Here is a 59,886-nt window from a genome sequence, read left to right as displayed (position 1 = left end):
AATCGAGAAGAGAAGCGAGTGATGGAAGCTTCACAATTGTTTTCTCTTTTTGTTTCCTGCTTTTTCCCTGATAAACAGTCGAGGGCTGAGCTCCAGAGCTGTGCAGATTTTTTCATTTTCTGCTGCTGCCTCATAAACAGAGAGCTGTGAGAGACAATGTGGTTAGAAATGATGAATATATAACCAGTGGCTTTAATATCTTTAATACTTGCTGTGGATGTGGCAGAGAGGAGAACGGTGTATTAGACAATGATGAAAAAGAAGAAAAAAGACGGCAAATGCTTCTCAGCTCTGAGGTTTTGTGCTCCATTAGGGTTTTCTTTACTGAAGGTTTTAGTCACGATGCTTCTTTCAGGACTAACAAGGCAGTGTTCTACAGTTATGGCCTCATTGTTCCAAGCTGAATGTCACATATTGGAATCACCACAATGACAGAAGAGCTGCAATCCTGTGTTGCACTGATGAGCAACACAGATGTCCAGTAAACACCATAAAGCCCGACAGGAAGAGTCTGACATGTTGGGAAATACATGTATGCACTGTCTTGTACATGTGAAGATCGATACCACTCTGTATGATACATATGAAGCTACATATTTATACTGCAGCTTTTATTTACTTGGTACAAAAATTGAAGTGTTCAGACTGAACAAACAAGATATATCATGTATAAATATCTGTGAGTTTTAAAGGTTCCTGTGAGCAAATGTTGTGACCTCTGAACAAACCAGCGGCTGGTACACAAAGATGGACTTTGATTATATCTTATACAAATAGTCAGACTTCAGATAGACTGTAAAATGTGATCTTTCTTAAAAACATCTAGGAAAACGATTGCCTTGAAAAAATTAAGTAAATACAAATATTAGTTTCAAGTTATGTTGTTTATATCCACCTGTTAAGTTTTCCTCACATTTTGTGTCTTTACTTTGTTTTATGAAGTTGTTCCAAAATGGCAACTAAAGTTAACTTGCTCTTTTTAAGTTTAGCCTAAATTCATCTGTTGCACAGAGCAGTTTAGTTCTTGACTATCTTAAGCTTGTCTGTCGTACAATGAATTCTGGGTAAATTAAGACCTTTTTCAATATAAAAAGAAATGGCTTACCCGTCAGCTCAGTAGCAGAATGTGTTGGTCTTTTGGAAGAATTCAACAGTGACGAGGATGTTTACTTGAAGAGTGAAACAATAAAAAGAAAAATATGATTAGGAAAAAAATGGCTTCCTGTTATTTGCTGTTGGGTTCTAGTCAGCGCAGGTATTATTGACTGTTACCATGGTAACATTTGTTTTTCATTTCATTTCTATATACCTGCATCTGGCTGTTTTCTGTTTTGAATGGCAATGAGTACTCAGTTCATTCATCCATAACATGGAGATTACTGTGATCCCCTTCCTGATCAACTGACACAGCCACATGAGGAGCTGTGAGGCCTGAGGGCCGACTGTTAAACAAACAATACTTCAATTCTAATAAAAAAAAAGAAACTAAAATACTTTCTAGTCTCAATATAACACATACCTCGACACCTCAGACCCTGTTGTGAGGTTTTCATCTCAAATTCAACCTTTTTCCAAAGCGAAGACAGACCCCAGTGAACTGGTGTCGATGCTAAAATAAAGCCAAGAATCTGAGCACCCTAATCTAGACTTGGCCAAGACGTTTGGCGAGCTGGGTGCTTGGCTGTCACAGCTACAATCTTGCCTGTTGCTTGAAACCCTGGCCTGCAGACGCTCTGGCTGAGCGCAGGGAGCTGTGGTGGCCAGCTGATGGGCTATATGAGCTGATTTGGTGGCTGACTGACTGGTATTAGCCAGATATAGTGGAGGGGATGTGTGTCTGGCGCTGGCTCTGTCTTTGCCTGGCTGTATTTTGGAAGGTTCTCCTCCTGACTCACTGGCAGCCTGGCTGGTTATCCAGGCTGGTTGCCTGGATATATTGGCCGACAAAACAACAAGACTGACTCACCAGCTTAGTGACTGTTTGACACTGTACTGGTTCTGTGTCAGAGAGCAGCCATCATCCCACTGATATGATTCTTAATTCTCTGTCTCAATATTACATCACCCACCCCACACACAGCACCCACCCTGGGCCACCTACATACAGCAGGCACACCTTTGCTACTCTGTGTCCTCTGTACTCACTGTGTTGTGAGACTCATTAATCTCTTGTGTTGTACAATACATGGCCAAGACTATGTGGACATCACCATCCACTTCCTGTGGTCTGAGGCTGTTTGTCATTGTTTGGGCTCGACCTGCTTTCAATTAAGAAATGTCTGTGAAAACATAATGATGGGTTATTGGGAGTATGTATATATATGTACTTCTCTGGGAGACTATAGAAGGCAAGGAATTGTGTGTTTCACACAAGCAGTTATGATCGCTGCTCTCACACAGACCTGCCAGAGTCCTGTTTCACATAGATTTGCAAGCGTTATCATTCTGTTGCTCATGAGGCTTAGCCAAATTATTTTATTATTTCCAATGGCTTGCGCCGCACCACCACGGTTTGTCAAAGTTCAATTTAGTTTAACTTTGACCACTGTGCGCAATGACGAACACGCACGTGGCCAATAGAAACGAGGCATCCAACCAGGCACGGAAAAGTAAACAGAAAGTTGACCTGAAACCGGTCGCTGTGGAAACGGAGCTCCTTCCCCAGGCTGCTCTCTGTACCTGAGGACACCCACAGCCTCTTCCTTGCTGCTCCCCTTCCTCTTCTTGTTAGAGGGGCTAGTGCTAACACTTGTTTCTTAGCACTGGAAAGATACATCTTGTTAAAAACACAGTGTTAAACACAGTGAGAGCTTCCAGCTTCATAGTGATGTGTCCAACCACAACTTTGAAAAACTCTGCCTATGTTTGCTCTGTCCTCCGCAACAGATCCTGTCCGGTCTGAAAGCTCCATATCTCTTTGCACCTGCCTTGTACGTCACAAGCACCGCTTCCCGCTCTCTCCGAGCTCCACCCGCTCATTCTCATCTTCATCCAATCACAACCTGACATGGTGTCCTTCAGCCAATCACCTGTAAGCTATCAAACTCTCTGATGCCTTTCAGCACCACCCTTCACCACCTCTACCGTTGAGCCTGACCATCGCCAGTCAAACCATCCAATCTCATGAAGACGTTCCATCCTCGAGCTCCACTCCTCATCACCATCATCACCACAACCAGCGTCTCTTGGAAGGACCTTAAACCTACGGATCGTTTCCATGGTGATCCACTTCCTGTTGGGGTCTAAGCACCAAAGTCTATTCCTTCTGTTCACAATAAATTTAATTTTACTTAAATTTCTTTTGTTCCTCTCATGAGTCTCTCCTGAATGAAAGTATTGTGTTTCTTTTGATTAGATAAATGAATGTGAGAGTAAATGTTGTAAGACTGTTAGTCCACCCACACGTCCCATTGGTGTCTGGGCATCTTCACACTCATGACAGCAGTGACTGACACTGTCAAAAGTTTTGACAAATTCCTCCATAAGAAACGGACTGTGCCACCTTTAGGACGAACTGGAACACCGACATGAGCCAGACCTTATCACCCAACATCAGTGTACGACCTCAAGGATGTGAGAAAATCCCTGCAGCAACGTTCCAAAAATCTTATTGCATGTTGTGTAATATTTGGGTCTCCAGATACTGTATGTTTTAACATCCAGTACATTTTTCTAGATAGAAAATGAAAGATCTGGATTGTTGGTGTCTTATTTCAAATCTTATAAAAGTTGTGCTTCTGAAAACATAGATCAAACTGTCCATCAGTGCTGAGATAAATAATATCTTAAATAAGTAAATATAAACTCTGTCACTCTCAGGTTATTGTAATAATAACAACAATAATAATATAATTATAATCATTATTCAGTCATTGTGTATTAAAGCAGAGCAACAAAGCAATACAGACAGACAGCGCGTCCATAGGAAAAACATTTTATTGAAAAACATTTTCAGTTTGTAACAGACTGGTGGAATGTGTGTCATTTATCCTCACTTTGAACTTGTTTGAAATTTTTAAAGTTAAAACCATTTTTCACAGCCTGGCCATCTCATACTGCAAGGAAGGGAAGAAGAGGGCTACAGCCACCCAGTAACCATGACGTAACTAAAGAAAACCAGGTGTAGACGAACAAACAATGCAAATATAATACTGTGTTACTTACAAACTGGACTGAAATTAAATCATAAACAGAACAAAGAAGAAAAAAAAGAAACTAATTCAATAAATATTTATGGTACACACTTATGGCACAAATATGCAGCAGTCGGTTTGGCAACTTTTCTCTCATTTTTTTTTTTTTAAACCAAATTACCATGGAAACAGTGCAAAAGGGGAGGGAGTGGGGAGGACATGGGCTTTCCATCGCGCGCTAGCTAAAATACATAGCAAAAAATTCAAATTTTATACAAAACATCTTACTTTAAGAGTTTATAAAAAAATGTTTTTATTGGGTTGTGGTCAATATTTACATCAGCTATTTACCAAAAAAGTAGTATGCTCTGTTTTACTGAAGTGTATTCTGTTTTTTCTGGACTTTTTTCCCATTTACTTCCCTAAAAAGGTGAATAAGGCTATTGTAACAACCCAGGATCCATATACAATACAAACATTAATGTATTTACAGTTTCTTACCTACAGAAGTACGGTGCAAAATTACTGTGTCAAGTGACCAAGGGCTGACCATACGAGCAAGGCATTTACAGTAGCCTGAGGTGCTTCTCCTAGCCCGTGCGCTAAGACTCCCACAGCGTCGCTATGACGTTTCATAACAGGTTGAACCAGTCCTGGTCTCTGTTGGGAGAGCGTTAGTCGAGTGGCTGCTAAGAAAAGGACGTCAGATTTAAAGAAACTAATAAGATTGTCATTTTCTGCCGCAGACAGACAGCAACTAAACAGACATTTCTTTGTTGTATAAGTGTGTCTCTTTTCACCTTTTCTTAAATACCTGTTCAGGTGTGGTATACGTATATATGATTTGTAATGGTTTCATTTTTCACAGTTTACCTTTGTACTACGGCACATAGTTCAAAAAGAAAAGGTTCAAATAATACTACAAATAATGCAGGAAAGAAAAACTAACAGCAGGCTTGTGTGAAGTACTTTGCTAGTTTTGTGTCATTTGTTTGTTGTTACGTCTTTCAGTGGTTAAGAACACTTTCCATAGGTGTTTTTTTTCTCATAATTGATTAAAAAAATAAATAAGAATTGCATATTTGCAGATTTTGTAGCCTCTTGGAGGCACAAACCTCAGATCATACAAGGCTTGGCTTTTCGGTGAAATTTGATGTTCTTCATGAACACATGACGTTGATGATGGCCTGATAAATGCACGTGACCGGCCTCAGTCACAGTCGTGATCCTAAGCCAAAGATATTAATGAATGTGAAATCACTGAAATATAGACTTGCTCAACACACACACACGCGCGCACACACACGCGTACACACACACACATGCACAGAGAATATGAAAGGTGTGTAAGAGGAGAATTGGGGGCACTGGGTGTTCATGGGAAATATCCTTTGGGAGATGCTACACAGAGTGAGTGTGGGAGACACAGCTACTCTGCCCTTGTGTACACCAATGTGAGCTATTTTGGGTCAGATAACTCTACTCCCCTGGGGGGCCGGGGGGGCCCAGGTCGCCCTCCCTTGGTCCTCCTTCCCAGGACCGAGCCCTGTGTCTGTGGACGACAGCTCATGAAATATGGTATCAGTGGGTTGAGAGATATCAAATAATCATAAACCTAGATTGCATAATGTGCACTTATACCATAATATATTAACATTACTTCTTCTTCTTCCTCTCCATACCGCCTGACAACACCTGTGCTCTATGTGTCTATCATAAATAAATTCTGCTTTTTATTTTTTTATTTTTTTTATTTTTCATCTTTGCAATGTCCTTTTTTTAAATGTACATCTATTTTGTAACAAAAAAAAAGAAGTAAATCAAAACCTCACAATATGGAAATGCTAATGGAGACTGAGAAACAGTGAAAATGTAAGTAATGTCCCTGTGCTTTTTTTTTTTTTTTTTTTAAACGAGAATAGGAGAGCACCAGTCACACTGATTTTGGGCAACCTTAATCATCAATGGACTCCTACATTACAGTACCTGGAGCTGTTTCAGCTGCGCTAACCTCGACTAGACCTCGGGCCTCTTCTTCACCTGATGCAAAACAATGGCAGTAAGGCGAATTGGATTTTTTTATTGCCCCTAACACTTTCCTGTGTGAAAAGCTCAGGTTCCAGAGACATTGAGGCGAGCTCTTTGCTACTAAATCTGACAGGATACAGCTGCTCTCCCATCTCCAGCTATGACTGTGTCCCACATGGATCGCTGCGAGGAGTGGAGGTACCAAGAAGGGGTTAAAAGTGCTGCTCTATGTTTATGAAAGTCCTCCACTCTTCCCAGGAGCCACCTGGACAGACGGTTTTTGCGCCCTCTCAGGGGGGTAGGGTGCAAAATTACAAAAGTCTTCACTCCCTCTTTTCACGGTCTCGCCACTGTTGGGTAACTTGTGTTTGAACATCACACATGACATGTCACTAAAGGAAAAGAAAAACCACGTATGAAAACCAGATATGACCAAAAATAAGATAAAAGGTAAATGTTGACAGTTAATAAAAAAAAACTGTCTTTCTGTCTTTAAAACCTTCAAGTAACATCACAAGTTTTCAGCCGGGCGCAGACAGCGATCGGCTGAGAACATCTGGGAATGAGGAGAAATGGTGCGATCCACACTTCAACCCAAAGCGTTCACATTGACCGGCGAGACGGAGTGTGTCTGCACGTGTGGGTGAATGTGTGTGCATGTGATGGTGAGCATGTGGGTGGCAGGGTGAATGGGTGATCTCAGAGAGTCAGTCAGGAGAGTCCCGGAGAGGACTGGTGTGAGAATCTCTCTCCTTCTTCCTCGTCCGGCGGGTAAATCCACAGAGTCTCTCTGGTTAGTGAGCATCAAGGGAGGGCAGCCATTTTGTGAGTTCATGGTTAGCCCATTTCCTCCTTTACCTCTCCTCCTCACTCATTTTTTGTCTCTTTCCCTCTCTTTTTCCAAGCAGTAGTCTCTCTTTAAGGTGAGGTCAAAAATTTCCTTTTCCTCCTTTCGCCCCAGGAAACCTCCACATCCATACGTCCGTTTGTCCTTCCCAAAGAAACAACGCGCTGTGCGTCTGTCAAACTTTCTGATTCAACAACACTCAGTTTTCCCCAAAAAACAGGCAGCGACACCGGGGGAAAGAAGAGATTGTTCTCTCCACTTCCCAGAACTCCCAGAGAGCAGCAGCAGTGACAGCAGCAGGCTTCTCTCTGGCCCTGCACTCAACCCATCGGCGCCAACTGTGACCACATCAGACGGCAAGGTATCAAAGACAAGAATAGTGACAAAACAGCAGAGAAGAGGAGGAGGAGTTGACAGAGTGAGAGAGACAGAGAGAGAGAAAGAGAGTGTTTGTTTGCGGGCGTGCCGGCGGTGCCAGAACCAGAAACCTGCTCTGCCCGGGGACTGTTCCAGTTTGTCTCCCGCCTCCCCCTCAGACTTTGTAATAGATGTTGGCCGGGCTCTGAGGCGGCATCTCCTGAACTATGTAGACCGGGTGGCCGTAATCGCCGCTGACCTTCTCGTAGTGCGGGCAGAAGACGCTGTCAGCAGTCCTGAGCGGGATGATGATGTCGCTGGGCTCCGAGCCGTTATTGTTCCCGCCGCCTCCGCTCCGCTTGGGCGTGGCCAGGGTGCTTAGAGACAGCGTGGCGGCGTGCTGCGGCGAGTGCTTGCGGTGCCGCCGTCGGTACTTGAGCAGCAGCAGGACCAGCATGATGATGATGATGATGAAAATGACACTGCCTGAGGCGATGCCGACGAAGATGGCCACGTCAGAGCCGATGATGCTGGAGGACTTTCCACCGTTGTTGTTGTCGTTGCTTTCTCTCGGTGCTACATCTGAAAGACAGAGGGAAGAAGGCGTGAGTGAAATGATGAAACAGCAGGTTTATTCTATTCTTTTCTATTCTATCTGTCGTCTGACTGAAGGCAGATGTTTACAGCTGTGACGAACACATTCGCAGGCGAGGTGAGGAGCAAGCCAATCCCCTTCTGACTATGGAGAGTTGTTGGGGGTTAAAAGAGAGAAAAGATTTTTTATATTCTTCATCATCTTTTCATCATGTCACGGTGAAGGTGTGGAGAACAGGCCGGTGAAGCCAGCCTATAGCAGCCTTTTCTATTAAATACCGTTATTCAAATTGAGCTGGTTGAGACTGCAACCTTGAAACTAGGGCGAGCGCAGCCTGATAGGACAGAGAGCAGCTTGGGAGATTCAGGCAAATGGCACTTTGATAAAATGCATTTTGAAAAACAAAGAAAAAGTTTATTTTCTAAATAACGTCCCCGCATGGAGGAAACTAAGAGGGAAATATCTGATGTTATCATGAGACATCAATTACGAAAGCCAAGCTGTGGGGGCGGTTGTTTTTCTGTTCTCCCCAGGATGGGAGCATGTTCCCTGCGTCTCTGTGTCCCGGCTGCTGCTCTTCTTCTGGGCCTAAAAGTGCTTCTGCTGTGTGATGGGGAGTGGACACAGGAATGGCAGGAAGCCCAAAAGCAAGGACCCTTCCATTGTTTAACAAGGGGATTATGCTGCCTCAGACACTCTGGCCGTAGCACCTATATGCTCCTGCTCGCCGCCCAGATGGATGACACATAAAAAAAGAACAGGAAAACAAAGAAAACAAAATGCTGATGTCTGCAAAAAAAACCTGTGCCAGCATGATTTAAAGAGCAGCGCCATCCACGTCAGATTTGGGAGTGAAAGCACAGAGTGTCAGGCGAGGCCACACCCACAGCGAAGCAGGACACAGGGGGAAGGAGCACAGGACTGTTTATATAGGTCACTTTGTTTTTGTTCTCAGGCCCTTCCTGTTTCTTTTTTCTGCACACAGCTCATTGCGGAAATTGCCTGATTCAAATTTTCTTCTTGGGAGATTTTTAACTGCAGTGTAATGGCAGAGATAAGGGCGGCGTGCACGAAGTTGCGTGTCTGTCTGTGTTGTGATTTGGCACAGGAACAAGTGTGTGTCATTAAAAAGATGGCAGACTGAGATCGGATCATTTTCCCGAAAATGTCACTTAAGAGGTGTGTTCAGGCTGGAATGGGGCCAGTGTGGAGATACCTTATAAGTCCTTGAGAGGCCAGAGATGCTTATCAGTTTTATGGGCAACATTCAATTACTGGCTGATGAATCTCTGACCTTTCTTTCCTTCGCTTTCACACGCACCTCAGTGTCTCTTGCAGCCACGCACACACTCACTCCACGCAATCTGCTCTCGGCCGGCTGAATGGTCGTGCGCCCAAATGCCAAATTATTTCGATAAATCCTCCACTCAATTACCACCATCCCCGGATTTCAGCTCAGAGTCTGTGATCTCACCTGGTTTCTCCAGCACGTCATTTTGGTTGTAGTTTTCCTTGCCGTCCGAGTGCTTGGGAGAGTAGGGCACTCTGGTGGGGTTGTCTTTGGGTGAAATAGGGTCAGAGGGATCTGGAAGAACGCAGGTAAGACACACAGGAATTAATGAGCAATTCTTTTTCACAGCAGTGTGTGTGTGTGTGTGTTTGTGTGTGTGTGTGCGTGTGTGTGTTGTTTCATGTTAAGCAATAGCTTCAGATTTTTTCAGGTCAACCAGGTAGGCCTGTTCATCCTGGTTTTCGTGTTGTTTTGTCAGACAGAAGGAATTTTATATGGAAAACAAACTAAAACTTGTCCAACAATTGTCATTTTGGAAGATATTCAATAAGTCTAACTCATAATTCATCTCACTTTTTGAGCCTCATGTTGACTTTAGCTGAACCTTTCATGCATTTTTGCATCAAACTAGGATTTTGTCCTTCAGCCTGGCTTTTAATTAAATATGTTTTTTAGTAATTAGTCACACTATTTTGTTCAGTTATTTTAATGTAATTATATTCAAAATTGAATTTAATTCTATTTTATCTGTTCGTTTGTTTGCTAATGTTATCATAGCTTTTTGAATCTATTTTATTGCATCTCATTGTCAGCTTTCTTACTTGATTGTCCTTTTTGATCGATTGAAGTTTGAACAGCACAAGTCACTCTTGACTTCACAGCTCGTGTGGACAGGAGGAACAAGAAGAGCATGTGTACGGGCATGTGAGTATTGTACTAAGACAGGCTTGGCAGAATTCTTTGAGCTATCGTTGATCAATTCATACACTCTTCAATTCAAATCTTTCCTCTGATCACCAAAAATGTGTCTCAGAAGACAATTTGGAAAATCTCTTGAACCTCTAAATGCTTCAGCCGTGCACCAAGCAACTCATCACGCAGCCAAACCTTCTTTGACTTGTTCAACTGGATCCATGTAAAACAAAGTGGCTCTTCATGGCTCAGATATTATTGTAATCAACCATAAAGAGTGGCTAATGATTGGTGTTGGTTCTGCAGTGGCTCCATATGGTTGTAAAAGCTGCTGAGATGTATGTCAGTGCAGAACAAAACATTCACTGAGCATCTGCTCTTCTTATCACTAGTGCTCTCAGGCTGTGCACTGTGAAGCTCAACCGTACTAGAACCACACTTGATTGTGCACTTCATATAATAAATCCACTGGTTTATAAGTAACTCATACCAACACTGGGACTGATATTCAGTGCCATTAATCAGCAGAACCAATTTCCAGCCTGTTCAGCACCTGTTCTTTTACAGCAGCTTCCATTCAGTCCCATTCTCAGTAGCACTGATGCTGGTGTCGACAAGAGGGCCGAGCCCAGGACGTTACCAATCTGAGTGGCAACTGATTTATAATTCTGGGTATAATTGTGACTGTGTGATCGTGTACTCTTCAGAGACAGAGTCTACAGTGTCATACATGCAGGATCATGGATCCTGAGCTTTATGTGTTCTTCTGTTCATCTGAATTGGACTTGCATGTGTGGGAAGTCTTCTAGCTGAAAGAGCATATATCAGCAGATATTTCCTGTGTGTGTGTGTGTGTGTGTGTGCGTGCAAGTAGATACAGCTGTGTTTGAGGGAAGTGTGTGCCTGTGTGTGTGTGTGTGTGTGCGCATGTTTCAGTGCATTAGGCTTCCGCTAGATTAAATCTGCTGCCCCCTCACAGCCCCAGGTGTCATGGAGACGATGGAGCTGTATTGTGCAAAGTCTCCTATGACCTTATTAAGGTATTTTCAGAGTCTCACACAATTTTGCACAAAGTATAAGCTGCATTGTGGCCGTCTGCTCACATTAAAACAATACTCACTTTGTCCCACTTTCATGATGATTTTCATGGACTTGGTTTTGCACACTCCCCCCTCCTGGTTGTCGATGCCCTCCATGGTGCCGTTCGAAGTAGCTACAGCAGAAAAGAGAGAGAGGGACAAGGTTAGAGTAACTGTCACCAGCCCCTTATATACCTCGCCATTCTATATAAAGGGAATGGGGGGGGGGGGCATTGTTGTTCCGCCTTTGCCAGCAGCAGAGGTAGTCATGGCGGGACAGGCGCCAACACTGTTGTGTTACACGTCACACCTCTGATTCCATCGTCTAAAAAACACACGGGGGTGGAGATCTGCTGGCTTTGTTTGGTTCAGTGTAAACAAGCAAAGGCACAATGATGAAGGGTCTGCTTAACAGCAATGTAGCGGGATCGCCGTTTGAAAGCGGCTGCTGTGGTACAAAAAAGATGTGATGGAGAAATTGTGCTGCCATACATCCCTGAAGCCTATCTCAGAAAAACAGGCAGTTCCCAAAGACAACAGAGGCAGTGAAAGCCCTCCACGGAGGAAGGAAATGACTCATATGCTTTAATAAATTCACAATTCACCCGTTCATCCCGTCAGTCGTTCCACTCCAGCAGAATATTTCACATCCCCAAAGTCAATTAGCTTGAGTAATTGTGACTGTAATATCTCTAACTGTGCTGATGGGCCTCATGAAGGAGGCAGTTAAGGGGAGTGAGGAGAGGGGGGAGACTGAGAGGAGGAGACGACGATGGCTACGATGACAGTGGCCATCTTGGTAAACTGCTAACGACGCTACAGAGAGTGGTAGCCGGTTATGAAAGATTTTAAAAGCCCTGAAATACTCAGCTCTAAAAGCCAAATCAGCATCACCATGAGAACATTCAGGGATGTAAACAGGAGAAATGCTTTCAAAAGAAATGGGCACCTTTCCAGGAGACGCAGAGGAATTATGGGAACAGAGGGAGGTGATAAATTCCTCGATAGTCCTGAGATGAAAAGAGCTTAAAGGATCTAAAAAATGTTCAAACAGGAGAAAACAGGCATGCACCACTCAACACTGCTGTCTCTTATACACATCTAAACTGGCCTTTTGATAAAATAAATGTCTGTTTGTGTCACAGTCATACAGATGTGGCCCACACACACAGAGCAGGCCGCCCTGCCAGCGCTCCATCAGCTGGATGTTTTCAAGCCCATTAACTGCTCCTCCGCCTCTGTGCCTGTCTGCTTTTATCTGTGCTGCCCCTGGAGGCTGCGGGGCAGAACTGCAGCGAGCTCAGATCATGAGTGGGACAGGGAACAGGCGAGGAGGGAGGGAGGGAGGGAAACGGGAGGAGGGGGTAGTAGGGCTTGTGGTCTATCAGGTCGGTAACACAGAGGCTAACGAGCTGCCAGGGCTTAGCGGCTTGGCTTCCCGCCAGTGCACAGTGGCCCACATTCACTATGACTGCTCCCATCACACCGACTCCCCTCCCCTTCGCTTCCCCTTCAGCCTCCTCTTCCCCCTCTCTGAACAACACCCCATCATCCCCAGTTTCCTCCTCTCTAGGATGGCCACCTCGTGGCCACCACCTTCTTCCCTAAAATCCTTTGCCCCTGAACAAACTTACACCCCTCCCACACTCGTCCTGCACCTGAAGCTTTTCCATCACCTCCAGATCCCGATTCGAACAGCTTTGAAAAATGAAGCTCTGTGGTTTGCCACTTTCTCTTTCTCATCCTTCTTTTTTCTTCCTTTTCCTCCCTCTAAGCCACCAATCATTTTGATACGAATCCCCCCCCCAGCTTTAATAAGACGGTGATGGGAGTGGACACAAAGAGCATGTTAACAAGGACTTCCTGCTACCCTCCCTCCTTCTCACCCTCCATCTCGCCTCTTCTCCCCCTGTGTCTTTCTCTCGCTGACCTATGGCAGTGGGGACTGAAAAGCACATTATAGACAAAGCTCCTTAAAGGCTTGTGCTCCTGTGCGTGTGTGTGTGTGTGTGTACGCAGATGTGCGTGCATGTGTTCATTTCATAAACCTGTTAGTGAATCACACGTGAATTTTACAATCCTGTGGGACATTATTAACCATCTTAACATGTTTACTTTGCTGAGTGATCGGCATGGTGACGGTGTGTTCGAATGTTGAGGTGCGTGCACGCTCAAATGCTCCTGTGCTTGAGAGGTCTCGTGAACTCTGACCTCCACAGAAGGTGTATTTGGGTGTCATATGGTGCACGTAGCACCACTTGTGTCGCCTCCTCTTCTTCCCCTCTTTCCCTTTGCCCTATTAAACCATTTAACACATCCACACCGATCCAGACTGAAGATTAAAAAAAGAATCATTCTTCTTGTCACGCCTCAAAAAAACAGATCTGCTTCAAACTCGCCTGTAACATTTCGCTGACATTTAAAATACATCAGGAAAAATACTTCAATCTGGACTCAGTTTAAATGTTTAAATTCTCTTCCCCTTTAAATGCAGAGCAAAACACACACTCTCTATGCCAAGGCTGCAGTCCAGGCAAGCCTGACTTGGATTTAAACAGAATTTGATTGTCAAATCTGCTAAGGCTGGCTGAATGACTTGGCCCTCCTTGGCCCAGCCAGACAAGGCCAGGCTGGACTGGCTGACAGACTAGCTGGCTAGAGTTAACCAGCTAATCCATAATGCTGGGGGAACACAGTCGAAGGAGGGGGTGGGTGGGAGAGGAAGGAATAAAATGGAAGATTAAGCCACTACTTCGTCTTGTGTGTGACCTTCTGCAAACACGCAGAGAAAGAACAGGAAGAAAAGCTACATATGATTTTCACCATTCAGTCCATCTTCACTATGAATTACAGTCTTAGTTTTCTTACTACTTTCAAACACACACACACACACACACACACACACACACACACACACACACACACACACACACCTCCAACCTCATACATGTGACACACTGTCTCAAACAAATGGATGAAATGTGTCAGAGACGTGTCGTCACTTTGTGTGTGTTTGTGTTAGAGCCTCCTCTTAAAATTAGCAGTCATACACCGAGCATGCAGCACTGCAACCGCAATCCCACCCCCATGCTGTAAACACACCAAACAAACACCCCCCCACTCCCCCTACCCTCACCCTCCTTAACTCAATTTACCCTCCTTAACTTAATTTTCTCCTGTTTATCAAATCAAGAGGCTGGAAAATCAGCCAGTGTTTAACGAGACAGTCAATTGTGAGCTGTAATCCAGATAAAGACTGAGCAGTTAACTCTGCTTCTTCCTCTCTCCTAATGTAACCAGCAGACAGCCAGACAAACCTGCAGCGCTGCAGAGAGCTCTGCTCGCATTCACAGCTGGTTGGAAAGTAGCAACGGCTAGTTCAGCTAACGTAGCGTGCAAAGAGTGACGCTCATGGTTCATAGCAACAGTTTAGCTGGGAGCTAAAGTTGTAGTTTCATTTAACATGAAGTAGGGCAGTGTCTCTGAACTATCTGTAGCCCTGTGTGAAAGCTGCTTCGCTGACGTTGCCAAATTCTGTGGGTATAATTAATACACAATGCACTGCTGAAAGATAATGCTGGGCGGTTCATAAATACTGGAACAGAGCAACACAGACAGACAGACAGACAAACAGGAGGGGAGAGAATGATCAGATGGAGAGAATGAGGATGTGTCCCAGAAAAGACAGAGAGACAGGAAGAGGAGAGACAAAGGCAGCTATCATCTAAACTCTGAGCATGATTACCGTAGATGACCATTACCGCAGTGCCAGAGTTATGGACCGGTTAATGCCTGTAACAGGGGCCTTCGCATATAGGGACCCATCCAGTGACCCTCACACACAGGCCGGGCCAAGCTGAGTCAGCCAAATACCAGCTGCCAGTCAGCACTGCACTCAAAAGCACACACACATTTGAAATCCATCATTTCCATCTAGAAAAGTGTAGGTGACATGTTGAACCCTCAGTTGTGAAAAGTGAAAATTTTAGGTTTAAAAACAGAAGTTGAGCTACTTTTAGCTTTTATCCCCCTCACACATCTCCCATACTCACATGCTGCTGATGAATGAGTTTTCATTCTATAATAATAACGCTGTCACTGATTGAATACTATGAACCCGGAGTAAATAAAGAGCAGATCATCTCAATCAGGCAGAAAACTGAAAAGACATTTTAAATTCATGTCGACGTTAATGAGAGGGATCGCTCCTCGGAGCTCACACTGCACTCACAGAACAATGAGGCGAGGGGACTATCTTCTGTTGTGACTGAAGGAAAAGGTGATTAAAGTCTTGATGAAATTCTGCTGTGCATGTCTGCTCTGACTGTGAATTCAGCCTTGTCCTTCTCCTGCCCTCTTCAGCTCATCTCTCTCTCGTTGCTATGCCTCCGCTTCCCTCTGCTTACTGTTCCCTCTCTCTTTAGCTCTCTTTCCCTCTCCCTCTCTTTCTCCCTCCCTCCCTCATTAGCTGTCTTTCGTTTTTTTGTCACTCTTGCTGCCCCTTTTCCCTCCTCATTCAGCTCTCTCTCCTCACTCCCTCTCCCTCTCTCTGCTTTTCCAAATGTCCCTCGACCTCTCTCTCTCTCCCTCTTTAGCTCATGTAATCATCTAGCTCACTAGGTTCTCGACTGCAGGCCATGCTGCCACAAACAATCACATCAAACTCATCTGCTCTCAACTGGAGCAGCATTGTGCATGGCCACTATAAAAAGGACACACACACACACACACACACACATACACACACACACATGTGCCTGCACAAATACAAAATTGTGCACACGTAAGCATGGTGACAGAAATCTGCACGATACAGCTGCCCCTTCTATGCATGCAAGCAAACAAGAAAATAACATGGGAAGCTGCCCACACACACACACATATACATACATATATATATATATATAAATATATATACAAGCAGGCCATATGATGCACACTAGCATGGAATTAACTATTTGAGCTGCACAGGAAACAGATCTACCACCTGTCAGTCTTTGCTAGTCAAATGCTGAGGCCTTTGTCACAGTTGTTTGACTGGAACAGGGTGTTGTTGAGTTGTGGGGGTTAGCATCTAATCTAGGTCTAGCCTTGGCACAATACTCAACACAAGGCAGCGCTAATCCAATTGGTTGAGACTCAGATCCGTAGCGCTGATGTGGGGGCCTTGGCAATTGTGAGAAGAAATGGAGGATTAAACGCCGGTTAATTAATTACATATCGAGTGCTCGCTCCAAAAGGCTAATAAAATCCTCGCTGTGAACTTTCTGAGGCAGCGTCACACTCTGATGGATCTTGGACAACAGCACTGGAGGGGAGGCGCGGGGTCAGACACACAGATTACGATATGGAGATGCTTTCTTGTGGAGGTACACAGACCAAGTGTATGTGTATCTATTCATGCCCATAAGTGCACCCACAAGTAAAGATTCACGGTGGCTCCCTCCAACACTACAAGCTAACAGCAAGCATGAATGTGAGTGAGCCCACACACACCTCTGTGCCTTTCCCTCCTTCTGTCTTTCTTTCCTCGGATGTTTATTTGTGCTTTACTCCTGGTGTTTACTCATGCAACGCTGGAGCTTCTCCAAGCAGCCAATTAAAAAAAAAAAAAAAAAAAGCAGCAGCACTAAGCACACATCATAGAAGTGGGCTGTTAGAGCTGCAGAACTGGGGCCAGAGCTAGCCAAGAAGAGGCAATTAACAGCAGAACATGACACACTCCAATGGAGAACACACTAGCATTTTGGGTAGGTGCAGAGGGAGGCGGTGTGACGGCAGCAGGAGGGTGGGGGTCGGAGGCTCGGGGATGTTGGTGGAGGGGAATTTGCAAAAACTGCAAAATTGGATTTTCCAAACCCTCTTTCTAAAGTTCCAAATTGAACTTTCCCATCGCTCCAACTGCTCCAACTGCTCCAACTGCTCCAACTTGTTGACTCAGCAGGTTGATGCAGAGGAGGGGTTCTGGCATGAGGTAGTGTGAAATTGAATATTTTGAATATTCCCGCCTGCACAGGCTGTGGTAGAGAGACACGGATAGAAATACATGGGTAGATGAAGTGAAGAGGACTGCTGCTGCTCTGATACAGCTGTGTGTGCACAGAGAAGCTGCTCCAATCGCAGCTGCAGCCTCCTCAGGGATAACGTGCGTACATGTGTATGTTTGCACTCACACGCATGTATCTGCCGTTCCGTCCGCACCATATGTTCATCTATATGTACCTGCGATCGTCTACGCTGCAGTTTCTCACCCATGTTCTTCAATAACCTGAACTTAACCCCATCCTCCAGATTCTGTTCCCCCACGCTGTCATCACATTCAGCTGCAGGAGCGCAGGCACATCACCGGGAGAACCGGGGGAAGTAAACACCGGCATCAGCCCATCAATAATTAACCACTGCGTTTGGGTGGAGGGAGGCGAGGAGGAGGAGGAGGTGAGGGGCGGCTGATCGTGTCTATGTCTCTTCAGTCAAAAGCCTTTGTAGTTCCTGAGCACACACACCCACAAACCACATCTAATGGTCTGATTTTCTTCTGTGGGTGTGGATGCTCATGCACATGTAGGCATCCACCCCAATCAGGTATTCTCACAGATCTTATCTGCCACCAAACATAATATATAAAGCTAAACGTGAAGTGCAGTGTTGCCTGTGAGACACTGTCAAGCATTTAACCTGCTTTATTTGCTACAGCTTATTTCCCAGAATAAATGTCTGACCTGTAAAACCATTATTATTATTAAATTATATGTTAGACTCTAACACAGCAAGACATGCCCCACCATGCAAATACCCTGCAGCCATGACACATTAGTGACAGAGCAGCCACATTTGCCCGTTCGGTGAAACGAACTTCTGCAGAAGTGAAGAAGCACATTGTGTCGGTGGAAGTGTTTTGTTTAACAGATCTTTCTGTGGGATCTCTGAGTGCTGTGAAGCTCTGGAGAAAATTTTAATTCGTAGGACTCGGCTACTGCTGGCCGTTTAAAGAGGGATTTACAGTGCAGACGGTGCAGTATAATTAGCTGTTACCCTCCACATGTGATTTGCAAAATTTAACTTCCTCTACCACAATGTACGGTTTGGAAAGGATGCAGCATTTCTGCTCCTCTCTTCTCTCTCCTTTCTTCCCCTTCCTTCTACTCACTCAGAAATATGGCCTTCCCCTACTGTGACAGCTCACAGATGGCTGTGGCAGAGCCTCACAGATGGTCCTATCTGCGGCACAACCCCCATCAGCGCCACACAGATGGTTCAGTCCACCTCCAATGTTTCTAACCAGGGGGCCGTCGCTAAACCCCATCACAACTTCCTCCCAGGATGGCATTAGTACATCACAGGTAATCGGCCACACCTGCACCATGGGACCGAACGGTGAAGGTGAATCACCTCTAAGACAAAAGGACGGAGGCTGAGGATGAGCTGCACAGGGTCTGAACACTGAGGAGACTTAAGGAAAATGTCAGAAAGGTGTGGAGAGGGGAGGTTTCATGATCTGATGAAGAATCTCTTTTAGATTATCTGTCTGTGATGATTGCAGACTCATCTTTCACCTCAACCTCAGCTTCATTCATATCCTACATTTCCCAGTTTCCCTCAACACTTAGCGAGGGGCATGAAACGGCATTCAACAGTTACATACACATGAACATGAAGAGTGCAACGGTGTCAAACTACCAAACTAATGCAGAGTTTAAACTCCACTGTAGCTGTGTGGGAGCATGTCAGTGTAACACTGCACCAGCTGTGTCCGGCCAGTTATTGACTAAAATAAGACGAACACACAACCACACAAGTGACTCTGAAACTCGCGGTATGTCAGAAACAGCTGGTTCTTCAACCTTGCTGAACCGTTCAAGGCTGTTTTACCCCTTAAATTATGCAAGTCCTAATTTATTATCCCTTCAGGAACGGGGTGAACAAGTACTCACAGATGATGTAGTAGTCCTTCCCCCTGAAGAACTCCAGACCCCACAGGTTGGGGCTGAACTCCTGAAACTTGAGGGTGAACTTGACATCCTGGTCAGGCTTCACACAGTTGAGGAGCGGCGTGTCGGCCTTGGTGATGGTGCAGCTCTCCAGCTGCTCCCTGGGGACCATGTACACCTTGTAATACTCCACACTGTCACCCGAGCCGCCATCCACGCGCGGGCATACAATGTCCAATTTATCCCCGATCTGGGGGTACAGCACCACGCCTTGGCCTGGCACGAATCTGAAAGGAGAGGCAGGAACAACAGGAGAGAGGGAGGAGGGTTAGTCAGCTGCAGAGAAAGTGATGAAGACTCATTCACTGTGCACTGTACGTTGGAGTGTTTGCTGTTGAGCCTCTCTATATCTTACAAAGAGAAAAAGAGAGTCAGCTCAATTATTGATGTGATAATTACTGATTGTGTCCATGAATTTTAGATGAAGGATAATGTGTGTATATATGTGTGTGTGTGACTGTGTGTGAAGAAAAACAACTCCCATCATCATAGAGCTTTCTTCTTTGTTGTGGCAGCGATGGAATGAGGGAATATTTAACCGGATAAATGAACAGAGGTGACGCGGCGGATGCGAGGGAAATGGCAGAACAGTTTTAGAACACAAAATTAACAGAAAATTAACAATAAATAAAAGCCAAGATTCGTTAATTTTACAACAACAGGAACAGCAGCAGACACACACACACACACACACACACACACACACACTCACACACACACACACAGCCAGAGAGCCTGGAGGGGTTTGTCTGGGAGAGTAGTTGAATTTCCCTAAATTCTTCCCAAAAGTAAAATAATGTTGCCATTTAGTCTCCGAGTGCTGAGAACCCCTGCAGCATTCCTGTGATTGCACACACTCTCTCACACACACTCACAGCTGGAGCTGGAGTTAGAGGTGAAACCTCGTAGCTGCTAAATGAATTTGCCCCACGCTCGAATGCAATTTGAAATGTTAACCATGGACGCCCAGGAGGCTTTTTATGGCACATTGTGAAAACTGACATGAGCACAGAGACAGGGATGAACTGTAAATATTGACTAATGAAAATGATGCAAACATCTGGTCAGTGTTTATGTTTAACATGTGGATCATATACACCTGTGGTATTGTGTGGCTCTGGTGTGTGCGGATGGACGGGGGGGGGGGGCTAGAGCTGAACAATAAAATGATTAGTCAATTATTGGATTGACGGAAAATGAATCTGCATCATTTTGCTGATCATTACCAAGCTGATCATTTGCTGTTTTTCTCATGTGACAGTGAAGTGAATATCTTTGAGCTTTGGACTGTTGATCAGATAAAATAAAGTATTTTACAACGTCACCTCAGACTAATGGGAATTCTAATGGCCATTTTTTCTCCACTGTGAAATTTCACAAACTAAACTGATTAAATGAAAAAAGATTAATCAACAGAAAAAGTAATCAGCAGTTGCAACCCTGGTGTGAGCTGCAGTGAATGTATTTTAGGAATTCATTGGTTCTAGTGCTGCAGTCATGATGAATGATGACTGATGAATGATGAATCTGTCAGGTTGTTTTTCAGGTTATCAGCTAATTGATATGAAATGTCAGAAACTATTAAAAAATGTCCGTCACAGTTTTACTGAGTGAAAAGTTCACATAGATATTATCTATATATAGATAAAGATGTGTGATTTACAATGACATACAGGCTCAACATGTTGCTTGATTAATGACTGACATGATTAATAAATGATCAAATGAACTATTAATGAACCTGCATAGTTTTTTCAGTTATTGTTTCAGAGTTTTTCTGGCTCACCCTTCAGAAGCAAAAAACTGAAAAATACAAATGTCTTAAAGTGCGGGCGGGCTCTGGATCCAAGGTGAACTACGACCCCTTTTCCTGGAAGAATGCTCAGGAGAGGAGACGTGGATTTGAAAAGCGATGAGACAGAAAACAGCACAGTCTCCTACTCTCTCGGCGAGGACCGAACCCCAGCATCAGGCTTTTGTTTTCGTCTTTTCCTTTAAACTACAAAGACAGCCACTGCAGGGTGGCAGGGGAGCCTCCTCACAGGAGACCGGTGACAAGGCAAAGCCGATTCATAATTAACACAGAGCACAAAACAAAAATATAGTATTATTTTTATTGTGTGCTAAAACAAAATAAAAATATATTTATATTTTGTGCTCTCACTTCTGTTCCTCTACACGTCTGTCACATTCCCTCTTTGTCTTTCAAACGTACAGATACAGACACATATCTTATTTCTAGCGCGCATCATCGTCTTTGCTATAGGCATGAGCACATGCACACACGTACACACAGACAGACACAAACACATGCACATACAAAGCGACTAACTAGGCCGAGCAAATTTTTTTTCTGCCCCCTGGGGACACACTCAGCGGTGGTACAGTGTGTCCAGTGACGGACAGACGGAGAGAGAGAGAGGGAGAGAGAGGATAGGTATGTACGCCTATGCATTGTAGCGCCATCTGGCATCATCTTATCATATGTGTGTGTGTGTGTGTGTGTGCGCGTGTCTGGAGGAGGAAGGGATAAGGGGGAAAAGTGGAGCACAGAGAGGAAAGGTCCTCAAGGGCTTCACTTCTATACAAAATACTGAGGAGCTGGATGTACGCATTAACCGTGTGTGTGTGTGTGTGTGTGTGTGTGTGTGGCTGGAAGCACTTGTTCATGTGTATATACAGGGGTGAAAGCATGCATTTATTCATGTGCTTATTCTAAATGTCTGTGCGAGTTATTGAGCGTCTGTGTTTGTGCGTGTGCCGTATCTCGTGGTGGCCATTACTGATTTAAAGAGGTTGATCTGGATGTGCTTCATTACTCTGCTTCCACAGCGACAACACAAAGATCCCTGTCCTACAGCTCTGCGTCCTTATCGTCTCGTCCCATCATGCTCTGCTCGTCAGGATCCATGTGTTGATGGCTGTATGATGCTACTGTCCTCTTAAAACAGGGCCTCACTTTACAGATTTATATGGTATGAAAAACGGTCAGCCTGGCTCTGTCCAAGTTCAAACATATGTAATTAACATGTTTTATCTAATTTGTTTTTTACCCTAAAACCAACATTTACATTTCTATTCATGTCCAGGTTCATTAGATACAGCGTGTAAATAAAGCTGCTTTAGAGCCAAGCTAGCTGTGGCCCCTGCTGCCTGTCTGTATGCTAGTGTGGGCTAAACATGTCCTGGATCCAGATGCAGATTTAACATACAGATCTGAGATTAATATCAGTCAATCTCACCCTCAGACAAGAAGCGTGTACACCACATTCACACAGCTACAGTTAGCTTTAGGTTGAGTTCAGTGTCTGGAATAAACGTAGGATGTCAGGCCCCGACACAATAACACATACAGACACAGGCCCACACCTACTGTACATACACACACATGCTGTACAACAGATGAATCATTTCTGATGACAGATTTTACCTCCCTGATAATACTATCAACCCGGACATCAGAACTGCTCTGATAGCATGAATGCTATCTCTGCAGGAAGTTGGCTGCTAGCAAGAGATCAAACATGATTAAACCAACACAATGTTAATGCCACACGCACCAACACACACACACACACCCACACACACACACACACAAGTGTTCTGTGTTTTTTAAGGTTCAGTAACATATTGATGCGATCTGCTTTAACCAGGGCCACAAAATCCGCACTAACACACAGCACTCTCTTGTATTTTATCAGCTGATTTACAGCAAAGTGCTGTATAATGAAAGCCTTCAATAAAAATTAGGATGAAATTGTTTGAATGTGGGTTTAAAGATAAGCTGCCAAGAGGCTGATTAAGGGCAAATATGAACGGTTCTGGAGGAAAACACTGAAGGAATGACAGAAGTGATGAATACAGAGACTTTGTTGAGTCGGACACTCATTAATTAGTTCTGCACTTCCCTCCTGCGCTCTGTCTCCTCCCCTGCCTGTGTTTTGCAATGCGTAAATGTGTGTGTTAGATTCCAGACACCTGGCTCGATGGCAGCCATTAGAACAAAACACCAAGTGCACAAGGTTACACAGAGGCTGAGACAGAGAGGAGGAGGGAAAGGAGGGAGAGAGGATGGAGGGGGCAGGAAGCAAATAAAAGCTCGCCCCGGCAACTCATGATTGTAAATGCATCTGACCCCCCCCCCCTCGCAGACCCCCACCTTAGTTCAAGGCCCTTCACCCCTCCTGTTTTCCAGAAAGTCATTAAGTGAATTTAGGGACGTGGATGTTAGATATATCTGAGACTGAAACATTTGGGTGAAATACGTGACTAAATAACAAAAGTAAGTGAAGCTGTGTTTAGTGACATGTGTGTGTGTGTGTGTGTGTGTGTTGTAATCATAAACTATAGAGACCATCCTGAGATGGGATCAGCCGTGACACCTGTCAACACACCTGCCTCAAAGTCCTCAAAACCACCTACAGTAGCATGCACACACACACACACACACACACACACACACACATACACACGCCTCGTTGTTGCGGCTGCTAACAATGTTAAAACTATTTGGGTGTGTAGATGGGAAAATTCCTGCTGATTTCAAAGGTAATAAAAACAATCATGTGACCGTTTGACTCCACAAATGTCAGTGAGTTGACAAAGACAATATCTTGAAGCAGGAATGCTGTAAAACTTCACGTTAGTCACACTAAAAAACAGAGGTGAAGATTCATCAATCAGCTGAACAAAAATCCAGTAATCGTAAATCGTAAATTGTAAACCGTAAAGTCATTTATCAAACAAAAATAAATCAAATAATAAAAATATATCAGGATTGGCTGCTGTTCTCTGTTTCAGACCAGTGTAAACTAAATATCTGTGGAGTTTGATTTAATCATTAGACAAAACAAGACGCAGGATGGGCATTGTTTCATTTTATAGACAATACTATTGAAGAAGACTTGAAAAAATAGATTTAAAAAAAAAGAAGATGAAAAGAAAATCCCAGTGAGTGGCGGGCCTGCTGTAGCACTTCTTTTCGGTCGTGACATGCACCATTTGTTCTTCCCCATGAGGGCAACACTTGTGGAAAAGTGTAACCCTGCAGAATGTATAATCACAGGAGGTGGCAGGAGCACCAGGGAGGGGGAGGGACAGCAGGGGACAGAGACACATACATTAGCACTGCTCTTCTTCCTTTTTCTGATCACTGTTTGTCCCTCCTCCTCCTCCTCCTCCTCCTCTTCCTCTACAAACACACACCAACTGCTCTGAGCACACGCTGTGTCAGCTCCATCAGCCTGCCTCATCTCTCTCATCTCCAACCACACCGTCAGGCCATTTGGTGGGAAGGTGAGAACAGTCACAGCTGCCTAAACTCGCTCCTCATAATCTCCACGTCTCTGTCAGAGCTACAAAAAAAAAAGCTTTTACCGTTTTTCATAACAACACGGCGAAATCAGACAGCAACACAAAGCGCTCGGCTTTTCTTAGAAAGGAACGACTTTTGTGTGCAGTTGCTCTTTAGTGGATGTTTAATTGTGTTGCACTGAAGTGGATGATACAATCCAGAGGGAGCTGAAAGTCAAACTTACAAAAGAAGCAACACGCAGCTATGAAATGATCTTTTTGTGAAATACAGAGGTGTGTGTTTCAGGTTGAGGGCAGCTTTAAAAGCAAGTGAAAGTGAAGTGAATGACAGTCACTGCTGATGCAGACACACAGGTGACACTCACAGGGAGTCGAGTCAGTCTGTCACATGGCATCTGGTTTTCTCGCTTGTCTTCTAACCGCCTCTCTTCGCCTTTAGGTTCTTGTGTCTTTTTTTAGTTTAGGTGTGTGTGTGTGTGTGTGTGGGTGTGTGTGTGGGTGTGTGTGTGTGTGTGTGTGTGTGTGGGGGGTTTGGGGAGGAGAAAGGAAATGTTTGGGGCAAACAGAGCAAAGTAAAAAAAAAAAAGGAGAAGGAAGGGGAAAAGGAGGAGGAGGACTGTGGACCTACTTCCTGGAGTTATAATGACTGCATCTGTCACCAGTAAAAAAAGAAAGTTAGATACCCTGTCCTTCACTCTCTCTCTCTCTCTCTCTCTCTCTGTGTTTCTCCTCCTGTCACTGCATATCTCTATATGACCCTTCATTCCTCTCCCTCTTCTCTCTCTCAGACTTTGTGTTTAAACCTCTGGATTGTTGGATTTGTGTGTGTGGGGGACAAAACAGAGCCACAGTGGCCGCCCCGGTGTAATCCTCCTGTCCGAACCCCCCCCCCCCTCCATTCTCTCCCTGTGGCCCTGAAGTTATGAGAAAACAGAGTGAAGTGAGGGGAGGGTGAATATTTACTGCAGATCAAGAGCAACTGTTTGACTCTGAATCCCAGCTGCAATGCAAGGATTCATTATGGTGGCAGACAAAAAGGCCAAGCTGGGGCATAGTAAGGGTTAATCCACCCACAGTTCTTGGCAGCGCCCCGGCTTTCGCCCTCTGTCGGCTGAGGGGACGGAGGTCTTTACGCTGACTGTCACCCTATCCCCTCTTTGTCCTCTCTCTGGTTCTGCCTGTGCTCCGTGCCTTCGGCCCTACCTTTCATCCTGTAATCCAGGCCTATGGGATCTGAGCAGGCCTAGACATAATTATCCTCCTCACCCTAAGGGGCCCCGATGCTTTCTTCTCTCCCTCTCTGTTTCATTTCTCTCGCTTTTTTCCTATTCTTTCATTCCCTGTTCTTTTATTACTCTATTTTAATCATAAACTTTTCTCTTGGCAGTAATCAGGAAGGAGCCACGTCAACCTCTCTAACCCCAGCAGTGTGAACTCTCTGTCGAACATGGCAGGATATTTCACTTTCCCTCCTTCCATTCCTCCCTCAGCCTTGTCGCCGGTCGATGTAGCTAAATTAAAACAACTGATCTTTCTCTCTCTCGGCTCCAGAAAGAACTGAAGAAAAGAAAACGACAAAATTAGAAGCACTGCGGGGATTTTGGAGGGAGGGATGGTCGGAGGAAGAGGGAGGGCATCGTTACAAAATTCAGCACAAGGCCTCATCAGTCATTCATGATGGACCTGCATCTCTATGCCCACCCCCTCTCTCCCACTTCCTCCCTCTCTCTCTACCCCCCCCCCCCCCCCCCCACATTCACAGAAGTACCCACAGAGGTGCCCCCGTCACTGCCCGGTCACAAAGGGCCTTTGGGCTTCTATGTAATCTCTTAATGAACTGCAGTGGAGGAGCGGGAGCGCTCCTTTTACATAAACCATGTAAAGCAGGCCTCTCTTTTGTTTCTCCCTCCCAACTACAAAATGGATTACCAGGAGAAGGAGGTGTGTGTGTGGTGTGATCTGACTTGTCCATGTGTGTGTGTTGGGGAGATTGGGGTAAGGGGGGGTGGAAGGGTCATTCTCTTTTTTTTTTACCTCTGGAGTTTCATGCATAAGGGCCGTAAACTAGTAAAGCGCAAACAATAATGACATTTAATTGACATGGCCACAGGCTCTGTGGAGGGGCTGCTTTTTTTTTTTTTTTTTTTTTTAACAGATGCACACACACTTCATGAACACACACTCACACAGAGTGAGACACAGAGAGAGAGAGAGAGAGAGTGCCTAGCTATTTCTTTATCCTCTCCCCCAGCCCGCACACACAAAGGCATTAGACTGGCCCCGAGCCTTCACATTTCCAACATTCATCCTTCCTTGAATACTCAAAGAGGAGGACTAACACAAACTAAAGGAGCGGCGCAGAGGCAGCAGCGTCTCGGGTCTGTTGAGCATATTGCTGACCTGCTGAATAAATATTCCCACTTTGAGGTTCCCTGTGAGCGAGGAGGAAGAAGTGATACACAGGCCTGAGGAGGGTAGAAGTGTGTGTGTCACTGATTCAGCTGATGCTCACAGGAAATTTATTGATCAGACAAACCCTCAGTGTGAAACATGAGAGGTCTCAAAGTTTTTAAAATCTACTAATTTGTCTGCTCTTCATCATCATCATCATCCATCATCTCCTCTGTGAGTAATGAGTAATGAGGGAAATCGAAATATGTTCAGAGGATTAGATGAAGTTATTGTTCTCATTCAGCCGCTAAAACAAACTCAGCTCACAAAGGCGGAGGTGTCTGAGCACACAATGATATCACTGCGTGGCCTTTTCTCTCTGAACTCCTCACCCAGACAGAACGTAAAGAATGCGCACATGCACAGCTAATTCTGCGGAATGCCCGACGCATTTGTGGCAGCCTGAAGCTTAGACTCTGAGGGTGGACGCACTTGGTGGATGTGGTTTTTTTTTGTTGTTTTTTTTTTTCCCCTCTTTCCAAAATCAGAAGTGAGTCGCCAAATGAAATGACAGACTAATTTTGCAGAGACTGCAGCTGCAAAATGGAGAGGGGATTCTGCTCCGGCTCTATGAGAAAGGTGGAGCACAAAATGACTTGTTGGTCCCTATATAGAAAAAGACTGAGTATCCTGCTGTGTGCGGACATTCTTCAAACATATATGATCTCTGCGGGGTTTATTTCTGATGTGATCTGCTACTGTGAAGTCTCTCTGCACATCAGACTCCAGCAAATGTCTCCTGCTAAAACCATTTGAGTGTTTGTGTGTCACAGTCTCTCCACTGAGGTCAAACGGTCATCAAATGGCGCTACAGGCTACAGACGGGGGTCTACGCTACAGGAACCTGCACAGATATTAACCTGTAAAAATGCGTTTTCTCCTCTATCTCTAAGTGAGCTTAAAGCGGGCTGTAATCTGGTGCGTCATTAGGCGCACAGCCTGGATGTAAAGGCGACGCACAGAAGGCCGTGGCGGTGGAGGGGCTGAAGGCCGGAGGTGCAGCATGAGGAAAACTGGAGCTGAGTCCGACGGACGACGCAGCAAATATACAGGGACACTCACAACACAAAGCCCGTGATTCTGCGCGCCACAGGTTACTGCTCATTTTCAGCAGTTAGAAGCAGGAGACGCCTGTGAGACCATCATAACGTCTCTATTGTACGTCCTCCACTGAGGACAAACAGCAGACAGAGAAGGAGAGGGGCTTTCTGGCTGTACCGGAGCCAAAAGCTGAATTATTGAGTGACTTGGAGTTTGGCCGTGACGAAACGGCCACAAAGAGCGGCGCCCCCCGCCGGGCTGCGACCAGGGGTGTAGAGGAGGAGAAAGACACCTTTTTTTTTTTTTTTTTTGAAGAAAAGAGTTTAACCGCCTTTTCTGGGCCTGCAGGGACATGAAGCCAACGGATGGTCTGCATTAGCCTATCTCAGATCAGTGGATGTGATAGAAGAACAAGGCAGGAAAGGAGAATTAAGGTACAAGGCCTGTGTTTGTTCCTTTCACCCTGATGATCACCCGCAGAAGGTCACAGCTAATGTAGCCTGTTCATGAAAAAACACATACACACCGTGTCCGGGACATCCTGAAACCCCCGCAACCAAACGCACCCAGCTCCACTGTTGTGACGCTTTATATTCGGGCGTCTGACAGCAGCACGACGTGGTTGGAAACGGTTTGGAGAGCAGCGGGTCGGAGGCGGACGGCGGTCTATTAAAAGTTTTCATCCCTCTAAACATTTCCCAGCATAATTTGCTTTTTAAAAAAATCCAGATTTACTCAGTGAATTATGTTATTGTGTCCCCCACAGAATGTGGACCCAGCAGAGGCCCGGTGGAGCGTCCCGCCAGCTCCATGAAGCCTCCGCCTCGTCATGTTGAAGCACAACTAGGATTCATTTCTCCTCTGTTTCTCTCTTTAATATTATCTTCATCTGTGAGGATAAAAACATCCTAAATTTGAGCCTGTGCAAACAGAGCAGCGGGGGAACAGAGGGGCCTGCTAATGAGCTCGACCCAGCCTCAAATGTCTGCTCCGTAAAACGTACTCAGACCTGTTACAAATATGAATAGTAATACGCCGAGCCGAAGTTATTATTGACCGAGGAAGCGAAGCGTAAAATTACCTTCAAAATTTAATTTTACCCCCCCTGCGCACAACCAAAGCCTGACACATATTCACCAACTCTGCAGAAATATGCCAATAACAGCAAATAATAGATGAATCCCACATAACCGCCGAGCCGCCTGCTCTGAGGCGGGTTTGTGTGCTGCTGAGTGCCATCATAACGCACGGCCGAGCGGCCCATCGCCGTCCACTGCGCGTAAATATTCCCCCACGGCGACAGGACACAAACAGTCAATTTATCAGTTAAACAGTAAACTAATGACGCAAGAGCCGACTAGTTTCTCTTTATCTTGACAGGTGTTTTTGGGTGAGTGCGATGGCTTGAACGGTTTGTGTGTATTTCTCCCGTGCGGTCAAAGCCCGATACTTCTCAGAAATAAAAACCTAAACTCAGTTGAAAACGTGTGGTGTTCAGCTCCGGAGCGGGTGGTTGATTGATTTTAGATTTTTACGACTCATTAAGGTTCGCAGGGAAAGTCGGGAAACAGATGAGCAACCGATCTGTGTTTCTTTAGACAAAATCTGACTTTCCAGACGCGAGTCCAACAGATCGCCACTGTGCACGGTGGAAAAAGACTGAGAGCGTAACAGAGGAAAATAAATTCAAATTTGAAACCACGCTTCTCTGAGAGCTCTTTGTTGTGCTCACTGTGTGCTCAGCTACCGTGTGTTAACTGATATTTTACGCACGCAAACCATCGGCGGCGAAGAATAAACATTAAATTGCCTGATTTTTCAACGGAGTCTGGTGTGAAACAGTCTCCACACGCGGAGGGCGTACGGCACTACTGGAGCCAGTACTAATCTGCGCGACTTGTGTTCCACTTACTTGGTATTTGTTGTGTTCCAGTAGATGGACTCCAGGATGAGCGCCCGGCACAAGTCCACTTTGAAGGCAATAAACAAAACTCCAAAATAATATCTCCACATCGAATCCCCCATGGTGAACCCTGCGCGCCTCCGAGCGGGTGCACAATCCGTCTCAAAAGAACCAAATCTGTGCGTCAAAAAAAATCAGACGACAAGCTCTCCACAAAGGGCTGATTTCTTCACTTTATATCCCGAGCCAGTGGGATGCGCACGGACCACAAACCCCGGTCAGAGCATCTCCAGATGAGAGACCTGCTACAAAAACCAAAGGCGCACGGCAGTAGTTCATTCAGCAGACAGTGCGTTAATATTCTCCCCTGCTCAGAGCGCAGACTTCACCCCGCTGTGATACATCCCTCAGTGAGAAAAAGTGGCGGTGTCCGCTGTGGACCGGGCGGCAGATGGAAATCAATACAAATATAAATCCCCCTGCGTTAAAGTCCGGCAGTACCAACGCCAAAATCCAGAGCAGCGGCGGCAGCAGCAGAGAAAAGGACAGTGATGGCTGGTGGTGGAATGGTGAGATATTCCCCTTTCAGCTGGTGCTGGTGGTGGTGAGCAACAAACTGTGGATGACAGCAGCCGAAAAATGAGAGAGGCTAAACAATGAGGTCGGATGGTCAAAATTAAGAAAATGATCAAATATGAGAATGAAAGAAATCAAAGGAGCTGGAATGAAAATTCTCATACTATAGGCCCCAAAACAAGTGCTGCGGCTGAATCCTGCAGATCCGTCCCAGACGCCCGCAGACAGGCGGAGAGATGAAGCCTCAGCGATGCTCCGAAACCTGGATGGAAAGTAACTGCAAGGGACCGCGACTGTGAATATTTGGTGGAGTTGGTTATGCCCAGGCCCCGCCCCTCGCCGCCGCTGATTGGTCCCTCGGCGGGAAAGTCAATAGGAGCTCTGCTGTCAGTCAAAGGGGGCAACTGGTTCAGTACGGTGACTAGTGGTGAGCAGAACGACACACACACACACACACACACACACACACACACACACACACACACACACACACACACACACGCAGCCCAATCCTACTTTTGTTAATCGGCAGATGGATTAATTAGATTATAACATCAATAAATGTCATTTTTGTCTAATTATGACGTAATAAAAGTGTGATACATGATATTAGCCTCCACAGCCATAATCAGGAGTAATATTAAGACAAAAAGTGATAACAAAGGTGAATGACACTACAATTAAAAATAATGTCTATCAGTGATAAACAGCTGTAAAAGGCGGCAGCAGCTTAACTACAGACTTTATGTAAATTCTCACCAGTTTTGCCCTTCATGAAAAACATTACAAAACACAACAGTAACCCTCAGACAACGAAACGCGCTTCTGGCGGGTTATAGTTAGTGTGGTTGGCCCGTAATGAAAACAACGAGACAACGTTTGCTCCCATCAGGCTCGTGCACGGGACGGTATAGAGCCACAGAGCTGCATGTGTCTCTATTGAGTGCAATATAGAGCGGCTCAAGTTCTTTCGAAAGGCAAGAGCGCCCACTAGCGGAAAAGCCTCCTCAGAGACAGCCGAGGACAGTCACCGGAAACACTGCAAATATCTTCAGTTTTACATCGAAATCAAACTTCAGCATCACAAACTAAAGCATTTTAATTTATGACAAACAAGTAAGAACATTATAGTATTTATAGTTAATATTTTTTCCTAATATAGAGGCAGTTTTAAATGTGAATTTGCCTTCTCTTTAAACTTCTAGTAGCTGGAAAAGGTTTGGCATTTTTATTTTTAAGTGTATTTTTACAGCATGAACTTTAAATATTATTATTGACATGACTGGGCTGTATATTGTAGTTTAATGGCTCCACTGAGCTGATGAAAGGTGACTACCTCAGGCCTGCAGTAAAGTTCCTTCAAAGCCTAATTGGAATGACACACATTCACACCTCTTGCAAACACTGAATTTTTAGTTAGTGGCCTCTAATTTGACGAGCACGCATACGCACACACACGCACACGCACACACACACACACACACACACACACACACACCTCTGTCAGATGTAGATTACAGCTCTCCCATTGTGTGAAGTTTTGGCACTTTTTAACGACTTAATTCGATCAGTGCGTTTTGAAGGCAGCCGCTGCGGTTCGTGGCTGTTTGCTTAGCCGATAATCAAGCTGATGTAACACAGGGGAGATAAGTGAGGAGTCCGGGCTCACCTTTCTCCTCCGCGGCCCTGGAATAAACACAGAGCCGGGCGCAGGCTTTCACCACACACTCGATGTTTATTGCAGCTGCGAGGACATTAGATTAATTTAATTCATCCAAACCCGGGTTAAAGGCGGGCTATTAGTTTAACAAGACTGGCATGTGCGGCTCCCACTTTCACCAAATATTTATGAAGTTAATATTTCACTTTTTACTGGCTGCAGACCGGCGGGAAATCTCGGGGTTTATTAGCCTACAGACTTGAGTAGACGGTGTGGAATAAGTTGTCAGAGATTTGAACGGTAGGAGAGTTTAAACTGACTTTTAGTCCTCTCAAATAATAGGAATGGCCGAAAAACCCGTTAGTATAAATATATATATATATATATATGGCCTATTCACTTTGAAATATTCCTACATGCTTATTCTTGAAGTCTCATTTAAAGTGTCTTAACTGTGGACTGTGGGTCGTGGAGCTCACAGTCTCTGTATTTTAATTGTATGTGAAGTTTTACAGTTTTGTTGTGTCCTTAAATTATTTTTAGTGAAAATTGTGGATGACAGCGAAGCAGCAGCTCGAGTTTCTTTATTTTTAAATCTCTTCCTCCCTGTCTGCGCGAGGCTCAAACAAGCCGTCCGACAGGCAACAACTGCTGCGGGATCCTTCCTGCTGAAGACCAGCACGGCCGACACACACACACACACACACACACACACACACACACACACACACACACACACACACACGCACACACACACACAATCACTTACCTGCTAATTCTTTGGGCTTGACACTTGAAAACAGGAAAGGACTTTTTGATACAATGTAAGTTCTCCTCGTTACTAACTTTGTTAATTCCCTTCATGTTAAGCGCACAAATATCCAAGAACTCAAAGTTTGAATGACTTTCAGTTGCTACATTTAAAAATAACATTATTAATTATTGTTATAATTGCTGTAGCCTACCTCAAAAATAGTTGATCCTTTCTTCATTTTTTTTCTTTAATTCTCAAACACCAGACTCAGATTTCAGCTGTTTCTCTTCGTTTGTGGGAGAGAGAAAACTTTTCACAGGCCACTGTATTTAAAACTAAAACCCTTGGTTTTATTTACACGACTGGACTGAGCTGAGCCGCTGAGAGAGACTGACAGCGGTGGGACAGAGAGAACACGGGCCGCGGTGCAGCTTTGTTGATTCAGCAGCGCACCGGAGCGGCTCGGGCTCCGCGGGGTCGGTGAGTCCCCGGGGTGCGGGACTTCCAGCTTCTTTTCCGCCGGTCTCACGGACGGCGGAGTGACGGTTATTAAAAAAAAGTCAAATGCGGCTCATGTTTACTAAGGGAAAGTTAGTGTGGTGATCTGAGATTAATAACTCCTCACATTAATATCTTCAGCTGCACCTTAACCAAACCACATTTAGGTCCGGACTCTGCAGAGTCGGGTTTTTTTCCCATTAAACCAGGTCTGCAGGTCGGTCGGCAGACAGACGGATAGCCGTGTGTTTGCTGAGGTAATTGTCGACTTTAATCCAGGAGAGGAGGCCGTGTTTCAACAACCCACGGCGGGTTTAAGATGATTTCAGTCTTTTCTCAGCGGCGGAACAAGTCTCCAACTGCACCTGAGGACTCTGACCAGACGCTGATGACGCTCCTGCACGGCTCAGGGTCAGAGAGTGGACGCTGGTCAGCACCGGCCCGCTCACCAAAACACTCAATGTAGTCACTAACCAGGTCAAAAAGACAACTTCAGGTGTGTCTGGTGAGCCGGGTTCAGGTGTGTTATCTCTCCACTTCCTCTAACTTTCACTTATTGTAGTTAAACCCTCAGTGAATAGCTGATCAGTGAATGAAGAACTTGATACACACACACACACACAGAGCAGTTTAGGCATTCGATGAATTTACTCAACTGTTCAGTCCCTTGACAATTGGGGGGGAAATTACATGACAAATTCAAAATCCCACGACAAAACAAAAGTCATTATACCCACCTGAGGTCAGCCTCAGTCAGTCACACACATACTCATTCACTCTCACTCTCTCTCTCTCTCTCACACACACACACACACACAAACAAACACGCACACACTTACACTCACACTAACCCCAAACCTGATCTTACCTGAACTTGTCCATCCACTACGAATCAAGACTTACCAAGTGCGGCGCATTGCCAGGTTAATTTACTACAACAAAACTCAGGGACAGAACATCAAGTATATGGTCGGGAGTTTTTCGTGCAATTCACCGTTTTTCCCAAAGAGTCTGATAAAACAAAGCTCAAGTATTTACCATGACTGTCATTTTTTGTTTTCCAAGTGTGGATCAATTTCATAACAAAATCTTAACTTGGGGAGCAGTGGGGAGTGGGAGTCAGCACATCACAGCAAGGCTAATAACATTACATCATACAGGAAATGTCCTCTCTCCCCCATTACCCACAGGCCCCCTTATCATAGATGAGACACGTATCCTGTTGAAGGTTTGTGGTTCAGTCATGGGCAGCTTGGGAGTCAAGACTGGGTTCACTCACACTGCAGCAACTCTGAATCTAACAACAGCTTTACGTTTCCTCTCCGGACAACATGCTGCTATGTCATTTAAAAAAAGAATATACACGGCAGACAGAGATGAAGCTGTAGATTTATCATGGTGAGCAGAACATATGGGCACAGGAAGTAAGGTGGAAGACACAAACCTGTCAGCTGGATGGGAAGTTCACTGTGCTTTTAAAGGCCGTGCTGTGATTTGTTACCACTGCGTCGGCCACTTTAAGGATCTTATTTATATATATAAAAAAAAAAAAATAAAAAAAAAACACAGGAAAACCACACGCCAACTCCCAGGCTGCACATGAGCTTTTACAGTAAGCTGAACTAGACAAACTAGACAATACTCTTCTATATCAGGGACTGGCATTCTATTGTAGTTTGCTGGCTGCAGAGACATGTAAGAAGAGCACAGGTGCGCAGTTGCTCGCTGTTACACCAGAGTTAAGACTTACAGGGCAAGGGACATGTTATAGCATTCTACATCAAAAGTTCGAGTTCCCTAAAAATGAAAATAAAACTGAAAAAAAAAGCAAACAAGTCATCTGTGCGGTCGGGATGGGAAGGATGGAGGGAGCAGTCAGGTCCTTTGTGGGCGAAGAGCTGCCTCCTCTTCAAGCCCAGAGAGGGACAGGGGCCTTCACGAGGACGAGCAAGTTTGGTTTGCACCCCTTTCCTCGGCCTTCCTTCAGCACTTCCAAAACGAAGCGAGCGTTCCACAGAGGAGGAGGATGGGGGTCGGATGATGAGGAGGGAGAGCTGGATGGGGATGAAGGCAGGGCATGACATGTGGACGAAGGGGGAGCAGTGTCATTCAGTAGCCTTGAGGGAGAAGGAGAGCTTGGGCCTGGACTTGCCCTTGCCAAGGATTATTTTCTGCTCCTCCTTCTGCTGCTTCTGACGGTCCTGCTCCAGCTTCATGCGTTCCTCATGAATCTTTCTCTGCTCCTCCACAATTCGCAACTGCTCTTCAGCCTGTCAGAAAACAGAGAAGCAAATGCGCAGCATAAACAGTAAGGTCAGACAAGGACAGAGAACAATGTCCTTCAAACCGAGAGCCCACAAGCTGCCGACATTTTCTTTATCCCCCCCTTAAGATCCAGCGTTAGAGTCTGCTTTTCTTTTTTTATGTATAGTCATTTACTACAGTCTCAGCTTGTCCACATCAAAACTGAATGAAAAGGTCTCAATCAGTGGAAGACAGATTTTTGCATTTACAGACACAAACCTGAAGAGAGAGCTTTTCTCACTGCACTTAATGAGTGATGTTATTAATCACTGGATGTGATCAGCAAAATTAATTACACCCAAAAAAAAATGTTGTATATAAATATGATATAAAAATGAAAAGTAAATCAAGTGAGAAAGCGACCGTCTCGTTGTGTTATAATGCTGTATAAACCACTGACGTATTTGTGTTCAGAAAGGATGAATAGTGCTACTCATTTGGTCTGTGATCAACGCAGCATGCAAAAACAATTACACTGAGGGTTATGAGTTTGACAGAAATGGGAGAAATGTCCAGAAAGCTGCTGTTCACAGAGCAGGGCGTACCAGCTTGGCCTGAGCCTCGGCGATCTTGCGGTTATTCTCCTCCAGGATTTTTTCCAGCTCCTCCCGCTTAGATTTTTCTTCCTCCTAAACGGGTGACACAGTGCCATGTTAGTGCACGAAGAGGCTACAGCCACAAAGCACTTTATGTACATACGTACACACGCTTGCCCTCTAATTGTCAGACACACTCACCACCAGCACACACATACATACACACACACACACACACACACACCTAACTCATCACACCACAGAGAACTTTGTTTAGCCTCTCGCACATGACCACACTGTGGCATTCTTTGCAGCCTGACTTGTTTTAAAAATACATAGTGGAGGCAAAAAGCATAAAGAAACTGTGGGTGAAAAATGGACCCGCTATATTTTCCCCCTACCTCTACTGCTGTTAATACCCTCCTGGAAAAATTAAAAGCTAAGCCACACCTAGGGCACTCTCTGCATTTCTGTGAAAGACATTAAAATTTACACAAGAATTCAAAGGGGGGAAACCCACTCATCACACTCATAAACAGAAGACAGATATAAACTGAGAGACAATACAATCTAGAAGAAAATACAGTTGCTGTTTTTAACATCATTATAAGCAAGAAAAAAGGATACAAATAAAGGAGGGAATAGTTTTGGCTCACCAATGCACGTATACCTACGCATTTTCCTTGCCTGTGTACCTACACAACTGGTGAAACCATTCGGCATTTAACGGTTGAATATTTACTGTCTCGTCCGGACTGTGTGGCCCCTGCAGAGACAGAGAAGCGCTCCTGGGGTGGGAGGGAGGGTAAGTAGGTATGGGGGATTCTGCCATACCGCGCCCGTGGTATTCCTCTTTATTACTCTGATCTCTGTACTGCTTAGCCTGTGCCTGCAGCTTTTTTTTATTTTCCTTTTCTTTAGAGGTTCAGTCCCCACTGAGACGATGCCAGAGTGAAGGTGACGACAGTACAAATAGGTGTCTGTGTGTGTTCGAGGAGGACCGGACCACGGTACACTTACAGTACAGGACACAAGTCACAGGTGAGCTGAAAGGCTGCAGGCCAGCTCAGGTCAAGTGCTAGTTAGGAAGGTGGTGAGTTGTGTTTCCAAAATAAAACAACACAAATGTATTTACAAATAACAATATCAAACTTGGCAGCAGCCCTATAGGAGAAGCAAGTCATGAGTAAAAAAAAACACAGTACATTAGTTTTTCTAGGGAGAAAAGGCTCTTTATCTGAATGAAATAATGAAAATTAGAAAGAATATATATTAACAGATAAAAGTTAGACCACAGATACTTAATGTTATCAAACAGGAAACAGGAAATGTAGTGGTCCATCATTATGTATCTCAAAGCAGATGCCATGTAACAGAAGACTCTCAAAATAAGGAGTGTTAAAGAGAAAGTAAGGGAGTGGCAAAGAAGCTGGACAGGGCAAACTGTCTGTGAATTAAACAAATGTGATTAACAGTTCCACACAGAAAATTGGACTGAAACGTGAGAGTAGCAGAGACAGGAAATTTCCAATCATATTTCAAAAACTCCCATTAAAGACTAAACTGGTATTGTGTTGATTACATTTTTGGCATGTAGTTGACCGTTAATCAACTAAATACTTTAAGGCTGAATTTGACCTTTTGGTTATAGAATAGCTTTGCTAAAGCTACCAGCTGCATCGATAAACAGTGTCTAGGACTGAGAGTGGGAGATTTACAAAGAGCAGTGAGGTAGCAACAGAGCCAAAGGCAGGAGAGAAGTGAGCGAATAAGTCCAAGTAGGTAAAGGTGGCACGCTCAGACTACATTTCTCACCCTATTAGTACCAAGCCGCTGGCTGCACCCTGTGCAAGTCAGGGTCACTGGGCTTTAGCTGTCCTTCTCATCTATAATACATTATTACTGTTGTGTAAACAAACCCCCTCTTCTTAATGACGCCTGGTGAGGTGGGAGAGAGGGTCTGTCATACAGATGTCTACCGTTATTGTCCAAAAACGGGGAAGAAAAAGAAGCAATGGGGCTTTTATTAACTTCAAGGAATCCTGGGACGGTTCCTCTGACAACTGTATTATAGAGGCTGGTAAAGGATCGGCCTTCTTACTAGAATGTAGGCTGGCTGACCTGACACATAAAAACATGGCTGTTTTGTGCATTAAAAAAAAACAACTTCATCTAAGCTAGTTGTCAATTTATAGGAATTCAGGAAATGTTTAAAAATGACCAGTGATGGACAGTGACTGGAAAATACAAGCGTCATCTTAAAAAAAGAAAGCTCTTATTTACAGACATTAATAGAGACACATACAAATATCAAAGTAAAAGATCAAACCGAATCAGAGAAAAAAAGATGAAAAAGAATGAGAGTCAGTCAGTTTTTGTAACCCTGCCATGGCAAATTCTCACCGACACATGAGGAAATCCCCTTGAGACACTACAATTAACAGTGGCCACATTCACATACCTGCTTCAAGTATGAAGCAGTTAAAAACCAGAAGTCCCGTACTTCTAGCTTCTCGGTTGAAGCCTTGCAGAGGCTGCGAGGAAATTAAATATAAATATACTATGGAAACACCAGCTGAGGAGCAGATTCTACTGTGTGCACACTCTGTATAAAGTTGGATTATTTTTGAATAATTGGTAGCCTTGCTCCGCAGTGAGGGACAAGTGGTCCTATAAAGTTTCTCATCTCTCGTATTTGAAATTGTGAGAAATGACCATGTATGTACTAACACAAACACACACACACGCCCACACACACAAACACACACACACAGACACACACACAAACTTCATATTAAATAACACTGACGCCAGGATCAATTTTTACAGCTACAGCTCCAGGCAGTACTTATTAGTAAAGAGATTCTCAAACTAACATGGTTCCACTTGCTCATTATATTATATTTAGTTCGTTGTGTGTGGATGAATTATTGGTAATACTTTATTGACCAATAAATACATTATTTCCCTGTAGGATGAACTTCCAGGCTCTGCATCTACCCTCCCTGCAGTGAAACTTGTACCATGGCTGGGTTACATTCAGAAAAGTAAACAGGGAGGGGTGGGGGGTCCCTCCACCTCCACCAACCCTGCATGTCCTGTAGGTAGGCACCAGTCAGAGCAGGTGACTGGGAGGGAGATGGGGACAGGGAGGTGAGAGGGTGCAGGGGTATGGAGGGAAGGGAGGGGCTGCGTTCCAAACGACCGAGCGTTACCTCTCTGGCCTTCTGCGCCGCCAGCTCAGCCTGCCGCTGCCTCTCTAGCTCCTCTAGAAGCTGTCGCTCCATGATGCGCTTTGCCTCCTCGACGCGCCGCAGCACCTCCCTCTCAATCTCGTCCTTCCTCTTCTCGAGCTCCTCCTCGACCCGCTTGGCCACCAGCTCCTCTACTCGCCGCGCCGTCTCCTCCTCAATTAACTTCTCCTCGATCTCCTGCTGCCGGCTAGAGCACAGAGCAGGAGAAAAACTGAACATCAACCTTAGCTAGCTCCTGTCCAATGTAAAATCTGCATTTAGATTAGCTCTGTCTGGCATCATATGCTACATAATTGTGTATACAGACTAAATGTGTTTGATTTTTGATTGTGTTGTTGATGTACACTGTTCTCCAAATGTACTGCACAAATGCAATGGAGAAGATGCTAACATATGATAAACATTAAAAGAAATTGTCAACGGTAATGAGCTACAGGTCAACAAAACAATGAGTACTCAACCTTTACAAAAGTTCATGTTAAATTAGAATTCATTCTACATCACAACTATAATATATATAGCACATAGTGTATACTTTTACTATAAGTGTGGCAATGGGACATTTTTCAGAGCCAATTTGCCAGAGGATCAATGACAGATGTTGAAAGAGATGATGTGGTAAAAGAAAATGCAGCCCCAATGAACTGGTAATATGAGGAGCTGCAGGGGACAGGGGCTTTTAGCAGATTGGGCAAATCTTTAACCTCCATGTTTACCATCACATTCACAGATGACGTATGTAAAATCACCTATGTTGTGTCCAAATCCAAGGCTGGGTGCATACAGCACAGTCGAAGTATTCCAAATGCGAGGAAATTTCACTTCCTATGCCAGCCTACCACCCATGTGTGAGTGAATGAACCTGTCCAGTTCAGCAGCAGACTGAAAGGTTAATGTAGGTCACCTGTCATCCTGTGTACCTACCCAAAATGCTTTTTGAATTGTTCTTGTTTTCCCCAAAACTGTACTATGAACAGGAAGCTATTAGGAGTTAGGAGGTGTGTTCTCAAATTGCCTCTGACAACTGTAAACACACAAACTACATTCCCTGGATTTGATTTCATCCTGTCAGCCAGTAGGAAACCAGCATCCTTATCCAACCCAGGACCAAGTCCTTCCTTCTCTAGCAAGTCTCTGGATCTTGATATGTACATTTGTGTGCCTGTTTAAGTGGCCCTGTGGCCATTACACAGGAAAGGAAAAAAAAAACAAAGAGCCACTCAGGAGGCCAGGTGTGGAGACAGTGCCTCAGATCTCAGGTGTCTGTGTGCCTCTGGCTACCACACACACAGGTACACAATTGCAGCTTCCCTGTCCAACAACAAAAGGGCAGTGGTCATTATGTGTTGCAACCACTTAAGTATTTTAGGATGTCGATTGGTGACAGTGTTGAGTTTTATCAGCATCGCCTGATAACCATGTCATGTACGTACATGTATTCATGTATATTTGTATCGCGGTTTCAGTCCCAGTTTTAGAATCATTACACCCATATTTCTTATATTTATTTTTTTTCCTCCATGTAAGTCTGCTAACGACTACTATTCCACAGACAATTTGTCATATTTTTTCAGTTTGTCATTTAATATTTGATACTACTCAATCCCTCAGAAAAGCCTCTACTGCCTTATCTAAATCAAACAAGCGCCCAAAACACGAGAAAAGTTATATTTATGGTATAAATTGTTTTCGCTCACTGTTGCTTGATAAATGACTTACGGAACTATCAAAACTATAAATTATTTTCTAACCACTGCGGGAGTGAGGTCACACCTTTGGTCAGTTAGCAAAGTGTTGGATTTTTTCCATTGACTATCGGTCTTTCAAACTGATTTGGTGCAAACAGTTTCTATTAAAATTATTGAGGTGGTTTACAGCAGAACAACAACAGTTTTTTTCTAGTATATGTCCTCAAGGGGGGACATGGGCCTTTAATTACCTCACCTGTAGAAGGTAACAGGCCTTTTTTCCCTCTGTTTGATATGTATACTTGGTTATGGATTAAATTACTGCATTATGTGTTAATACAAAATCAATATTTTGTATTTTTTGTACAAAAATCTATATTTTGTATTAACCCATGGCCATTTCAAATTAAAAGACCTCTAGGGTTTCAGTGGACAGAAACCCTTTAATGTCTCATTTGCACTAGCAGGCATTTCAGATTTCCAAATGACCAGTCCAACCATGGAACAGTCTATAGTGCAAACAACAATAGAATCGGAAAAAGGCTTTCTCTGTCAGCGTTTACACTCCTGTGACAATAGCCTATTTATTTTTATGGTGACACCACATTGTTATATTGCATTTTGAGAACATTTGCTATTAATTATTGAAGTTTATCAATAAGTGTTTAGGCAAAGTGGCACTATCCATGGTACTGAAAGGAAGTTTAAGGGGGGGCTTAATTCTGACATGTTAAATTGGCATTTAAAATCTTCTACTATTGTGTATGATCGCATCCCCCATATGTGCACATAAGGAAAGCACCAGGCACATGGTCAGACCAGGAGAGAAATTCTTCACTAAATTTATAGGTAACATGAATTTATTAGAAATCGCACCCTGCATACACCCAAACACAGTCTAGCTATATACTAGGTTTACTCCATATTTTATTTTACATTTGAAGGTATTCAAACAACAAATACATCACAACCTGAACAAAGTTGTGTTGCTTGGTAAGGTTACAAATCATTACTTGAATTAATTTACTATCGTTGAGTCTTTTCTATTAAGATCCAAATATTAGTAAATGTAACCAAATATAAGCATATTAAAAACTTTTAGTAAAACTAAAACTTGATGTACAATCAAAGTGAAGAGGTGAGTTGGCCCCCGTGGGAAACTGTCGGTTCTGACAGGGATAATAGTCTCCCCTGTGTAGCTAGGGCCCTGCAGAGTCTAGCTGACGTTAGCATGCTTCGGCGGCTAGCTTGTTAGCATTAGCTTGCTAGCGCAAAGAGCTAATGTAATCTATATAACTGAATGCAGCCACCCTAGCATTTAGCTTAGCTCATATTGAAGTTCAATGCGGGTAATGTTATGTAACGTTTTATGCACTAAGTCTTTAGTTAAAATATACTCACATCTTCCTTTGTCTTTCCATCTCTGCCTTTCTTTCCTCCTCCTCCTTCCTCTGCTTCTCGTCCAGGGCATTTCTTTTGCTCAGCGTCCTGCCGAAGATGTCGATGCGCTCCGGCGGCGAAGCTGCTCTGTCTCTACGGGACGAAGTTGTAGTGGATCGAGAACGTGAACGAGATTCTCTGCGCCGGCTCCTTTTCGATTCTCGGGACTTGGACCGTTTCTTTGACCTCTCCCTGTCTCTGGACCGCGACCGAGACCGGCTCCGTTTCTTGCTGTGCTTACTGCTTTTGGAGTGTTTGGACCGAGACGAGCTGCGGCTCCGAGAGCGGCCCATGTTAACCACCTCCACTAGTCGAGCGCTAACACCAAACTGTCTTATAGCTGGGATATTAATAATATCTGAAATTCCGTCCCACCTGCTCCTCTTAAAACTTGTTATTTACAGTAACTGACCAAATGGAACTGCTTCAGCGCCTCTGTTTTGGAGAAATAATCATTCGAATGTGGTAACTGTTTTGCTCTAATAACTTGCTATAAAGAAAGATGGCGGTTTGTCGAGTTTGTAGTTTCCCAGCAGGCATTGCGGCTCTCGGTATTTTCCGGCGGTCTTCGGAGACAGTTCCCAAACATGTCGTTAACTTTCTGAAGAGAAATCATTTTGGGAAATAGTCAGTAAACAATATTTTGGGAAATATGTGGCTGTTTCAACAGGATTTGGAGCAAACCGTTATAAAATGTTTGTAGTTAATGGTAACTTGAAAAACTTGAATTGGCGTGTGCCTACTGCAGACTTTTTTTATATAGCCTACATTCCAAAATCACAAGATTGTCCTGTGGATTATCCATACCTTTACAGATTGTGTGTTTCTTACTTGTTCGCCAGGTTATACAGCCATGTTCAGGTTAAAACCCATTTTAACTGTCAATCCTACTGAGCCAGGACGGAGTTATGAAGGCTAAACATAACATTTTTTAAATAACATCTATTCACTAAAACTGATAAACTGTGCACACAAATTACAAATTTGTGCAAATAAATAATGTTTCTGCGCGCGGGGGGGGGGGGGGTTTTTTTTTTTTTTTTGTCAATGATGAGGTCTGGTTGTGGTAAACACAGCAAACATTTCAAACTAAATTAATCTTTCTTTAAACCTTCAAACGTGGACTTCACATCAGGTTAGGACACTGACAAGGTCAAACATGACTGACAGTGGAGGAGGTGGCTGTGACTTGTTTTTCTCCTGTGGTGAACATGGTCTATCACTATATAGAATAAAAGAACATTCATTGATCTGACTGAAAGCTACTTCATTGTAGTTGAATCAAAGTCGTGCATTCCTAAAAAAAATATACTCAAGTACAGTACAGATACTGAAAATATACTTATGTACAGTACTCAAGTAAATTTACTTAGTTAATGTCCACCCCTGAAAAGGGAGAGCCGTTATGGCAGGACAGACACAGCAAGCATGTTACACATCAGGCCTCTGATTCCAGAACGTCAGCATGTTATCTAAAACCACACAGTGGGTTTGTGCTGATATATGCCGACTCTGTTTGGTTCAGTGTAAACAATTTGACAACAAGGGGTCTTCTTTAACGGCGGGATCTCTGTTTAAAAGACGCTTTTGACAGCAAGCAGAGCAGAACTTGACACTGATTTAAATCCTTGTCCCTACTTGACCTGTGTACATTTTTAAATATTGTTTTCATGCACTATCAGGGACTAAAATGATGCTTTCATCTGAGCTTGTAAATGTAGTGACAGGAGCATCAGATAACCAACCAGAAGACAGAAAAAACACAACATTACAATGACACAGTCCAACACAAAAAGATTGCCATCCTACTCTGGCAAAATGAGGCCATTGTGAGAACTCTCCCCAGAGTGCTGTGCCCAGAATAAACTGCCATTGCTTTATTTAAAAACACATAGCTCAATAGCTTAGTGATTCAACTTTTAAAAGGTCACACCACTCAAAATAAAAATGAAAGTGCTCCAACTTCAGAAAGATTTTTTTTGTCATTTAGTTTATTTTTTTTATTACCTGCAGCTTACAGTTTCTCTGAGTCTAAATTTAGAAGAAAGAAATAATTTGTTCACATGGAGACGGGCTGCGTGCAGCTTCGATTGTAGATCAAGAAGACTTTTAGCTGCTTTGAACTGATAACAGTTGTCAGATGAGTGACTTTCATACCCACACAGATGAAAAGGACTTTTGTGCTGAGTAACTGCACATTCATCTGTGAGCCTGTATTGTCAGATTGAGTGTGAGCACCACCACATAAACATAAATCTGCTCAGAATAAAGCAAAGACAGAAATGATGTGATTTTATTGCTAGACACTGAAGGAAGGTCTTGGTTCATCTATCCAGGAACCCCCCCCCCACACACACACACACACACACACACACACACACACACACACACACACCTCTTACACCTCTGCTCGAAGCCAAAGAATAGATTTTTTTCTGTAACTTGAGGTTTTTTCTTTTATTTTAATGATCCACGAATCCTGTTCCTGGAGATGAGAGGAACTGGCATTAAAGAGCCAGAGATGTCTTGTTTTTCGCTTGTGTAACGGGAAGGGAGAACTGCTTAAAGCCCCTTTTGATGAATAATAGAAAATGTTTCATGGAGGTGAAGAGGAAAAGAGTTCCAGCGCTGCTCTGGTGGGAAAAAATAAGCTGAATTGGAGAAGCAGTGGATGCGTAACTGAGAGAATTTGCAGAGCTTGTTTGCTTTGCTCCTGGGTGGTTTGGGGTGAGCGTCGGAGGAGAGGCAAACACATGAGCGGGGAAGATGGGACTGTTAGAGAGCGATTCAAAGAGCCCAGAGAGCAGGTTTCAAATTTTTCTAATCTGTATTTGAAAGGATGCCAAAGATCATCTGAGGAGAAACAATCTGGATATTTCACCAATAATCACATGTCAGTCAAGGCTTAAAGTGTCAATGGAGTACCACTAAGTTCTTTGGAGATGTTTTATGCCAAAATGATGACAGACTTGGTCACTGAGTTAATCACTGTCAATTTATTTAGAAAACAACAGACACACTCACACACACACACACACACAAGCAATTGAGTTTGTGTCCTACTGATTGATCTTAGACAGAACTACAACTTTCTCATGCAGGTGCAGCATCATCTTTCCACGACCCCATACATGACTCAAGTTCAAACAATTTCAGCCAAATATAAAGATTTCTTGAAAGAATTGTTCACTGATACCTCGACATTCAGAGGCTGGAAAGGTTCTGCAGATGACAGTACCCAGAGTTCTCTCTGTGCTGAAGCCATGAGTGCATGTTTTACTGCTGAACAGCTTAATGCTAACCATAACCCGAACCACCAAAGCTGCTCAGGAGGCTGGATCTTTTCCTGATCTACCTGAGGATCCAGCTGCCCCAGCCTTACTTGCTGGGGCAAGTAAGAATTGTCAGGTCTTCCCACCAGTGAAGGACTGTAAAACACATGCTGTGTGCTGCACATGTGAGAAATATATCTGCAAAGTCCATGCACACACAGTTGTGTACTGCCCTACATGTACGAATTAGTTAATTAATTTATGTTGTCCACATTTTATTTGTATATTTTATGGTAAATTATTGTTTGTTGTGTTTACACACTTATTGGGTGGTAGCAATGGTTAAAAAATTGGGACATATATATCTTGTTGTTTAATTCCTAATTGTACAGAAAAGAATATATAACTGTTCACTGGCAAAAACTGACTGTTATTGGGAATGCCTCCAATGAAATGCATTCAAAACCACTTTCTGCACATTTCTGCTACTTTCTTAGGCTACACAAGTATTGTCTCTTGATAAAAATAGTGTTTACCACCTCTGCAGTACCTTAAGAAATGATGATATTAACAATAAACCTCTACTTTAGTAAAGAAGACAATTATGACAGCAGTGTTGTAATAAAAACGAGTGGGGTCCACTGAATAAATGCAGTTTTTCTGCACTGTGAAGAGGGAAAAGTCAGATATTCACACAGTTTGTGATGAATGGCAGGTTGTTTCTTCATTCAAACTACATTTGGTGTTAAAAATTCAATTAAGCTTCTTTATTTTAGGGGTTTAGTGAAGGCGGGTCATTTCTGACCAGGAGGACAAGGGGAGTATACAGAATGTGAAGACAACACAAGGGCTAAAAGCGATCAAGGATAACCTGATTGAGATTTTTCTTTTAAGCACAAAGTTCAGTTAGTCGTGCTTCTCAGGGGGAATAACCTTGTTTCACTTGGGAGAAAGTATTTAGACCATGTCACTTTTTTCACACTCTGTTGTGTTGTAGATTTAATTTTACATTTATAAAACTGCCATTTTGTCCATCAAGCTACATTCAATAATCCATAGTGACAATTTATCAAAACTTAAAAAATGAAATCTCTCATTTACAAAATTTGCTGTGGCTCCAAACTGTGGTCAAATGAATCCTCTTTGCTTTTATTATTCTTGAGATGTGTCTCCAACTGGACTCAGGTCCACCTGTGGCAAATTGAACTGATTGAACATAGTTTACAAAGGCTCACACCTGGTCCCGCAATTCACAAAAACCAAGGAACTCCCTGGGAACACTCAGAGATTAAAACCATTTCTAAAGCTTTGGGTGTTCCCAGGAGCACAGAGGCCTCAATGACTGTGAACTTCCTAGAGTTGGAAGAAGGGTCTTGGTTTAGGGAACGTGACCAAGAACCCAACAGTCTCTAACAGAGCTTCAGCATTCCTCTGCAGAGATGGAGAGGCTGCTGGAAGAAGGACAATCTCAGCAGCTCTCCATCAGTCCGGCCTTTACGATGGAGACCGGACAGGAGACACTTTGAGTAAGACACACAGTCTGCTTAGAGTTCACTAAAAAACAACATTTAAGGGACTCTGAGAGCACGAGGAAAAGATCCTATGATCTTCAAACACTATGTAATTTGGAACTATTTTCAGCTGCGGATTAATACGCGTTTCTAGTGATTATTCCAGCAGGCGAATGGTGTATGTGGGATTGAGTCAGAACAAGTACAGTATGCGTGTAGACTGCGTATGGTCAGTGTAAGAAATTTAGGACATAGTTTAAAACTGTTGTGGAACCATAAATAACTGACATCCCGCTGCTGTGATCCAACTAATCAGTGATGTGCATATTTTTTTGTGAACACTGAACTGAAAGAATCAGTTTACAAATGATGAACGTGAGCGGCGTTTTCACGACAGTTTTACAGCACGCCGCATGTCGTCTCCATAGACACGGCTCAGCTTGGCTGCTGCTAGCGGTACAGACGCATCTACTACTGCTGAAGCCAGTTTGTTTGAGCACTTGAAGCAGTTTTATGAGCGAACAAGTGAAGGCTCAGACAGATTATATTTATATACAGTTTTAAATGTAACTCATGTCTGTGATTCTTCAGTGGTATATACAATAATTCATTTAGTTTGGGAGTGGCAGTGATTTGGGGCTATAATTCATGTAATTCACAGCATTCACAGTCCATGACTTTTCTTTAGTGTCAGAATAGTGAGAATTAAACAGCTGGTTGATCTAAACCACACGCTGTAATTTAGGTTTGTAAAGTCACTAATTTCCTTATGAACTGTTACACGAGATGACATGACTTCCTGCGTAGATGCATCCACTGCAGCAGTGGAAACTGTAGTTCCTAAGTATACCGCTACTTGTGAGGATAGCCTCTACTGATCCCACTGGCATCCATGATTCAAATAAATAATCAATAATCTCACTATAGTCAATATCATTTCAAACTGCGCGCAGAGACTCAAAGATATTAAATAAGTCTCTTCAGCATACAGTAAGTCAGACTTGGTAAGACTCTAAGAACATCTCATTTGTAGGCTACAAGTTTTCAAAATTCATACTTAGAACTCAGACCTAAAGAATCAAAAAGTCCATCGCTTTCAAAGTTGGTCCCCCCCCCCCCCCCCCCCCCCCCCCCCCCGTGGTGTCTCCTCAGGGGGAAAAACACTTAACACAGGATCTCTTTTAAGAAGCCCTGCTACATTGTCACATTGTCATGTGGCCCAGGGGTTCTGTCAGAAAGGTCCATCCCCCACCCAATGAGAACAGTTCTTTCATGGGAGAGGTGAGGTGGAGATGGAGACAAAGGGGGGAGGATGGTGGAGGTAGAGATTTTAGGAGAGTGAAGAGAATGAGGATGTGTAGGGGAGGAGGAGAGGAGTGGAGGAGGTGGTGTAGGAGCTCAGTGGAGGGGGGAAGTTGCAGGGAGTCTGCTGGGTCACAGCACTGACCAGTGATGGCTTCTGGGATCACACACCATGTCCTCTCTTGTTACCCACTCAGCGTTTCATCACTTTCCTTGACTCACTCTTGGTTAGCAGTAAAGACTGACTTATATTTTGAATACTGAAGAATTGATACATGTTGGATTTGGGTTGTTTTTCCACAGGTCCATCACACAAGTTAATAACTGCACTAGTTAACATGCAGCTAATAATTATTAATCGGCACATTATGTGGGGTGACAATTAATATAGATTTTTTTAAATCAAATTCATTTTATATCATTTTATATCAGTGGTCGAGCCACATCCATGTCATGGTGCATGTTTGTACCAGTTTAGCAGCAATGAAAACCAGCTGGTCTACAGAGTTGTTGTCTGATCCACTGACTAATAAAGTTGCAAAGTTAAAAATGAAATGAAGTTGACTGTCACAACTTGACCAGAAAGGTTTTTTTTTAAAGTTGCAGTTTTTGTGATTTTGCTCAGGATATTTCTGTTTGGCTAAAATAAGAAAAGGAAGTTACAATCATCACATCATCCTCTCCAGAATGCTCACAACTGTCTTTTGAAAAGAGAAAGTGTGTGTGTGTGTGTGTGTGTGTGTGTGTGTGTGTGTACTCCGCTTGGGAATCTGAACTGATGATCCAAACTTCCATGTACAGAACACTGAATTGTCACATGCAATAACTGTATATGTTACTACTTACGTGTTTGGTTTTGTCAAGCTGGTCTTGATTACTGTGCAAGAAAGGGCTTTGTGTATGTATATGTTTATATATGCATATGTATATGTGTATATATGTGTATATATGTGTAGGTATGTGTGTATATGTGTGTATACATACATACATACATATTTATATATATATATATATATATATAAATATATGTATGTATGTGTATATGTATATAATTTTATTGCTTTACTTTTTTTCCATTTTTTTTAATTGAAAAAATCGAATTGAATTGAAGTCTAAGTCTAATGAGGCTCTACCCAAAGGCGATGTTCTAAATCAGTGTCTTCTCCTTCTGCCTCTTTCCTCTACCGTCACACTCTCTGCTGCTGCAGACCTTGACAACCTCCGCTCAACCACCGACCAGATGTCCATCGTATAATGACCGTTACACAAGAAGTGGCCATCATGATGATACACTCAATTCAAAACCACTAACCCTTAAAAGAGCTCCCATTCGCCACGACCGCCATATGCCTGATGTCTCCCTCCTGACAGGGTGTTGGTGTCAGGGCTGGTGAAGTGCTCGGGTCCACCTCGCCTGTGACAGCCATGTCCCCTTCCTCTTTAGAAATGTAATTAAGTGTTAGAGGAGCTTCAGAGATGACCTCTGTGACAAAAGACTCTGTGGGAACTTGGCTGTCACCACCACGTCTATGTGACAAGCGGTGGTCAGTGGCGAAGATCATCTTTCTTGAGGGGCCTTGATGAGAAGACAGAGAGGAGGACAGGGGATTCTGACAGGCCAAACAGAGAGGTCAAGGGTCGGGTTTGAAGTAGTGGCCGGCAGGTAAGTTGATCTGGTGTAGTTGTTGTCTCTGTCCTCATCATCCTCAGACGAGCAGTCTGCTTCTCCTCTCGTCTTGGAGCTCGCTTACTTCTCTGCTCATTCAGACCTGAATGAGCAGAGGTTTGGTATCGGAGCAATTATCAGCTGAAATTAAAAACTGTGAGTGAGTGCAGGAGGATACGTCCATGTTTGCTCAACTGAAAAGATGTATGAAAGAGCAACGGATTGACAGGAACCCGAGCTGCTCTGTGTGCCGGCACACCGGCTGCAGTTTCATGTCAAAACATGGGGAAATAAAGAATTTGACTTAAAAGCCCCTCCAGCCCTCCTGAGTGTGTCTTTGGCGTGTCCTTTGGTCTGAGGGGAATGAGATTTACTCCTGCGACTCTTTCATCTCCCTCCTCTCTTTCTTCTTGTGCAGGCTTTTCTCCCACCGCGTGCACGGAGAGAGCCTGCCAGCGTGTGTGTGTGTGTGTGTGTGTGTGTGTGTATATGCGATTCACAGCATGGGAAAAAGAGTACTCCTGAGAAACTACAAACAGGATGAGAGACACATCCATCACAAGCCTCAGCCTGCCACCGCATGCACATAGTTCACAATCCCCTCTCCTTGCTCACTGGTCTCCACTGTAACAATGGCTGTTTCCTGAACGCCGGGGTCATAGTATGTGAAAGCTCCAGAACCGGAGAATAGGAAGGAGCCGGGGTCTTACTCAACACCCAGCCATCACTCACAAGTCTGTTCTTCAGGAGCCCGCACAACCAGAGAAGTGCAGTCGTATTCAAACACTGTTTCCTCACTCAACACTCATCTTAGCATTACGCAAAGGAAGGTGCAGCTCACTGCCCTGGAATACAGCGTGACTCAGTTTAATCAGCGCAGTAGATTCTCAGGGTGGAACCCTGAGCCTCACCTCTCAGATATGGACTTTCTGGCTGCTATTCAGGAATCACTTCATTCTGACTGGCATTAGCAGCACATTCACTCCCAGGTTAGAGGAGGGATAATTATTCACACCGAGATGAAAGCACCTAACGCTGAAGGCTTCAGACTCAATCTATTAGTTTGACATCTTTAGAGCAACAGCAAGTGCATTAGAGTGAACAAGGTGTTGTGCCCCCTCAGGCATTGTCAGGTCTGTGCCTCTCTTTGTGGAGCTAGCTCTCATTTACATCAGCTTTAAGTCAAAAGAAGCTGCTCTGTCATTCTCACAAAGCACTGACGGCTGTGACGGTTAGCATGAATGGATGAGTTCAGCTCATGCTGATCCTCCCACACCATCCAGTCTCTTATTAGACATGAATCAGAAGGGGTTCCATGAGTTCAGGGCAGATGTGTTTGTGTGTCACCTCTCAGCGCTGTGAGATAAGTTCGAGGATCTGTTTATGTAAGCTGTGGTTGAGTTCAGACAGCCAAACACACCAAAACAAAATCCCAGCCCCCACATGTGTTCAATTAAGTCCAGGCATGGGCCTGATTTCCTCTGGGGAAGCGGATATATGTCCCCCTCACATTTGAAAAGCCCATCTTTGTCCCCTCTTTGTCCTCTAGTTTCAGGCTGATTTCTCTGACGAGCTACAGAATCCAGACAGAGCAGGAAAGAAAATGATTAAGATGTTGATGTGCTCATCAGTCACCTTCTGTTACCATGAGTTCACAGCAGCAGTGAGAAGAGCAAGTGATTAATTGACTTTTTTTCCCCTCTCAGGCTGTACGCCGTCTCTCCTGTGATGGTCCTATCTTGTTGTTGGATGCAGCATGAGAGGAAGACTGCAGACGCAACTCAGGGCTGAAAAAGTACTTCTACATTATCTGTGTGTTTTTCCTTTAAAAAAAAATGTGTAAATAAAACCTACACTTTTGAGCCTGTGCACTCAAGTACACAGTACACCGTGCAATGCAGGGTTGTGGTTGGACCGGGTTGTGTCTCTCATGCATTAACATGCAGAGATGAAGCCATAGGATTTTTCTAAAAAATAACTAGAATTACCTCCTGGTGGTTGTATCCCTCCGCCAACCAGACAAGTTGCAGGAAATGTAGTCACAGTTACGGCACTTAATAATTTTTACAGAACATTATGACGTCACAGTGAAGTTGCCCTTCGACCTTTTGGATATAAAATGTTATCACTCATTTTATCATATCAGACATTTGTGTTAAATTGTGTCATAATTAGTGAGTTCATTTTTTAGTTATGGCCAAAGATGTGTTTTGTGAGGTGACCTTTGAACTTTGACCACCAAAATCTTATCATTTCATCCTTGTGTCCAAGTGCAAATTGGTGTCAAATTTGACAAAATTCCCTCAAGACCTTCCTGAGATACAGTATCATCCTAATGAGAATGGGACAGACAGAAGGACAACATGGAAACATAATGCCTCTGTCTCTGACTGTCGCTGGTGCGGAGGAGTAATTCATTGGCACTGTCTGAAAAACCCACAAGGTTGTTTAAAAACACTTCCTGTTGTTCTAAAAGTATTTCCCCTCAAAAATGACAATGACTGGCACTGTAGCTTTCTGGAGCTGTTAAATCTTTCCTTATAGCATAATCAACCTCTGCAGTGTTTTAGGGTCTGGTAAGCTTTATGCATCCCCACCAATGCAGCCCATTACTTTCTTATTTCATGCTCCTCTCAGTCTAACTGCCAGTAAATCCGGCACACACGTGTACATACTAAGGTAGCGTTCTGCTTATCAGAAATCTATGTTTCTTAAATACTAACGTCATGAGTCCAAGTGCAGACACAGAAAAATCATTTTTTTTTAAATATTCATATTTATCCAAATATGTAATTTTCTGTGAATGTTATTTTGTCTCATGAAGACCCACATGTGATTTAAAGCCCTGCTCACTCTGCTCTGCCAGTCATACAGTGTTTTGGGAAATATAATCCTTTCCATAAAATGAGACTAATTTAAATATATGGACTCTGAAAGTACTGGAATCTTTCTAAAATACACACCGTGTTTATTTACACTCCCCCTACATTGCTATAAATCTGCCAAATTCCTGTGGACTGACCTCAGTATTTACAGCACTGACAATCAACCAGTCTCACAATGGAGACGAGGGAAATCAGAGCTTTGTGATGACTCATGTTAAAAGTCAATACAGGTGATCAGAGTACAGCCATCGTCCTACACGTACGACTTGATTTATGTCTCAGCACAGTAGTGGAGAAAACACTGCATCTGTGTGTGTGTGTGTGTGTGTGTGTTGGAAGGCATAGGGGATAGGATTAGGTTGATTTCACTATGTTTATACATTATGGGGCTCAAACTACAGTGAGCTGCCAGCTGTTGTAAATGTTCGACTATCACAGCACAGGCCATGATGTGCATCTCTTCTCCTTTTTTGCATTAGTATGAAAAGACACAGAAACAGCGGCTGTTATATTTTCCATTAGTAACTCCAACCAGTTCACCTTCTCTGTGACCCTCCAGAAGGTCTTCTCTCACCTCCCCCTGTGTTAGCTGAATCCACCCTGCAAAACCAGTGTGCGCTTTTTACCAATTTTAATATGCCCCATCCTCATTCCATCAGCACATACAGATTCCTATCACAGGGGTTAATTGTGGTTATAAAAAAACTCTAGCCCCTCCTCCCATCTCTCTTCACACTCACCCTCCTCCCACCTTACCCATCACCCCATCCCATCCATTCAGTGACTGATGTCCTGATAAAAAGGAGAGGGTGATTGATCCATCATATCCATCATGCTGCTTGTCTGTGGCACAGTATGGCTTCATCCCTTCACTCCTTTGTGCACAATTCCAACCTTTGTATGGCACGTGTGTGTGTATGTGTGTATTTGTATGTGTGCGTTTGTGTGTGCGTGTGTGTGTGTGTGTGCATTCATGTTTGCCCCCCGCCCCATGTGTGCAAAGCACTCTGTATTCCCATGTGAGACTGTGACAAATCTAATTTGGTTGTCATCATCGCTGCTGATCTAATTTCTTTTGCATATGTGTTTAAGTGCTCGGGGACACCATATGTTCATTGTGCAGGACAAAGTGAAGTTGGGGGGGTGTTAGATTTTGTGTTCAACTATCAAACACAGTCTAAGATGTCACCAGGCCTAAATAGACTCCCTCTGTCCGTGTTTCCGACCTCATCCATCTCACTGACAGTGGCAGAAACAGTAGCCTCCATCAGAGCTCCTGCAGGGCCCTCAGCTGACAGTGGCCCCTGCCTCGCCATGTATGGAGGCCTTGTCCGCTGGAGAAAGCCTGTTCACAGTCGGGTTAACTTGTGGGACACCCCACTGTCACTTGACCTGTGTATGGACCTGAAGTGAGCTGCCAGGTCCCAAACCCATTTTCCTGCTGGATATTTAACACCTATCTGTGAGCCGTCGCCTCTCCTCACAGCTGAAAAAGATCCTAATACAAATAATCTGACAAATCCATTGTGTTCATTGTTAAAGTCACCATGAAATATGAAATCAACCCGTCAGCTTTTCACATTATTTCTCTGCAGCAATATACACACTGTAAAATTAATAATAGGTTTTTCAATTTTGTTTTCAAATTGTGTGAAAATTTTCAAAACAACTTACTGTGTCCGATTTGATGTCTACATGCATGCTTTCTACAAAACCATTAAGAGATCTGTGCATGATATTAAACCTTTAACTTGAAGGTGAAGGACTTACTTCAAAATGGACGAGGACAGAAGACATACATGCTGATCTGTTCATGTTATTTTGAGTGTCTGCATACACACAGACCATCTCTGACATGGACTGACGCTCTGTCAGGCTGTTCAGGCACTGAGGCTGATATGAGTTAGGTATTTGCTCATGAATAAAAGTTGTGGACAAAGTGAAATCTTGAACTGTTAACATGGTAAGTGAACAGTCTGTACTTGTAATCAATGTGTTGCTGTTCTATGGCAGCATGTTATGAGGGGGTGTCATAAAGTTTTGACTCAGAAGAAGAGCTCAAATCTGAAGCTATTTTTTTTCTTCACAGCTTCTTTTACATCTAAACATAATCTAGAGGCGAAGTAAGATTTCTTAGTGATTTATATTTGGGCATAATATAAAGAGGAGGAAAGAACATATAAAGAGACTTGTGAGCAAACCTGAGTCAAATGAGTGTTTGTTTTGACCTGTCTGCAGTGCCAGATGGGTGGAGTCTCTGAAAAAAGAAGACAATGCAAGTGCCAAGTGTTTAGACAATCACAGGAAATCAATTGAAAAGCCTTTTGGCAGTTTTGCAGTGACCACCCAAGAATTATCCTAATGCAGCATTCCTCAATCATCTGGTGATTCCAGCAGGTTAAAAAGTGTTAAGAATGATATGAAGGGTAAATTGACCCTGGTGGGTTTGGGAGTGTGTTCCATAAGAGTGCAGACAGCAGGAGGAGAAAAAAAAGAAGTGCCAGCAGTTTGTAAGCTGAGTTAAAGGATGAAGAAAAATTCCCTTTTAGAATGAACAGGTCTGTTGTTTGGAAGAATGAGCACAGTGACGATGCAGCTCGGAGTGTTTACTTGGACAGATCTCAGTTTGATCTTAAATATCACATCAGTAGTGTGCAGCTAATGCATTTTCATTTTGAAGTCCCTCCCTGCAGCAGGAGACAGATCAGCAGGGCTGATACCAGCTGACCCAGAGGGCTGTTAACTTCAGGACATGAAAGGAAACCTATTCTTTTATCCAGACAGCTGAGGTGGACGGGCCCCTGCCCTAAGTCACATTCAATATGGAGCTAGCTGCTCCCACAAGAGGAGGCGTCTTTTGTCAAACTCTGCTGAAACACTCACTCCCTCCCTGGGGCGCATTAAACTTAACTGACACTTGACTCAGAATGTAAAGCCCCAGTGATATATGTGGACCATCCTGGTCTTGTAAAGATTGTTAATTGGAAGTCGAACGGAAAAGTAAAGATCTGTAAAAAAAAAAAAAAAAAAAAGAAAAGAAAAGAAAAATCTGATGTTGGACTAAATTAATTCTTTGTTGTCAATGTCCAGTCTTGTATAAGAGTTTGGAGGGTGAGCAGCACCAGAAAATCTCAAAGAAAATCCTTCACGCTGCTTGAAACTTGCGACTAGAACATTTTATATATTTTTTGATCCAACAATGACTCACACTTTTCAAACTAGACAAATTTTTTACCAGTGCGAACGATGTCACACCTCTGTGAATAAAGACTAAAGGATTTTTACATTAAATTAAGCCCCTGTTCCGGCTGGACCGTAACATCTGGGCCAGCCCTAAAATCTCCAATGACTGACTAACTGACTGACCGACTCTGTAATAAAGGCAAAAGCCTGAACAAAATAACTCAGAAAAAAGAAAGATATTGTATCTCTTCTAACTTTCTCACTGAGTGATCATATTCCAGTACATCCAGCTGAAATCACAGCTCAGTCTTTGTCTTTCATTTATGTGTTTGGGGATTTTGTCAGACGACGTCGCAGTTATAAAATCAGGATTTGACCAGAGTCCAGACATAGACTAGATTCAGACCTGGTCTCATTTTGTCTGAATAGGGCTCAGAGTCACTTCTTAACCTTACCAGGTCAGACTCAGTAACATTAATAGTGAGATTAAATGCACATCCCTGTTATAAGCAGTGTAAAATCATTAACACCTGAAAGTGCTTGTGTCGTGTTAGATGTTCAAATAGGCAGCGGCATTTGAATAATGAAACTGATGGGAGTGTACTATCCCTCATTTTCATGGTCATCAATCCATACTTGATGTCACAACTTTCCAACAACAGAAACAGCTCTCTCCTCTGAAACAGCCGTGACTGTGTGAGGCTGTTCAATCAGACACAGGTGGATGATAGTGGCTTTGTTTGGTTCTCCATGGAACTAATCAGAGGGTTGATTGTTTGTTGTCCAGGCTGGTAAACATGAGTAAGAACTGAGTAATGATGTCATATTGTTTTCAGGTTGTCTGTCTGTATGTTCCGTTCTCATGGACACGATATCTCAGTAACACCTTGAGGAAACTTCTTCAAATTTGATACAAACGAATTGATTAGATTTTGGCGGTCAAAGGTCAACATGAAAAAAAACATGATTTTGGCCTTGTGAATGCAATATCTCAAGAACTCTTCAAGGGAATCCTTTCACATTTGGTACAAATGTCCACTTGACTCAAAAATACTTTTCAGTAATTACTCAAGACTTCACACAGCAATTCTAACAAAATTTCACACATACGGTTCATATTTTCTCTGACTCTGGATAAACAGGGATGTAACCTTGAACTAGGCTGGAGGAGGCAGACAACCACGAGGAGGCGATTCTAGTTGAAATGATTGTATTCTTGACTCCTGTGTGGAGAGAGGGAGATTAGGAACAACTGATAATCAAACTTTTCTCCCACACTCCCACATGCACTCATCATTCCTTTCCCCTGAGTCTTCAGAGGTTCACTGCCTTCTCTGACACATTAGGACTCAACATAAATATAATCTCATGCCCTTGATGAAAATGCATATACGGCACTTCTCATTGGCAAACACAAACTCTGAGTTATTTAATTAGCGGGTCGAGTCTCCAGGCACATTGAATACCAGGTAGAGCTACGTAAATACGCTTTCACCATCTGCAGTGTGACTGTGTGTCTCTCTGTCTTCTCTGTGACCTCAGTTAGCCTCTTGCTAGGTGGCAACAGCTGTGTCTGTCCCTCATGTCTGTACCAGGCTGTGTAACCAGAAGCTGATCCCACTTCTTTCATTTCCATCAGTGAACAAATCAACAGTTCTGCCATCTTTGCTGTTCAACTCTCAATCCTTCAGTCTTTGCAGATATTTCCTGCTCTTTCCCCTTTTTTTCTTCGCCTGTTTTGCTCACTACACCCCACCACCACCAACTCCCACCCCCACATAAGTCACAGCCTTCGAAATGCTGTAAGATGAACTGTGTCTATTCATGTTGCACACACTAGTGTGTGACCTTCTGCTGACCCTTCAGACACTTTCATGTCCCAGGTTAGCTGCTCAGCCTCTGGGTAATGTCCAGCACCCAGCACTCCCACAGCCTGCAGCAGATAAGGCTCTATCTGCCCCAGCCAGCAGATCCACCACGTGTTGAAGTAGGAATGGACAGGAACTCTTTCATTAGCACTCTGGCAGGGTTGTCTGATAATAATGTCTGTTATAAACCGAGCTGGCTTCATCTCCTGCCTTGAGTGTATCAGATAAGATGAGTCAGTATATAAGGAGACACTCAGCCCCGCAAAGGGAAAAGGCAATAACTTCAACTTGGAGTGGAAAATCAGGTTTTTGATAATGTGGTCAGCATGAGGTCAACATCAATCTGGAACCACCTCCTCTGCCTCAGGGCAACACATCTTCACAGATCGCAGCGGTTTCTCAGTTTCATGTACATTTCCGGTGTTGTAATTATTCAAATAGGTCTAGTTTCGTGTTCACTGACACCTCTACCGGCCAAGCAAATCAGAGCTCTGTGGGCGGGATTAAGAATGTAAATGTCATCTTCCCCTGGCAGAAAATTGCGACGTAAAAATTGCCAAGAATGTGGCAACAAGCCTGGAGGAGATGGACGCGGCCGTACGAGTTGTGGTAAGTTGACCTGTAGAAATAACAGCTCTTCTGAAATCTGAAGATGACATGACGTTATCTTTTACTGCGACCGTCACAACAGCAACCCCCCTCCCCAAACAAAAAGTGTACACAGTGTCAGAGTGAATAATCAAGTAAAAAGAAAATGACAATTCAGTATCATTACTAGCTACATATGTCACATTGTCAACTAAAGCCACACTGACACCATGTAAGCAGAGGAAGAGCTGCTTCTTGTTACGACCGACTCACAGCTGGGAGACACAATTGTCGTAAATTTCGTGCATCTTCCACCGAATTTCCACTAGCTACCAACAGGCTGATGTAAAAGATTTTTATTGCTGTTGTGTGTATCTACATGATATGATAATTACCCCCAGAAAAGTCACACAAAACCAATAAACTCTCTTGATATACAGACGTATATGTCATATATGTAATATATTTATGAGTGCTAATAAAGTAAAGAGAAACTTGACTCACAATCTGCAGTGCTCTCACCTGCTGCTGTGCTCACACACTCCATTATTGGGAAAAATGCTACACCATGTTAAAGCCTAATTAGCACTGCAGTGGCGATGTCACACAGTTTCAACATTACATTATTAGCATTATCTATCATTAGAAACATGTATTGTTGTCACAGCCCGCAGCACTGAGCCCCCGCCACTCGGGTCATGCCATCTGGCCACGGGATCATGCATATTCAGAGAGGAACAGAACCCGACATCACAGCCCCACAGCCTGATTCACAGTCACCTCTGACTGAACCACAACTGTTGGCCTCATATATTTACATCAGCTCTTACTAATGAGTGGGTAGATTAGGTGGCTGCAGGCGGTGTGTAAGTAGGTTTGTTTTGTGTTTGTGTGTATTTACTTTTCTGTTCGTTTGAACTGGTTCAAGGAACTAATTGTGTCCAGTGGTGATTGGTGATCGGG

At 43.7% G+C, this 59,886-nt stretch overlaps 2 protein-coding genes across 2 annotated transcripts; both read right to left on the bottom strand.

Annotated features, from left to right (window-relative positions):
- Window positions 1-3,918: 3,918 nt before the first annotated feature.
- Window positions 3,919-30,796, bottom strand: efnb2a (ephrin-B2a). The gene is made up of 6 exons (XM_023417625.2): window positions 30,679-30,796; window positions 29,948-30,554; window positions 19,174-19,457; window positions 11,284-11,376; window positions 9,435-9,545; window positions 3,919-7,947 (listed from the first exon to the last, which is right to left on the bottom strand). Exons 2-6 carry the CDS (start codon window positions 30,058-30,060, stop codon window positions 7,541-7,543), a joined length of 1,008 nt encoding a protein of 335 aa, XP_023273393.1. The 5' UTR covers window positions 30,061-30,554; window positions 30,679-30,796; the 3' UTR covers window positions 3,919-7,540.
- A 3,259-nt stretch (window positions 30,797-34,055) lies between these two features.
- LOC111663422 (arginine and glutamate-rich protein 1-A) lies at window positions 34,056-43,168 on the bottom strand. The gene is made up of 4 exons (XM_023417614.2): window positions 42,610-43,168; window positions 39,482-39,707; window positions 36,276-36,359; window positions 34,056-35,696 (listed from the first exon to the last, which is right to left on the bottom strand). The coding sequence occupies exons 1-4, from the start codon at window positions 42,939-42,941 to the stop codon at window positions 35,532-35,534; spliced, it is 807 nt and encodes a 268-aa protein (XP_023273382.1). The 5' UTR covers window positions 42,942-43,168; the 3' UTR covers window positions 34,056-35,531.
- Window positions 43,169-59,886: the final 16,718 nt, after the last annotated feature.

This window comes from Seriola lalandi, unplaced genomic scaffold (assembly GCF_002814215.2).
Source record: "Seriola lalandi dorsalis isolate HSWRI2012SDOR001 ecotype SW California unplaced genomic scaffold, Sedor1 jcf7180002054576, whole genome shotgun sequence".
In the NCBI taxonomy this organism is placed as follows: domain Eukaryota; kingdom Metazoa; phylum Chordata; class Actinopteri; order Carangiformes; family Carangidae; genus Seriola; species Seriola lalandi.
This window is presented reverse-complemented; position numbering and strand designations above follow the sequence as displayed.

What these genes read in the sequence shown, in the direction of transcription:
- efnb2a (XM_023417625.2), bottom strand. Translation starts at nt 30,060, where the DNA reads ATGGGGGATTCGATGTGGAGATATTATTTTGGAGTTTTGTTTATTGCC. An exon ending in TGGAACACAACAAATACCAA is followed by an intron (nt 19,458 to 29,947) that starts GTAAGTGGAACA and finishes CTCTCCTTTCAG; the next exon opens with ATTCGTGCCAGGCCAAGGCG. An exon ending in GAAGGACTACTACATCATCT is followed by an intron (nt 11,377 to 19,173) that starts GTGAGTACTTGT and finishes TTTCTGCTGTAG; the next exon opens with CTACTTCGAACGGCACCATG.
- LOC111663422 (XM_023417614.2), bottom strand. Translation starts at nt 42,941, where the DNA reads ATGGGCCGCTCTCGGAGCCGCAGCTCGTCTCGGTCCAAACACTCCAAA. An exon ending in ATGGAAAGACAAAGGAAGAT is followed by an intron (nt 39,708 to 42,609) that starts GTGAGTATATTT and finishes TCTGTGCTCTAG; the next exon opens with CCGGCAGCAGGAGATCGAGG. An exon ending in CCGAGGCTCAGGCCAAGCTG is followed by an intron (nt 35,697 to 36,275) that starts GTACGCCCTGCT and finishes GTTTTCTGACAG; the next exon opens with GCTGAAGAGCAGTTGCGAAT.